The sequence below is a fragment of the Megascapheus bottae genome, chromosome 2, assembly GCF_031878675.1.
Source record: "Megascapheus bottae isolate mThoBot1 chromosome 2, mThoBot2.hap1, whole genome shotgun sequence".
Lineage (NCBI taxonomy): Eukaryota > Metazoa > Chordata > Mammalia > Rodentia > Geomyidae > Megascapheus > Megascapheus bottae.
In genome coordinates this window covers 7681466-7753554 of record NC_143510.1, presented here as the reverse complement: position 1 = coordinate 7753554, position 72089 = coordinate 7681466, and the positions used below count along the sequence as shown (strand labels likewise).

Below are 72089 nucleotides of genomic sequence, written 5' to 3'. Positions count from 1 at the left end.
ACTGTGTCCCTGACCTATACAACTCAAGGCCACCACCCTACCATGGGGCCTAGGCATTGTCCCTGAGCTCTTCAGCTCGAGGCTACCACTGTACCTCTTGAGCCAAGCCCCGCTTCCTGTTTTCTAGAGGTTATTTGGAGATAAGAGTCTCAGGTCCTTTTGTGCCCAGGCTGGCTTTGAACCTTGATCCTCAGATCTCAGCCCGGCTTTGTTCCTTGATTATTAACTCACATCTACAAAAACCGTGTGCCGAGGTGATGAAAGCAAGGCTTTACTAATAGGGTATTGATGTTTGAAAATTGTTATTCTCACAATGAAAATGTTATAGCTTGACATAGAAGAAATCATCCAAAATATCTCACCTAAAATTTAGAAGAAAAACCTTCCCAGAAAAACCCTTATTCGATTTTCCTCATGCAAGATTTATAATTAATCCTATTTTATGTCTATAAGAATAGGAAAATGGAAAGTTTCATTGTAGTGACTCTCTATAGATTCTAACACCCTCAAAATAGTTTAACTTCTGTTTAAACTTTTAGTTCTTTCAAATGTTCCAGTGCTGCAAGCCATAAACAATCTCTTTTGAAATGAAAAGATGTTTGAAATGATTAACCCACAAATGAACTGACAGGTAAATGGAAGGAGAGCTTATTTATCACAGACTGATTGATATACAATGCTGTAGATTTCATTTTCTGTTAAAAACTTACATCCCCAAACACAGTTTGTGTTGGAGCTGCATTCTGCTTTTCTGTATGCTATTTACTAATATTGAGACTTGATAGTTTTTACTGTGCTATTCAAACTAATGATCACTTGAGTAGTGATCTATTCAAGCTAATGAGGTACACATATTTACACTTTCTAATAATAGCACTAATGAGTTAATATTTAAATATTAAATGTGTAGAGCACTACCTAGCAGAGAAAAAAAGCCCAACATGTGTGCTTGTCACATAACGTGTTCTATAAAATACTACTAATAGATGCTGATTCTTGTGAACCATCAGGCAGTTGATTATAATCGAAGACAGCTGGCAGACGCAGTAAACCCTCTCCCTGAGAAATGACACATATTTAAACATCACTTTTTAAGACCTTTCAAGCAAAATTGTAATGAAGCCTCCTTGCCACTTATGGTTTGCAATATTAACATTAAAAATGTGACTAGAAATGATATTAGTAGAACTACACTCCTCAAGAGATGTGTCAAAGAACTCTGACTGAATGGGAAACAGTGAAAGGCAGTTGAGTCTGACTATAGGGAAGGCAGCTTGAGTTAGTGCCCAACATTCCACGACATGTATTGATATTAATAATACATGAGTAGAAACATTATTTCACCAAATATCAGGGGACCCTTAAAACTTAAGAGGTATATGTGGGACAAATAAGAAACAAAGACTCATTTTCCAGGTCACAGGTAAAATAATGATTTTTAATGAGTATGCACATAGTATATTAAGAACAAAAAGTTCTTCAGAATATTCTTCAAATTCTTGCATCTTAGGGGAAAGCTGCAGCATGGCACAGTGAATAAAAGAGAAGTCAGATAAGCAGCTTGATTAAAAACATTGAAAGGGGGGCAGGAGTTTGGCTTAGTGGTGGAGTGCTTGCATAGCATGCACGAAGACGCAGGTTCAATTCCTCTGTACCACATGCATAGAAAAATCCAAAAGTGGTGCTGTGGCACGAGTGACAGAGCTCTAGTCTTGAGAAAGCCCAAGGACACTGTTCATGCCCTGAGTTCAAGCCCCAGGACTGGCAACAAAAATAAAAAACACATAAAACAAAACAAAACATTGAAGTGGTAGAGGGAGGGAAAAGGGGATAATAATATGAGAAGGGGTATTAATGTTCAAGAAGTAACATACGCACTACGTGACAAATGTAACTGTAACCCCTCTATGTATTACAATAAAATAACAATACAAATACAATAACAATAAAATACAATAAAAACAAAACAAAACTTTGAAGCAGGACTTAAGGATTCCTTTGCATGCAGAGGCAGAACTTCTATCACACTTTTACAGAAAGGAACTTCTTACAATTCATTAGAAAATAGGTACTCTGTGGGACTCCCGGGGGAAAAAGAATGCCAGTCTCTAACTAGAAACTGGAAGAGGTTAAGAATCATCTAGCACCTGTTTCATCCCAGTGGGCTCCAATAGTTATTATCAACATTTCTGCCTACATCGATGAGTGAGAGTCTACTAGTGAGAATACACTAGGAGAATTTTTCTTGCTGTTGTGGTTGGTTGTGGGCTTTGAACTCAGGGCCTTGGGCACTGTCCCTGGGTATTTTTGTGCTCAAGTCTAATGCTCTACCACTTGAGCCACAGAACCCCTACTGTTTTTTTTTGTTGTTGTTGTTTTTAGTTAATTGGAGATAAGAGTTTCACAGGGACTTTTCTGCTTGGGCCAGCTTGGAACTATGATCCTCAGATCTCAGTCTCCTGAGTAGCCAGGATTACAGGCATAAGACACCACTGCCCGGCTCATAGGGGGACATTTGAAAAGAGGACCTCTCATCTTGTCTCACCAACAGCTTCTAGAAGTCAAAAGCTAAAGGAGGAATCTTACAAATTGCTAAGGCCTTCCCAGGCTTCAGTGAAGAACCACTTCCCCCAAGTCCACAGTTTATTTTATTTCAGCCCAATTACTTCCTGGCAAATCCCCAATTATGCTTTAGATATCAAAACAGCCTTCTATCCTTCATGAACTTGTCCTTGACTCTACAAACCAGATTGATCTTACCAGCATCATCTTTTTTTTTTTTTAGGTTAGTTTGCATCCTAGTATGGTACTTGCCTCTTTCTCTTTCAGAAATGTATCTCTCCAACTTTTCTGCACTAGACACTTTTTTCCTACATTGCTGGTTACTAGGATGGCTTGAACATTTCCTAGGGTTACTACTAGCAATTTATATCAAGGATGTTAACAGCAATGCCTCTCCACTTGGGCTCGCAAATATTCATTGTGTACCAAAAAGAAAGGTGAATCTTGTCTTCTCTTGCCTTCATTTTGTATCTATCTTCTTTGCTCCCTTGAAGCTTTGGCATGGGTGGGAACTGGTGGCTTATGCCAGTAATCCTATCTACTCAGGAGGCTGAGATCTGGGGATCGCTGTTCAAAGTCATCTTGGACAGGAAAGTCTGTGAGACTCGGATCTTCATTGAACTACCAAAGAGCTATAAGTGGAGCTATGGTAGAGTGCTAGCCTTGAGTAGAAATAAAAGCTCAGTGGCAGCTCCTAGGCCTTGAGTTCAAGCCCCAGGACACACACACACACACACACACACACACACACACACACACACACACTGAACAACAAATCCCTTTGGTTTGGATGTTTTTCAGCTCTGTTAGTAGAACTGCTAGTCGGTAAGGAGTAAGGGAAGGCGTGTTCATCTAAAGCTCTCCCACCAAGCCTAAAGACACCAAGAGGAGCAAAGGTATTCCCACCATGTGACTAGACCATGGGGTCCATGATTCATCAGCTGCCAACTTGGACAACAGCTCCTCCAGTCTTCCAAACGTGTTCCTGAGTTCCCCAATGGTTGCCCTTGCAATGAAAGCAAGGCAAGGCAAGTCTTGTAGGCAGACCACACCCACCGTAATCCCTCCCATCCCGAAGTAACCACCCCCTGACGGGTCCTGAGGCTGCCCCTCTAAGCAGAAGCAATCAGCTGAGAAGGGAGCCAAAGTGCACCCTCTAGTGGTAATGACCTCCTTGATGACTGTTTACCTATGCAGAACCTGCTCCTCTCCCACCATTCTGTTTCAGCCTGAGATTCCTATCAGTAACACCAAGAGCATTGCGAAGGACCTGGGATCTCCCATGTCTTCCCAATAAGACTGCATCGGATACATTCCTGCCCTGCTTTTCACCTTCTTGGTATTTGTACTCAGGTGATTAAGTGCTTCAAGTCAACTCTTCTCTGCCGCTCCAAGTTGTCCCTATATTATCTCCATTTCCTGAGTTTTACATTTCCTGCTCTTAGGAGGATCTCATTTACCAACTCTGCACCCACAGAACCTGTCTCTGTCTTCATCTCCTGCACCCCTGCAAATGCCTCAGTATAGAGCACATGAGAAGATTCTACTTATGCTTTTGGTAAAATAACAATCCACTTATGCTTTAGGTGGAATAACAGTAATCCAGGCTCAGGGACAGCACCTAGGCCCCGAGTTCAAGCCCCAGGACTGGCAGATAATCCTAACCTCAACCCCCCTTATCTACCTACCCTCCCACCCTCTTTCCCCCGGTCAAAAACAACCCAAATGCAAAAACCCCAATAATCCAATTTTTGGTGTTGATCTTGAATTTTTGAGGAGTAGTTACTTCAAATAATTATAGGGAAATATGGTAGGTAGACTAGCAAAGCATGTGTGTGCTAATGACTTATTCACCTAAAACTTACTAATGTCTCCTGATACCCTCAAATTTCAGATAAAAAATTTCCAAGAAGAATACAACACTCTCTCCCCACCCCCCAATGATTTAAAAATCTCACTCTATGTGACTACTGCAGAGGGTTATTTGGAGAATAAAAGATAAGTAAAGCATTTACACTTGGTAATAAAGCTGCTTTTTAAATCAGAAGATTCCCAAAGTTGAAAGCGTTGTAACTCAAAATCATTGAGCAATTGAGCTCAACTCACCTTTGAATACTTTTTATTTATAGGAGTTTGTCTGTGTAGGAGACATAAAAATGTAAATGAGCCCTTAGAGAGGAAGCTCTGAACTTGCAAATAAGAAGTAGGCAGTTAGATAATAGGGAAAGTAAAATTCAAGTAAGGGCCGGGAGTTTGGCCTAGTGGTTAAAGTGCTTGCCTAGCATGCATGAAGACCCAGGTTCGATTCCTCGGTACCACATACATAGAAAGAAGCCAGAAGTGGTGCTGAGGCTCAAGTGGTAGAGCTCTAGCCTTGAGAAAGTCCAAGGACAGTGCTCAGGCCCTGAGCTCAAGCACAGGACTGGCAAAAAAAAATCAAGTAAGACAGCAAATGAGATTACAAATAAAATTAAAATGTCAACTATGAAAAGAATCATGGCTCAAGATGATATAATAGATGCCCATGATTTTAGTAATCTAAAAGGTAATTCCAGAAAAGGCTGGAAAGAAAGCCAAAGTAACAAATGGTATCTGAACAAAATATTAAATTCTTATGCGGTTTAGTGCTGTAATAAAAACTCTTCCATAGATCTGAGTGTTCATAGAAGACAAAATTGTAATCTTTTTACAGTCTGTATATATCCATATAATATATATGTTATGTAACACATACACATACATATGTTATATAATGTATATGTATGTTATGTAACACACATATTATATTATATAATATATATCATACACACAATATTATAATATATTATGATTATATCATATTATTTGTATATATTACATAATGTATATAATAGAGTATATATTATATGCATATACTATATAATATAAAATATATGTAAACATGTTATGTATATACATAGCATATATACATATTAATACCTATATACTGTATCAAACATACTAGATTTTCTTTATCTTTTTTGTAAATGTAGCATAAAATATCTGGTTTCTGTATAGATACATACAAATATGTATATATATATATAGTCAAAACTCCATGCCTTGAAAGGTTAGAAATGACTATATATACACATTCATACAACTCTTCCTTAAGAACACATATTTCAAAATTTAGTTTAGGTTCAAACTATGTCTATAGCCTGAGCATCATGTTCTGTGTCATTTAAATGTTCTTTTCATATACTTAGGATGCAGAAAAATTACAATGAAAAGCCAAATGAGAGTCAAGCAGCACAGGAGCCCTTCTTGTTATTCTAGTGTTATTTTTCTATGACAATTCCAAGATAACCTAACAAGCAACCCACATTTAATTGCTCATATCCACACAAAGACCCCAAGTCCCCTAAAGCTGTCTCAGCTATACTTTTCCCAGTGTGCTCACAAAGACAGCCTCTCATCATCCTTAGGGACTGAATATAAGGATCCACTCCTCTCAGAAGCCTTTCTTGTCCAGTCCCAATCCAGCTTGCCTCCTTCCATGAAATCTATTTGTGATCATCATATTGCATCTCAGTCAGGTATATGTGCTAGAGACCAGAGATCCTAATTCATGTTTCACTGTGAGTTTCAACTCATAACGCCATGTTTGGTGAATGCTGAGATTATATATATATGGTAGATGAGATGTTAGGGGCACAATGTCATTCAGTGGACATGAACTTTCTGCTGAACTATTCATAAGATGTAATTGAATGAATTACCTTACAATCAAGGAACAGCAGAGTCTGATAAGAGTGGGCCTAGATTTACCTTTCTATTTCACAAGCAAGGCCAATACATATTTGCATAACTATGCAGAAACAAAATGGCTAAGATCACTACCTTTTTTTCTTTTTTCTTTTTTCATTTTTTTGTCTATCATGGGGCTTGAACTCTAGTCCTGGGTGCTGTCCCTGACCTCTTCAACTGAAGGCTAGTGCTCTGCCACTTGAGCTACAGTGCCACTTCTGGTATTTTAGTGGCTAATTGGAGGTAAGAGTCTCATGAACTTTTATGCCTTGGCTGGCTCTGAGCTGTGATCCTCAGATCTCATCCTCCTGAGTAACGAGGATTACTAGCTACTCATGAGCCAATGGCCCAGCTTACCTTTCTTAATATTAATTCTTTCTTTTTTCAATATATATGTGTATACACACACACACAACACACACACACACAACTATCTATCTATCTATAGATAGATAGATAGATAGATAGATAGATAGATAGATAGATATGTATTTGCTAGTCCTGGAGCTTGAACTCAGGGCCTGAGCATTATTCTTGGGCTTTTCTCAAGGCTAGTGCTCTACCACCTGAGCCAAAGCACCAGTTCCGTCCTTTTCTGTGTATGTGGTACTGAGGAACCGAACCTGGGGCATTGTGCATGCTAGGCAATCACTCTACCAGTAGACCATGCATGCTCCTGGCCCCAAAATATTTTGTTATTGTTTAACTTCTGGAAAAAAATCTCCAAAATGCATGCTAACAGATGAAAAAATTAGAATTGATGCCATAAATACTTGACCAGCCAGAATAGCCTTTTCATAATGCAAGGAATAAAATGGCTTCTAAGTTAATATTTAGTTTTATTTAAGTAGTGTGATATGACAGGATAACCAGTATAAGGTAGGAGGCTGATTCCAAAATCCTAGTGTTCGAATCTCAGCTAAGTCATCCACGAGTATGCTGTAAAACCTTAGTTTATTTAATTTCTCTGTGCTTCCATTCTCTTAATAAATATGTTAACTATGATGTCAATATATTCTATTGCTGTTAGTGATAGGAGTGATAGATCATTCTTTCCAGTGAGAGAAGATAAAGGCTTGTATGCACGACTTGGCTAAGCCAAGGAGCTCTGTTAGGTAGAAGAGCAAGGACCTTTCATGGAAGGGACTTTATTTACTGTGCACAGTAAATAAAAATGGGGCACACTCATGCCATCTTACATATAGTGACAATCATCTATGTTCCATTGAGTTGTTGTTTTTTTTAATGTAGTTTAACATTGAGTGATGGTGGCCTGTAATCCTAACTACTCTAGTGGCTGAGATCTAAAGATCACAGTTCAGAGCCAGTCTGGGCAGAAATGCACATGAGACTTTCATCTCCAATCAATGATACAGAAAAGGCTGGAAGTGGAGCTATGGCTCAAATGGTAGAGAGCCCTAGCTTTGACCTAAGTTCTGAGTTCAAAATATGATTTAGTAAAAAAAAAAGTACCAAATAGACTTGCTGACTTGGGGAGCTGATAAAACAGATCTACAAATTAACATCCTGTTTCACATCTTCTAACATCAGAATGAATTAAGGGGGACAAACACATTAGAATTGCAGTAAGTTATTTTAAGTGGGTCACTTGTAGTACCACCTTTGATCTCTGTAAGAATTGGTTGTCAGGTACAATTATCATCTCCATGTTCCAGATGAATAAATAAAGTCTTAGAAAGGTTATATAGCTTGCTGAGACATCACTCTGCCCATCACTAGAAGAACCAGAATACAAACCAATGCCAACTCATTGAGCCTCAGTTCCATGACTCTCCCTTTCTCCACCGAGTATGCGGGCTAGCCTCAACTGACCACAAGTTCAAATCCAATGACAAAGGCATTTATTTACATAAGTTCAAATCTTCAGAGTGGCTTTTTTTTTGCCAGTCCTGGGCTTGAGCTCAGGGCCTGAGCACTGTCCTTGGACTTTCTCAAGGCTAGAGCTCTACCACTTGAGCCTCAGCACCACTTCCGGCTTTTTTCTATGTATGTGGTACCGAGGAATCGAACCCGGGTTTTCATGCATGCTAGGCAAGCACTTTAACTACTAGGCCAAACTCCCGGCCCCAGAGTGGCTTTTGATCAATAATGTTAGTAGCTTGAAAACACATATGCCAAATTGGCAGGTGAAAATTGCAAGGGATATGGCCAAATCATAGTTCAAGTAAAAGTCTCTTGAGTTTTCCTGCCTGGGCTGGCTTCAAACCATGATCCTCAGATTTCAGCCACCTCAGTAGCTAGGATTACAGATGTGAGCCAGCAGTGCCAGCTTTTAATAATCAATTCATGAAGACATTGTACAAAGGCACAGAGAAGGCTATAACCCAGTTTCTCTCAAAAGAGCCTACTACAAAAAGCAAGAACAAAGAATAATTGTGATGAGCAGAATTTCCCAGAGACACAGGAGAAATGGAAATGGCCCTTTGTGTTTGCAGCAAGATAGAAGCCAGGAGGTATTAAAGAGATACAGGATGGAGGTAGTTCAGGAGAAAAGAAATTAAAATGAGGACTTAAGTTGGCCATACCAGTTGTGTCTAGGAGAGAATGTCTGAAAGTTATTTTGAAACTTCATAATGAAATTTACTGTCAAATTTATCAAATTCCAATTGACTCTTAAGCTGACATGAGACAAACTCCTGATCTCAAACTGGTGGTTAAACATCACTGTACATACCAGGTCCCAGGACTCAAGCCTGCAGTCCTAGCTATGCTAAAGGCTGAGATCTAACAATCATGTTCAAAGTCAGCTGGAGCAGGAAAGTCTGTGAGGCTCTTACCTCCAATTAACCACCAAGAAGACACAAATGGAGCTGTGGCTCAAGTGGTGGAGCATTAGCCTTGAGCATAACAGCTCAAAGATAATGCTTAGGTCCTGAGTTCAAGCTCCAAAACTGGCATTCCCCCCAAAAGAAAATCACTATACAATTTTCTGCAATAGTAACAAGTGGTGGTCCCAGTTTTATATTACAATATCATTGCAATTCATTTTAATTCTAGTTGTCTGTTTTCATTTAATATAACATATTTGTATTTGTTTACAACTCACTCAACTAGAAATGGTGCCATGTACAATTGGTGGTTATCTATTTAGGTTTTTCCAAAGTTTAATTTTATCATAAATTTGCTGTATGATATATCAGTAAATAAAGTCAATTATTATCAGCATAGACTTCATGCAGTTGTCATCATCTCAAACTTTTTTCCTATGTTTTTTTTAATACTTTCTGGTTATGAGCTTTGTCTGTGAAATTGTCATTGAGTTGCCATAAGACCCTAAAATGCAAAAATTACATATATGGGGGCTCAAATGGGAACCTGTGTTGTTCAAGGGTCAGTTGCCTTTTTGTTGTTGTGGGTTCTGAGGCTTGAAATCAGGTACATGAGCTTTTCTGCTTAAGCTAGCACTCTACAACCTTGAACCATTGCTACACTTCTGGGTTTCTGCTCCTCAATTGGAGTCTGCTCATCAATTGGAGTCTCACGGACTTTCCAACTCAGATTGGCTTTGAACTGTGATCTTTCAATTTCAGCCTCCTAAGAAGATAGGATTATAGGTGTGAGCCACCACCCAGCTTAATGGTTTGTATTTATTTTATTTTATTTTGCCAGTCCTAGGCTTTGAGCTCAGGGCCTGAGCACTGTCCTTGGACTTTCTTCAAGGCTAGAACTCTACCACTTGAGCCACAGCTCCACTTTGGCTTTTTTTTTTTTCTATGTATGTGGTACTGATGAATGCTAGCCAAGCATTCTACCACTAGGCTAAACTCCCGGCCTATTTTTTTAATTTTAGACACACTTTGTGAGCTTGAATTTAAAACAAGTAATTGTTTTCCAGGAGTTGGAGAAAACTGAAGATTGCAATTCTGAGGCAGGGTTGTGTGTGGTAAGAACAGTAGGAAAACTTTCACAAGGAATTAAACAGCACTCACTGAAACTAGACAATGCAATGACCCTCTAGGCTGGAGAGCTTTTAAGGAATTCAAAAGCCCAAAGAGTGCATTGTTTGGGATTTGCACTTTAAGAAAAAACCCAGGATAGGTTTTTACCATATTTTTTAAACAAACATGAAATCATTCTGCCTTAGATAAGAGATTCTGCATTCAATATTATGACCATACTGGGAGGGCTGAGTTCTCAGTTATTTCTTTTGTTCATCTTGACATAATTTCTTTTGTTCCTCATGACATTCTTTTAAAAGTGATATAAGTCAGATGCCAGTGGCTCACATCTGTTATCCTACCTACCCAGGAAGTTAAAATCTGAGGTTTGTGGTTGGAAGCCAGCTTGGGTAGAAAAGTCTCCATGAGACTCTTATCTCCAATTAACCACTCAAAAACTGGATGTGGTTGGGCCAGGAGTTTGGCCTATTGGTAGAGTGCTTGTCTAGCATGTATGAAGACCTGAGTTCCATTTCTCAATACCACAAACATAGAAAAAGCTAGAAGAGCTGCCTTGAGGAAAGCCCAAGGACAGTGCTCAGGCCTGAGTTCAAGCCCCAGGATGGGGGAAAAATACTGGATGTGGTACTGTGGCTCAAAGCAGTAGAGCACTAGCCTTGAACACAAAGAAGCTCGGGGACAGCACCTAGACCCTGACTGATAAAAATAAAATGCCCCTCAAACCCAAAATGTTAGATTATCATCTAATAATGATATTTGATAGATGAGTGCTTTGACTCAGCAAGTGAAATATATTTTACTCACATGCATACATTTGTGCAGTAGTTTGAATATTTTATTACAGAAATGACCAACAGAATATTCCATTTTAAAGAAACATTTAAATGAAAGAGCCAGGTGCTGGTGGCTCACATCTCTAATCTGAGCTAGTCAGGAGGTTGAGATCTGGGAATCATGGTTCAAAGCCAGCCTAGCCAGGAAAGTCTGTGAGACTCTTATCTCCAATTAACCAAAAGAAAACTGGACATGGAACTGTGGCTCAAAGTTGTAGAAACTAGCCTTGAGCAAAAGAGCTCAGGGACAGTGTCCTGGACCCCAGGTTCCATTTTTGCACTGACATAAAGAACCCCAAACCAGATTTATTCTGTCCTGAGTTTTTGCTCATGAAACTCCTGGAACTTGAAAGATGTTTTCTAAATCTTTCCCACATGGTTACATGTGTAGGGGCCTTTTACATTCTACCAGTGAGACTGGTGCTCATGGATGTAGAATGGCAGTGCAGGGGCTGGCACAGATTTCAGTGGTAGTTGTGTCAACTAGATAAGTCTGCATTGGAAAAGCCTCTGTTCAAGGCTTACTCACAGTAATGCTGGAAGATTGACAACTCTTCTATAACACTCCCTTCTTTTTTGAGGGGAGGTTACTGAGGGGCAGCGCGTGCGTGTGCATGTGCATGTGCGTGTGTGTGGGTGTGTGTTGTGTGTCTGTGTGTCTGTGTCTGTGTGTCTGTGTGTGTTGGTCATGGGACTTGAACTCTGGGTCTGGGCATTGTCCCTGAGCTCTTCAGCTCAAGGTTACCGCCCTACTCCTTGAGTCACAGCTCCACTTTCACTTTTCTGGTGGTTAACGGGAAATGAGAGTCTCACAGACTTTAGAGCCCAGGTTGGCTTTGAACCACGATCCTCAGATCTGTCTCCTGATTATCTCAGATTATAGGAGTGAACTACCACACCCAGCTGAGGGGCAGAATTTTATTGCAGAGCTTTACCCTTATTTGGTTTGTTTGCTCAACTGGTCATTTACCACTTAAGCCACACTTCCATCCCTACTTTTTACTGACTATAAAGACAAAGCCTTATAATTCTCCCATCCCAGCTAGCCTTGAACTCTGAACTCTGATCCTCTAGATCTCAACCAACACCCCTCCCCATTCCCTGCCACCCAAGTAGCTTGGATCATAGACCTGAGCCACTAGCACTCAACTTTACCAGCCATGGCTTTTAGATAATATTTTTGGTGAGTTGATTCTGAAAACAAACCCCAGTGCAACCCTGGAATTTCTACTTGACTTATATTCACACTTACATTACATAATGCCTAATTTTCTGCAGTAGCTATCTCTAATTGAAGTTCTTAAGAGTACATTCCATGTCACTTGACCCTGATTCAAATATAAGTATTTGAGAAATTGGAAAAAATATATAAACAACAAACTAGAGTTTCAGTAAATTATGACATGCAGATGTATGCCAAGTGGAGAAAAGGTGAATAGAAAAGCAGAAATGGTATTCCTCTGGAATTGATTCTTCAGCCAACCAGTGTTGGACTTTGGCCTGTGGAAATGGGAGATTTCAAATACAAGAAGGAGATTTCAGATACAACAAAGTAAATATTCTCCCTTTCAGTGTAATCTGCAAGTTTATTTTGACCTTCCACTTCAAAGGCCAGCACCCATAAGTGAGAAAAATCCCAAAGTACTGTTACTTAGATAATGTCACCGATCTCTCATGGGGTGCACAATAGATAGATGGACTTTCTGGGAAAACATGGCCCTAAATGGGCAATAGACTTTATTATTTAGCTGAACCCAAGGGACTATGTTTTTCATGGGTGCAGCAAAATAACATGGGGACATTGCCAATTTAGCAACTTAAAAACATCATTTAGAGCAGCTGCCAGTAAGAAGTAAGTCAGGCCCAGACAGCTTTCTATGTGGAAGCTAAAATTAATTTATTAATGTACAAATAAACACATACAGGGTGTATACAAGTGCACAAGTATATTGACTGAGGAATGATATTTGTAGGGGAAATTTTAATTCCTTCGGGGGGCAATACCTTCATAATTAAACAAAATAATAGGAAACTGGAACTTGAAAGGTACTAGGGAGAAGGGTAAGAGGAGTGGGGAGATGAATGAAGAGAAGAAGTGGGGAGAATGTATACATAATATCCAAGACATATCCTATGAAATAAAAAAAAATTAGGGAAGGGGTTGGATTAGGAGGGATGGGGAGAATGATGGAAGGGAGGACATTAATCAAGGTGTATTGTATTTATATACTAATTTGTGGAATGATACTCCTTTGTACAACTACTTAAGATAATAAAAATATAATTTATAAAACCTCTACCCTGAATCACTGTGCACAATTCTACTTACTTGCTTATAAGGAAGCCCCTAGTTTGAGAGTAGTGTCCTTGAAAACACTACTGGAAATGTCTTAAGCTCAGCATGGTGGCATCTTTGACAAGGAGAGGGAGGGCCTTAAAAATACTTGCAGAGGAAATGAAGAAACAGACACAGAGATGTCTAATATTAGTATTGTTGCCAATACTCAAATCCCTTTCTTTTTTATTAATTTAGTAACATTGATTTTTACATCATATTTCAAATGACACGTTTAACAAACGAGTGTTCAAGAAGGGAATCTCTATATACAATCACTGACACTTAGTTTTTAGAACATAATCAAAATTAGGCTAAGGGTTTGTATATCATAGATACATATTAATTTATGAGATAAAACATTATGTCTATAGAGTCATAGTCAAATCCCTTTCTTTCAACACCAAAATTTCAGGACAAATCTTTCTATCCCTAAGGGCATTAAACCTGTACACTATAATTCTAGCTACCGAACAAGCTGAGTTCTGAAAAGAGAGGTTCCAAGCTAGCTCAGGCATAAACTGCCAAAAAGCCAGAAGTGGAGCTGTGGCTCAAGTGGTAGGGCACTAGTCTTAAGTAAAACAGCTCAAGGAGAGCACCGAAGCCCTAAAATTAAGCCACAGACCAGCACCTATATATATATATATATATGCATATATATACATATATTCCTCAAGGGCTTTTCATATTCACATTGGCAAACATTTTCAGGACTCAATCTCTGGAAGGAAACATAATTGTGTTGACAATGAATGCCATCTTATCTTTTCCATGTCATAATGCTAAGAATATGATTGTACTGCTCCACAACTTACTGTGACTTACTGAGTTTAAATCAGTGTTCTTATTCCAAATTATTGTTGCTTTAGGTGACCATACTAAAGTATTTATAACTGTGTTCCCTACTAGGCTGCACAATGGTGTGGATATGTCTGTGTTTAACATTACAGATTTTGACCTAAGCAAAAAGAAAATCTAAGCCCTTCTCTTCCTCAACATATATTAAAAATGACATAGTCTCTCAGCACAAATGCCAGGTTGACCCCAAAAAGTCACTTCACATCTGTGTGTTTGAAGGGAAGGAGTTTTATTTTTTATTTTTGCAAGTCTTTTTTATTCTTTTTTCCCATACATTTTTATTGTAATTAATAGAGGGTTACATTATATTCACCATATAGAGGGTGCATTACTTCACATACATTAATACCTTTTCTCATGTCTTGGTCCCCATTTCCCTCCCCCCACCCCCACCCCTCATCTTGTTTTTCCCCCTTCCCTATCCAATTTCAAATAACCAAATACGCATATATCAGATAACAAGGTGAAATATTGTAACAATATGAGATAACCAAGGGACAGTAAAAGAGATGAGAGATAACACAGAACATTAAGGATAACAATTACTCATTATATGGCTTTTGTTTCTATATCCTGGAGGTCCTTTCATTTAGCGTCATACTACATGGCCTTATGCATCTATGTTTTGTTCTATTGTAAATCTCTGGTAGGAGAAGCCAAGCTTTCTACTGATTATGACAGTAGAAACCATTGAGGGAAACCATTGAGTCTATGTTCCTTTGAGTCTGGCTTACTTCACTTAATATGATTTTTTCTAAGTCTTTCCATTTCCTTACAAATGGGGCAATATCATTCTTTCTGACAGCAGCATAGAATTCCTTTGTGTATAAATACCACATCTTGTTGATCCACTCATCAACTGAGGGGTATCTGGGTTGGTTCCATATTTTTGGTATGGTGAATAGTGCTGCAATGAACATCGTTGTGCTAGTGGCTTTAGTTTGTCTTTATTTTTGGACGATTGGGTAAATGCCAAGTAGTGGAATTGCTGGGTTATAGGGGAGCTTTATGTTTAGTCTTTTGAGGAAGGGAAGGAGTTTTATATATCAAATTTCCAGCTCTTATATCCTAATAATTACTGAACACTCTACCAGTTCATGCTTCTCCAAATGATCTTGCAACTGAACATTCTAATCACAAATGTTCTTTCAGTGACTTTCTCCTAAATATTAAGCAAAGGAGCATTACAGGTTGAGAGATGGAATTTCAAATCCTGCTTCTAGTTGGGGGCTCATCTATTTGAGATCTTATCCCTCACTCCCTCCCTTCTTTCTTCCTTTCTCTCCCCAGCCTTCTTTCATTCACCACTGCTGGGCTGAACTCAGGCCCTGGACGCTGTCCCTGAGCTCTTTTGCTCAAGGGTAGCTCTCTACCACTTGAGCCAAAGTGCTACTTCTGTCTTTTTGCTGGTTAATTGGAGATAACAGTTTGACTTTTCTGTCCAGGTTAACTTTGAATTGCGATCCTCAGATCTCAGCTTCCTGAGTAGCTAGGATTATAAGCATGAATTACCAGTGCCCAGCTCTGATCTTTTGGTAATCTACTTTAGTCCAGAGTCAGATTTGTTGCTATATAAATACTGCCTTTGTCTGAGCATCCTAAATGTAGTCATTATTCCCAAATGCTAAAAGTTCTGTGATGAAGTATCCCTCAAGTGCCATTCTATTTCAGAACCTTTGGGCTCTTGTTCACACTTGCAGAATCATTGAATAAAATGGAGTCTTCTGTTTCTGTTCATTATAAACACTTGGCACTGAGTCTTTAAAAATGTCTTTTACTGATATTTTCAGTATACTTAAGAAAATTTGTCAGTACTTTGTGCTGGACTTTTAGTTCACAATCAAAGGTAAAAGTATAATTATGACATGGTGTAGCACTACCTGCCTATAATCTCAGCGCTCAGGAGGCTTAGGTAGGGCAATCACAAGTCTGGAGTACATACTCTAAAATGTCTGTCTGTATCTATCATTTGTTTACACACACACACACATACACACACAGGCTCCTTTTGTAACATTTCATTTAATTTGTGTGTTCCATAATGACCCAGAAGGAAAAACAGAAATTTTCCTCTTCCAGCAGTGATGCATAAGGTCCAGTGAGAAGGGACTGTATATGGTACATAAAAACTGACGGCTGATGGGGCATCTACCCTAAACATCATGACCCAAGATATTATAAGGACACCTGCTCAGCTATGTTCATCTCTGCACTATTCACCATAGCCAGGCGATGGAAACAATCCAGATGCCCTACTGCAGATGAATTGATACAGAAAATGTGGTATATATACACAATTGAATTCTACATAGCCAACAGACAAGATAAAATAATGGCATTCGCAGGGAAGTGGATGAATCTAGAGTGAATCATGTTGAGTGAGACAAGTCAAGACCTAAGGAGCAAAAGGCGCATGGTATCCTTAATATGTGGCTATTAAATCCAAAGAGTACAAGAACGAAGACTCAATAACTGCATACCCAAAGTTATGGGCATGGTAATGGAAATAGAAACATAACTATATAGACATAAAAACCTATGACTCTATAGACATAATGTTTTATGTCATAAATTAATATGTTTTTATGACATACAAACCCTTAGCCTAATTGTGATTAAGTTCTCAATACTAAGTCCCAGTGATTGTAAATAGAGATTCCCTCCTTGAACACTTGTATGTTAAACTTGTCATTTAAAATATGATGTAAAAATCAACTTTAATAAATTCTTTTTTTTTCTCTGCACATACTAAGTTGCTTTTATTAATCCAGAACGGCATGCTACAGGAACTGTACAGCATGGACATTTATTCATTACAAAAATGGCTTCTAAACCATTCAAAATGAACTTGGAATAAGAGCATAAAACGGAACAGTAACATCACAACTGTTAGGAAACATTCAAAGTATTCACAAAAAAGAGAAAAAATGTTATAGTTAGCATTTTAATAAACCAGAGAAAAATCGGAGACAGTTTTACAATTGCTTCATGTCAACTACAATGGCACTGAATGAACAGGTCTTAGCTTTATACAGCATTTGCAACATCAACATGCGTAGTTTTTTTTTTATTTTTAAAGTTCGCTACCTACTTGTATGTAATATACGTCCATAGAAGTGGCAGCTGGATTTTTCATTTAAGAGTAATCTAATATACAGAATTTAGGCCCTTAAGGGTTTATACCTCTTCATTTAAAATGCTTTCTGGACAATCTGCTATCAAACACATTTTGTTATAGGTGACATTAAAACTACATACAAATCTACCTATATAACATCACGGCAAAACATGATGAACAGAAAATACAGCATCAAAGAGGGAGAAAGCTAAAGTCACTGAGAATTTTGGCACATAGAGTTTTGCACACAGTCAGTCCATGTCCCTAGGGTGCAGGGCATCTGACTAGGATTCAAGGGTGGGGGCAAAACAAGGGCGGTTCCCCTGCTGCTCAGACACCATCTAAAATTCCCTCACTACAGTTCAAGTCTTGTTTTACTTAATGGTTTTTAAAGCAACTTTTGTTAATGCTATTGATCCTCGATGCAACTATTTACGTCCATTTGGCGGTATCTGGGTTTCAGACAGAAAAAAAAATAAAAGTCAAAAAAGGGAAACAAAAAAATATATATACACATTTTTATATATAAACTTAAAAACCTTGTACAAATGAGTTGTTATATATAAGATGCTTATGCTAAGGGAGGAGGGGAAAACTTTATACAGTTCCAAGAAAAGGAAAAAAAAACATATTTTAAAAAGAGACAACATACAAGTACAACAAGCAACCTCTAAAGCAATAAATACTACTGGTCCAACAGCATGATGATTCCATTAATTGTTGAGTAGCAACCCCCTCCCCACAAAAGAACAACACCAAGGAACAAGGTATATTAACACAATGTGGCCGAGTGCACATTGAAAGAAAGTGCAGCCATCCACCAGATCCTGGGGCGAAGGTGGCATGCACTGTCTAGAGAAGAACAAGCAAAGTACTACGAGCTGGCCCGGAAGGAGCGACAGCTTCACATGCAGCGGTACCCTGGCTGGTCCGCACGGGATAACTATGGGAAGAAGAAGAAGAAGAGGAAAAGGGACAAGCAGCCAGGGAGACCAATGACCTGAGCGCTCCTAAGAAATGCCGAGCGCGCTTTGGCCTTGATCAGCAGAATAACTGGTGCGGCCCCTGCAGGAGAAAAAAGAAGTGAGTTCGCTACATACAAGGTGAAGGCAGCTGCCTCAGCCGCCCTCTTCAGATGGAAGCTTACTAGACTCGCCACCCCCCTCCCCACACCTGCTAGGCTCCCCTCCCCAAGACGCCAAGTCACAGACTGAGCAGACCCAGCCACTCTCGCTGTCCCTGAAGCCTGACCCCCTGGCTCATCTGTCCATGATGCCTCCGCCACCCGCGCTCCTGCTGGCCGAGGCTGCCCACGCAAGGCCTCTGCCCTCTGTCCCAACGGGGCCCTGGACCTGCCACCTGCCGCCCTGCAGTCGCCCATCATCCCCGTCCTCATCACTTGCACAGCCATCGACATCTTCCTTACATTCCCACAACTCGCTGACTGGGACCCAGCCCCAGCCTCTGTCCCTCGTAACCAAGTCTTTAGAATAGCTTTAGCTTTGTCAGCCCTGCCTGAGATGAGCGCTTTTTCTTGGTTCTTGATTGGCTCCTCTCCTCTCCCCTCACCCCTACTTGGAAAGCTTTTGTTCTGTACTCTTTTAATTTTGTGCCACGTGGCTACATGAGTTGATGTTTATCGAGTTCATTGGTCAATATTTGACCCATTCTTATTTTCAATTTCTCCTTTTAAATATGTAGATGAGAGAAGAAGCTCATGATTCTACCAAAATTTTTATCAACAGCTGTTTAAAGTCTTTGTAGCGTTTAAAAATAAATATACATATATACACATAACTGTTATGTAGTTCTGATAGCTTAGTTTTAAAAGACTGATTTGAAAACAAAAAGGAAAAAAAAGAGAGAGAGAGAGAGTGAGAGAGAAGCCGTTTTGAAGCAGCCCTCCAGAAGGAGTTGGTTCTGTATTATTTGTATTAAATATGAGCTTGTGAACCAATCATTTTACACCTGGTTTTTGAACCACAAGGGCACAATAGATGCCGTGCCATTACCTTTATTTTTTTTCTCTGTGTGAAACAACTTTTGTTGTGATGCTACTTGTTATTGTTTAAATGTACAGAAACAAAGGGTTAAAAATGTGTTAATATAACTTTAATAAAGTCTTTAAAAAAACCCTGACAGCTGATGGAGGAGGAAGAATGGTGTTTGATTTTCAATGTCACATGACCACAAGAGAAGATGAAAAGACATGTGCCATTCTAACTTGTCCTTGATATTAAATATCTTCAGGCCATCCCTGTCAAAAATAGTTCATGAAACAGATTTTTTTCCTTCTTTCTTGCTTTCTATTTTCTTTCTCATTTTTTTTTGGCAGTCCTGGGGCTTTAACTCAAGGCCTGAGAACTGTTCTTGGGTTTTCTCAAGGCTAGCGCTCTACCACTTGAGAAATAGCATCACTTCCAGCTTTTCTATGTATGTGTTACCAAGGAACTGAACCCAGGTGGGTCTTCGTGAATGCTAGGCAAACACTAGGCCAAATTCCTGGTCCCTCTTTTATTTATTTATTTATTATTTATTTATTTATTTATTTAATTGGTTGTGGGACTTGAACTCAGGGCCTGGGCACTGTCCCTGAACTACTTTTGCTCAAGGCTAACACTCTACCATTTGAACCACAACTCCACTTCTGGGTTTTTCTGTGAATAATTAAATATTAGAGCCTTCTGGACTTTCCTTCCTAGGCTGACTTTGAACTGTGATCCTCAGATCTCAGCCTCCTGACTAGCTAGGCTTACAGGCATGAGACATGGATTCCCAGATTAGGCTTCTAGTTTTTCAGACAACAAATATTAAGGCAGAGAAGTTCCAGGCCCTCATTTGAAGTCCTAGCATTGATAAATCAATAGTAACGGAAATGTAGCTGTGGTTCAAGGGGTAGAGCACTAGCCTTGAGCACAAAAGCTCAGGGATAGTGCCCAGACCCCAAGTTCAAGCTTCAGGACTAGGAAACACACACACACACACACACACACACACACACACACACACACACACACACAAATAAATTGGCCAATTAAATAATAATAATAATAATACGTATTTTCTTTTTTCTCTTTTGAAAAGTTCTCAAATCTGCCAGCTCTATAGACATCCCTCTCCCCTATTTGAGAATATGCAACTATTCTTGGCATAACAACTAATGAATGATTACAAAATCAGAAATTGTTTACTCCAAATTCCAGAAGTTACTGAAATATCATCTTTGGGAAAATAATATCTATAAAGCAATATTAGAAAATAGGGTTAATTTTCAAAGAGAAATGAAGTTTAGAGGTGAGTTTAACCATCTTTTCAAAAATACCTAAGTCCATGTGTCAGATTTTTCTCTGGCTGTTATATCAAATTACTATAGACTAAGTGAGTTAAAAAAAACATAACAGATTTTGTTTTGGAGTCTGGAAGTCTTGAATGTAAGGTGTCATCATTTAGGGTGTCAAGTTCCAATAAAGCTTTCTTCCAGGTTTGCTGTCTGCCCTTCCCTGAAGGACACAGAGCCCTAGAATTCTGAGCACCCAATTCAGGAAGTCTACAACTACAGTAGGTAATTGGAGCTGCTTTCATGACTCCCCAGTTCAAAAACTAGCTAGAGGCAGAAAAACAGCTCGCCCTACACACTTCCATTTTGTATCTCCGTCCTTTGCCTTGAACAATTCTCTCTTGCAGTCACTTCGCAGATATCTTGGAACATTAGGCCATGGCCCAGGCAGCAGGGATGTACTGTAACATGGCCCCACCTTGAGCAAACCTGAGCCAATACATGTCAGACCCTTGAAGCCACTTCTGATGACCAGAATACACCAGTTATGGGAGTGTTTGACTATGTGTAGCTCTCCTTCCCTGTTCACAGTTAACCTGTAGCTTATGTCCATGCCTTGAAGATGGATGCAGAGGGAATGGAGTACTGACTCACTATGGCTAGTTGTATGAAGAAATTTATCTCTTTCTGCCCTTTCCTGTGTCTCTTTATGTCTGGTTGTACTTAGCCAGACTAGACTTGTGGAACTCTTTGAGTGTAGGTCTGGAAGTGAAAACAACAGTTTCACAACCTCATAGCCTAATGATCTCCCAAAGACACCCCATCACATCAGGGTTGAGGATTACATGAATTTGGGGAGGAATGCAAACATTTCATTTACTCATCTTAATGAGTAAAAGTAAGGGAAAAAAATAAAAGAGTCAGAGAAGGGGAAAGGAAATGGATTAAAGTAAAAAACAAAACAAAACACTATTTGGCCAAGTGCCTGTGGTTCATGTACTCAGGAGTGATTTAAAGTTCATCATGTGGTCTTGATTGATGTGGTACCAGATATATCTATATCTATATCCATACCTAGATCTAGCTAGAGATAGATATATGGAATATCCCTTAGTCACTAAAGGTAAGTGATTTTTAAAGAAGAGTTTTAATAGTGCAAAAGTCAATTTCTGGCATAAATGAAAGTATTAGATAAAGGAAAAAATTGTTAGCTATAACATGAAGACAAGCTGCCATTCTCTCCAACTTTGACATTTTGCCACCTGTACTAATCTGGGACCTGCTGGGTGAAAGGATTAAGAGACTCTTATTTCCAAATAATCACTAAAAACCTAAGAGTGGAGCTGTGGCTCAAGTGATAGAAAACCAGCCTTGAACAAAAATGCTCAGGGATAGTAACTGAGCATGTCAAAGGCAGAAAAGTCTGTTAAACTCTTATCATCAATTAAATACCAGAAAAAAAGGCCTGAAGTGGAGCTGTGGCTGTAGCCATGGACTGCTACTCTTGACATAAAAGTGAACTGACCTGTCCCTGCATTCAAAGTCCCAGGATGAGAGGGGGGGGAGAGGGAGGGAGGGAAGGGTGAAGGAAGGAAGGAAGAAAGGAAGGAAGGAAGGAAGGAAGGAAGGAAGGAAGGAAGGAAGGAAGGAAGGAAGGACTCATTTACTAAGAAAATAGGCACAATATAAATTCAAATGGAAGACTTTCCTACCTACCAGAAAGTAAAACATTAATTGGGGAGTGGAAAAATATTCTGCTGAGATTCTTGTAAAAAAATATTATATTTCAAAACTGGATTAAGGCCATGTTAGCCAGGCCCTCCGCGGACGGACCTGCGCCAGCCTCGGCTTGCGCCATAGGGCACCCGAGCGGGGTTTCCCCCCCAGACACACACACACACAAAGTGAGAGACTGACACCAAGGCGACAGCCAAGGGATGCGCTCACTCGTCACCCCGGCCACCCGGAGAGCACCGAACAGTGCCTTGGCCGAAGGAAGAGCCCTCGGAGGCGGTCGTCTGAGATCGCATGGCTTCAGCTGTGCACACGACGCCTCTGAAAGCGGCAGCGACAAACAGGACGCCGGTGGCTCGCGCCTCTCTGGCTACCTCGGGAAGCTGAGGTCTGTGGATCGTGGTTCGAAGCCAGCCTGAGCGGAAAGGTCTGTGCGACTCCTCGGCCAGTTACCCACCGAAAAGCCGCAAGGGAGGCTGTGGCTGGAGAGGTGGGGCGCAGGCGGCCGTGAGCCGGGGCTCCAGACACCCTCCAAGTCCCGCCGGTCCTCCTTCTGTGCATCGGTGGACGGTTTCCCTGCGAGCTTGGCCCTGGCATTCCTCTGGGACGCGCCAGCGCCCGTATTTGCGTGTGTGTGAGCCGGTCCTGGGGCTGGGACTCAGGGCCCGAGCACCGTCCCTGGGCTTCCTCAAGGCCAGAGCGCCGACACTCGAGCCTCAGCACCACGGCCAGCTTTGTTCTGTGTATCTGGTACCGAGGAACGGAGCCCAGGCCTTCGTGCTTCTAGGCAAGCACTCCACCACTAGGCCAACTTTTTGAACTTTCACCTGGAGGATAAAACTGCAAGATACTCTCAATTTTAGAGTTCCATGGATCCCATCGTCCCACAGGTGCACAAACAGACCAAAGAGGAAACCATTGGGCCAAGGTCTCAAAGAGAGCTCTACGATTCACTAGGGCTGGTCTTCCGGTTGCCTGTGTAATGAAAAGCTATTTCCTTTGCAGCATCTTCAAATGATGATCAAGATTTAGATATTTTTGGTCTCCTTTGGAACTCAGTCTCAAGGAAACACAAAACAAAACAAAATCAATCCCAGGAATGCCGGATTCTTTTTGTTTAGGCTCATAAATTATAGGGAACTCTCTCCCTCTGCTAGTGGCATGATATAACTACAATGGGTAAAACTATAGGGGGAATTTAGGAAAAAACTAAAGAGTCTCAAGAACAAAAAAAAAAGGGCTGGGAGTTTGGCCTCGTGGTTAAAGTGCTTGCCTAGCATGCATGAAGACCCGGGTTCGATTCCTCGGTACCACATAGATAAAAAAAAAAGCCAAAATTGGTGCTGAGGCTCAAGTGGTAGAGCTCTAGCCTTGAGAAAGTCCAAGGACAGTGCTCAGGCCCTGAGCTCAAGCCCAGGACTGGCAAAAAAAAAACTGGATTAAGTGAGGAGACAAGGTTGTAGAATGGATAAACACCCACTTCCCTTCTCACCCAAGGACTTTATTTTTTATGCTAGTACTTAGAGACATTGTGCACAAAATTGATTTCTGGCAAAGGTTATATCTCCAAAGAGACATTTTTTATGGCATTGTATACAATTTTTTTGATACCCTAATCCTCAAAGACATCAGAGACACTCCTTTGTCATGGAAAGCCCATTCTTGCTGTGTACTTGAGAAGACTTACATTTCTCTGGTGTCTTAAAGTTCTTAACTCATTGTGACTTTCCTCCCACCTTACCTAAATCTAACACCTTCTTCATAATCTGGTTATCACTAAGAGCATTAGACTATAGTCATATTAATTTGGAACCTAATTCCTCCCCCCCACAAATATTTGGTCTCTATGAGGTATACAGTTTCATTTATCTCAGTTCAGTTTCCTTTGTAAGATTTTATAAGAATCAGGCGAATCTGTAGAGAAAAATACTTACGAAGGCAAGATTTGCTGTTCAATGAAAAAGAATCATGGTATATGTTCCCACCACCTTAACATATATAAGATATAACATATCTTGACACTAGCAGAAACATAAAAAACTTGATGACATAGAAAAGACATTATGGATATCAACGCTTTTGATGTAGAACCATACTTTGAATTCTTTCTTACACATCAAGTTTACTGTACTGTAAAAACCACATTGACTTGGAAACTGTGAATCCCACAGTGACATAATAGGATATTATATACATATATATTACATTTCTTTGGACACTTTATTTGACATATTTTTTGTGTGGGGGGGCCGGTCATGGGACTTGAACTGGGCCCAGGAGTTGTCCCTGAGCTCTTCAGCCCTACTCTTGAGCCAAGCCCAACTTCCCCTTTTCTAGAGGTTAATTGGAGATAAGAGTTTCAGGTCCTTTTGTGCTCAGGCTAGCTTTCAGCCTTGATCCTCAGATCTCCGCCTCCTAAGTAGCTAGGATTATATAACTCTGGTTTCTCTTCAGATTCTATAAATCTACAGGTGTGAGCCACAATGCCCAGCTTTTATCTGACATGTCTGTAACTTCAAAGTAAAATTGGACATGTAGCTTGTAGCTTGTGATAATATCCATCACAGTATCAGACACAGAGGACATTTGGATCAAATATATCTTCCTCTCACAAAAACTTGTTTGATGGATCATTTTCTATAATTCATCTCCACAGCAAAACAGCTATTGCTTATTTTTCAGTATCTATTGTACAGGTATAATTTCCACAAGGCAGGCACTCTGCTTTAGACATATTTACAGCTCCTTGGTGATGAGTATAGTGACAGAAATGCATATGTATGGAAGAAATTGTTAGCTGTAACATGAAGACAAAGTGCCATTCTCTAAAACTTTCTGACATCTTCCAGCTGAGCTATTCTGGGACCTGTGGGTGAAGGGGTAAGAGACTCTTCTAAATAATTACCAAAAAGCTGAGCATGGAGCTGAGCTCTAGTGACAGTGTACCAGCCTTGAACAGAAATCCTCAGGAGGGCTTGGAATGTGGTTTAATGGTAGAGTGCTTGCCCGAGCATGCACCAAGTCCTGGGTTTGATTCTTTGGTACCACATACACAGAACAGGCCAGAAGTGGTGCTATGGCTCAAGCAAAAAGGAGCTCAGGGACAGTGCCCAGGCCCTGAGTTCAAGCCCCAGGACTTGAATCTCATGTTCCTATCACCCCCCCAAGTTTTCTGATTCTCATCCCTTCATGTTGATAGTTTATTGTGTCTTTCTTTGAGGGTCCAATTGAACATGTCATTTCTTCCTGATGCCCTTTTAGTATCCATTCTATCAGTGAGCAGTGCCCATTTATTCTATTCTGTGGGTTTAACTTATTCTATATAACCCTTAGAAAGGTTATATAAGTTCCACATCATTAATTTGTGTAAAAATATGATCGAATTCGATATTGCTTGGTAAAGACTTGGCCCAATCAAATATTAATTTTTATCTACTTAGTCTTTATTTGATATATAAAATAAAATTTATTATGCTATGAGTTATTTTTTAAAACACAAATAGTCACTTTCCTCATCTATTTCAGATGATTATTAGTGAAAATTGGAAGAAATGAGCCTTCAAATACCCAGGCAAGGTTCCCTCTGTCCCTCCATCCCTCCATCCATGATCCTCATATCTCAGCCTCCTGAGAATCTAGAATTACAGGCGTGAGCCACAATGGCCAGCCAATCTCCAGGTTTTTTAACTGGTATTTGTGAATATTTTTTGAAATTCACAGATGTTTACTTTTGTAAATATTCACATATATGTGAATTATGTGTATATATGTAGGCATCTATTTATATTTCTAATTACATTATATATGTCCATATGCTAAATAAATATACAGAAGATTAAAATTTATTAATAGAAATATTCAATATTGTTACCTTATTCATTTTTGGTAGAATATTTGAATGCATAAAATTATAGAAACAATTGAGGTTAAGAATTAAAATAATAGGGACCATAGGCATAATAAACTTCTACTTGTATTTTTTCAAGTTACTGGAAATCAATGGAAGTATTATATCATTTGTTATATTCATATGGAAGAATAATCTTCAACATGCAATTAGAACTTCTATTTTTTTTTCTTTTTTTGCCAGTCCTGGGCTTGAGCTCAGGGCCTGGGCACTGTCCTTGGATTTTTTCTCAAGGCTAGAACTGTACCACTTGAGCCTCAGCACCATTTCTGGCTTTTTCTAAGTATGTGGTACCAAGGAATTGAACCCGGGTCTTCGTGCATGCTGGGCAAGCACTCTACCACTAGGCCAAACTCCTGGCCCCAGAACTTCTATTTCTTTGATAAATGGGAAGAGGGGATGGGAGAGAGAGAGAGAGTAACAGAGAAGATGAGACTGAGGTACATTGTATGTGTGTATGGACATGGCAAAATGAAACCTCCTTTAATATTAAGGTGCTAATTAAAAAGTATGAAAGAAAAGCCTTATACTTCCATAACTAATTTTGCATGTTAAACATAAAATAACGATTTGGTTAACATCTGGGACTGAAATGTAGTCGTCTTTGTTCCATATTTCAGTGGGCTTCTATCTAACCATCACATTAGGCCAATGTAATAGATTCTGGATATCAAAGTTAAAAGGAAAGCTAGGTGCTGCTGGCTCAAAATTTCCATCCTAGTTACACAGGAGGCTGAGATCTGAGGATCACTGTTTGAAGTCAGTCTGGACAGGAAAGTCCCTGTGACTCTTCTCTCCAATTAATCACCGAAGAGCAGGAAGTGGATCTGTGGCTTAAGTGCTGGAGCACCAGACTTGAGCGCAAAGAAGCTCAGAGACAGCACTCAGGCTCTGAATTCAAGCCCCAGGACTGGCACACACACTCATAAAAACAAAACACAAAACAAAGAAACAAAACAAAACCAAAACATGTTTTCCTAATTCAAATACAGAAGTTAGAAAGTGTATGAAATGGAAGGCAATGAGCAGTGTAAGTCAGAGAAGCTATAGCATTTTCCTAGATGACTTCCTGGGACACATTCTTATCCAATGGCTCTTTATTTCTGTTTTTGCTATTCCTTTCTTCTTCTTCTTCTTCTTCTTCTTCTTCTTCTTCTTATTCTTATTCTTATTCTTATTCTTTTTCTTTCTTCTTGTCATTATTATTATTTTGTCTGTCTTAGGGCTTGAACATAGGAGCTAGGCTCTGTCCCTAAGGTATTTTGGCTCAAGGCAAGTACTCTACCACTTGAGCCACAGCTCCAGTGGCTTTTTGTTGGTTAATGAGGATAAGAGTTTCACAGACTTTCCCACCCAGGGTCCTCAGACCTCAGCCTCCTAAAGGGCTAGAATTACGGGCATGAGTTACTGACACCTAGCTCATTTGAGTTTTGTATCTATAAGTGTTCTCTGTCAACAAATGTTATTGAAATTCTTCTGTGGATTGTTGCTCTCAGATATACAGATGTGTTTCTCCTAAAGAAAAATAGACTACATTCATTTGCCATAATATTTTTCAACCTGCCTAGACAAATTAGGTGAGAAAAATAATTAGGTGATAAAATGCAAAATTTGAAATACTATAACATTTACTTAATGTCATTATGTCTCTGCGTTCTAAGAATTTTCCTTAATAGATTATTTAATTTATATAATTTGTGTATACATGCATAATCTACATAATTATGTAATCACTGCAAAGTAAATATTACCTTCACATTACAGATGATGAAATGCAAGCTCAAAGAAGTCAAGAATCTTGCCCCAAGAACAGAGAGCTAATGAGTGCAGACCTCTGTGGAGTTCAAATATGATTCCAATTTTGTTCAGGGAATAAGGAAACAGCATCATATGAGCTCTCTATTTAGGATGTAAAAATGCAGACTAGTGATTATGATGGTATCTAAAGATATGTGGATCATTTCTTTGAAGCAAATAAGTAAATTAATACTAAGTTCTGCTTATCATAAATGAACACATTTCTCCTGTAATACATTTCCATCAGTTCACAATAGAAGAGAGGAACATTATTTAATCAAGTGTAAATTTAATCTGTAATAAATGTTTTCAACTCTATATTTTGAATAATTGCTTGAAGATTCAAAACAAGAGCTGGGCGCTGGGGACGGACGCCTGTCACCCTAGTATCAGGAGGCTGAGCTCCAAAGACTGGTTTGAAGTCATCTTGGGCAGAAAAGTCTGTGAGACTCTTTTCTCCAATTAATGAGCCAAAAGTCAGAAGTGAAGCTGGGGCGCAAGTGGTAGAGCACTGCCTTTATCATAAAAGCTCAGAGACAATGCCTAGCCCCAGGACCACCTCCTCCAAAGAGGACTTTGCTCCCCACCCCACCCCAAAATACATGACTGTGTGGAATACAGTGTTGGCTATTTAAGTATGAAATTACTGGCTGTGTAATGTTGTTCAGTCATTATTCCTCCAAAGTTGCCTAAAAGAACAGCTGTCCATGTAGCAAACTACCTTCACAGGAGTGAAGGAAACAGATGAGGCTCATAGGCCTAAATTTACTTCTTCCCACCTATTGGGCTCAAGGCCTCTCACATTTGCAGCCTCAAAGGCTTTGTTCCTTGAGCCACAGCCCATAGTATAACATGATGAAAAACAAAACAAAACAACACTTTGAGGAAGCAGAGGAAAGAGTTGCCTCTACCTCTCTCAGCTTGGAGCAACCCAGACCTGGAAGAGAGATGCCTCTCACTTGGGAAAAAGAAATAGAATTAACCAGGTGCTGGTGGTTCATGCCTGTAATATTAGCTACTCAGGACATCGAGATCTGAAGATTGCAGTTGTAAGCCAGCCAGGGCAGGAAAAGTCTGTGAGACTCTTCTTTCCGTCTATAATCACAGCTCTACTTCCAGCTTTTGGGTAGTTAATTGGAGATAAAAAAAAAAAGTTTCTTGGATTTTCCTACCAGGGCTGCCTTTGAACTATGATCCTCAGATCTCAGCCTCCTGAGTTGCTAGGGTTCCCGGTATGAGCCCCATACTGAGTAAGGCTGTACTTGTATACAGTAGTGATTCATTATCTGCCTTCTGTTTATGTGTTCTCCTTTACAATGGAGTCTATATGGTCTGGAAGGTAAGATGTGAAAATATTCAAATCAACCAAGGAAATAAGCACTGTGTTGTGTCTTCTTTTCAACTCCTCCCAACACAGTTGCCTCAGTTTCTAGTGAGTTCGTCCTATCCTCTGCGGGTATAATATACAGGGCACCGCTGTAAGTTAGGACTATACTCCAGAAAACCCTGCCTGAAATCTATGTATATGCTCCTCTGCAGTCTCAATTTCCACAGGGATAAATAGCAATGAGCTCATCCCACAAAGTCATGATACATCAGCTGAATACTAAAGACATTTACCTTCTTTTCCAAATAGCTCTAGATGCATCTTAACAAGTGTTTGTTATCTGTAATTTAACCTCTACCTTAAAATATGATGAGGAGGAAGAATAAGAGGAGGAGGAGGAGGAGGAGGAGGAGGAGGAGGAGGAGGAGGAGGAAGAATAGGATGTTGTTACTGGGGAGATTATATGACTATCATAATTAATTCAAAGAATTGGGAAGCCATAGCAATTGCCAATCCCTTCTACGATATAGAAGAGAAGGGTACAGGGCCAGGAGTTTGGCCTAGTGAAAGAATGCTTGCCTAGCATGCATGAAGACCAGGGTTTGATTCCTCCACACCACATGTATAAAAAAAGCTGGAAGTGGTGCCATGGCTCAAATGGTAGAGCTCTAGCTTTATGAAAGGAAAGTCCAAGGATAGTGCTCAGGCCCTGAGTTTAAGCCCCAGGACTGGCAAAAGAAAGAAAATAAATAAGAGAAGGTTACAGGCATGCAGCAACAATATAGAATGGGTACTAACCAGAAAAAGATCAACAGGTCAAGGACTCTATTCTTTATTCTGACTAAATCCTTGGTATTTTCAATTCTGCTTTATCTAGTAGTCTGTAAGGAGATGAACTTTACTTTTCCCTGAGAAAAATTGTTAAGAACATTACATTGCCTCTGGGTTAAAAAAAAGAAAGAAGAAAAGAAACCAACTATGAAAACAAATTACGTAATGCTATTCCTGGAAGAGACAGAGAAAAAAAAAATATGTGTACACACACACACACACACACACACACACACACACACACACACACCCATATTGTTTTTGCTTTGACTGGCCTGACTTTAACTTAAGGCCTAAGCACTGCCCTTGGGCTTTCTCAAGGTTAGAGCTTTACCACTTGAGCCACAGAACCACGTCTGCCTTTTTCTTTTTTTCTTTTCTTTTTTTTTGGGGGGGGGGGCAGTCTTAGGGCTTGAATTCAGGGCCTGAGCACTGTCCTTGGGCTTTCCTCAAGGCTAGTGCTCTACCACTGGAACCACAACACCACTTCCGGCTTTTCTATATATGTGGTACCAAGGAATCGAAACCCAGGCCTTTGTGCATGCTAGGCAAGCAGTCTACCACTAGGCCAAACTCCCAGCTCCACAAGTACATTTTTAAACACACATTTTCAGAAGAAAATGTAATGATATTATCATTTCTTGAAAGGCAGTAAAGATGTATGTATATATATGGGCTGGGAGTTTGGCCTAGTGGTTAAAGTGCTTGCCTAGCATGCATGAAGACCGGGGTTCGATTGCTTGGTACCACATACATAGAAAAAAGCCAGAAGTGGTGCTGAGGCTCAAGTGGCAGAGCTCTAGCCTTGAGAAAGTCCAAGGACAGTGCTCAGGCCCTGAGCTCAAGCCCAGGACTGGCAAAAAAAAAGTATGTATATATGTATGCAATGTATAAATACATATGTATCTATTATGTATATATATATATATATGGCACCTTATTGTATTTGTTTTTCAAAGGCAGATGCCCCATTGTAAAAAAAAAATTAGGGATTTCTAGTCTGTAGAGGTTAGGGAATTTGTCTTACAGTCAGGGAAAAAATCACATAATTTCATCATTTGTCTTTTAAGTAAAAAGTTTTTCCTGAGAATTAAATTGTAGGAACAATCTTTTCTGAGTTCAGCAACAATAAGCCTCATAAATATTCAATTCTGCATGTAAATCTAGGTGTTTGGTGTTTAGTTTTGTAAGTACATTTCTGTTCAGAAAAAGGAAATATTTGTGGTCAAGAAGAACTCTCTGGTTTTGCTGCTTTGACAAAGATTCTGGATACTGAATAGAGCATATCAAAGAATCATGAAATAAGGCTTGCAATTTCATAAAATCGAGGGAGAGAACTGTCAGGGAACTGGAAAAATATTCGCCTTAATATTGTTAGAATCACAGTCATGAAAGGAACCTGGGTGTTTTATTTAACTTTCTGTTAATCTCACATGGAAATCATCTTCCACAAAAAAAAATCCTGCTTTTTGTTCAATTCCCAAGTCAAAAAAGAATTTTTGACATCCCCAAGAATTGATCAGGACAGAGCACATGTTTGAAGGACATTTGGCTTTACTATGAAAGTATTTCTTCTATGTTTTATATACATTTCTGTCCCTAAAAGGGTTCAAGGCTTCTACAACATGGCCTCTATAATAATAAATAAAAAGTAACCTCTGGTTACTACTATTTTACCCAAATTCTCTCCGCTAAGATCTAGGTTTGTTCACTTTTGCCTTTCTCACATAAGCCACGGTAGCCATTTTATCCAATCTCCAATTACTCTATGAACTTTGGCAGATTTTTTTTTTTGGTGGGTCATGGGGCTTGAAATTCTGGGCCTGGCCGCTGATCCTGAGCTCTTCAGTTCAAGGCTGGAGCTCTGTCACTTCAGTCACCGCTCCACTTCCAGTTTTCTGGTGGTTAATTGGAGATAAGAGTCTCACTTTATTACCTGGGCTGGCTACTTTTTGCCCTGCTACTCTGGCAGGTTTTTTAATCCATTTTTTAGTACCAACAAGCATTTATTCATTGGATTTTCCCAGGGAAAGATAAAAAAATAAGGGTTAACATGCATTAAAAATAATTAGAACACTGAAAAGAAAGTAAGTGCTGTGATATAGCAAAATCCATCATGAAATAAAGCGCTCTGGGGCCAGGGTTACTTACTTAAAGCTGAAGGGCTCTAGTCTTCAGAAAAGAGAAATAAATAGGGAGGTAAACCAGCAAACAGACACACAGTTCCCCAAACTCTCTCCCGTAAATTCAGAATTTCATCTGGGTGCCTGTGACTCACACCTGTAATCCTTGCTGCTCAAGAGGCTGAGATCTGAGGATTGCAGTTAGAAGCCACCTTGGGTAGGAAAGTCCATGAGACTTAAATTAATCACCAAAAAAACAAAAGAAGCTTGGGGATAGTGCCCAGGTCCTGAGTTTATTAAGCCCTAGGACCAGCAAATACATACATACATACGTACGTACATACAATTATTTCTCTTAAAATGTTCATTCCTAGTAGTAAAAATGAAATTATTTTCATCTGACTCCTATCAAACATTCTTGTTTTTACACTTGTATACAAGTTCCTGAATAATTTGAATATTCCCTTTCCTGGTCCACTGACCCCAATTTCTACATGGAAGAATCTCTGACTAATTTTCTTTACCTTAGGATTAAAGCATATTTGATCATCCAAACACATCAGTTAAGATCAGTGAGAAGTGCATCAAGAAAATGGGCTTAGCAGGCTGAGAGCAAGGGGTGGAAGGGTTTAGCTTAGTTTCTTCAGGGTTTTTGCTTAAGTCATATCAAAGTTCAAAAGATACTCCAAAGAATTAAGTGTGTGTGGACATGAGTGTGCAGGTTTTCATTGGAGGGAGATGGTGGGATGGAACTCATTATTAGGACAGATGATCTAGTCCAAAATGAGAACTAGGAAAAGGAGAGCTGAAAAAAATAGTGGTTCAAAATGATCACTTTAGGGTACCCCAAACTTTGATGCAGAACTTCTGTCCCAGATGTATTTTCTAGGTGGCTCACTCATTTTTTTTTTGGTGGCTTACACCTGTAATCCTAGCTACTCAGGAGGCTGAGATCTGAGGATCACAGTTCAAAGCCAGAAGACATGTTTGTGAGGCATTTTTTTTAAATCTCCAATTAACCACCAAAAAGCCTGAAGTGGAGCTATGGCTCAAATGGTAGAGAGCCAACCTTGTGCCAAACAAAACAAAACACTATGCTTTCTCTGCCAGTTTTTTACCTTTACAATTAAACAGGGCTCCCAAATGTCAGCAAGGTAAGTATTATTAAAATCATCATCTTCATCATTGTTCTCATCATTTTTCCAGCTGCAGTGGCTCAAGCCTATAATCTTAGCTGTTTGGGAGTAAGAGAACACAGATATTCATGGTTCAAAGCCAGCCTGGGCATATAGGTGAGTCTCCATGCACACCAATACCTGGATGTGATGGCACAGGCCTGTCAACCCAAGTTCTCAGGGTGACATGGTTATGCAGTGGCGTGCACAGGAAAGTATACATAGGAATATTACAGTTCAGGTCAGACTAGGTATAAGCTGAGACTTAACCACAAAACGAACCAACTAACTCTAAAACTAACTCTAGCTGCTTGAGTGGCTATGCTTGTATTTAGTGTACATAGCAAGTAGGAACCATCATTTTTTCTTGTATTAACTATAGTAATTCAATAATTTTATCTGTATGTCTGTGTGCTTGCCAGTCTTTGAGCTCAGGGCTTAGGCTCTGTCCCTGAGCTTCTTTGACTCAAGGCCAGTGCACTAGCACTTGAGCTGCAGCTCTGCTTGTGGCTTTTTGGGTTCTTACTTAGAGAGAAGAATCTCACAGAGTTTCTTGCTGAGGCTAGCTTTGAACCATGATCGTCATTAGCCTCCTGAGTAGCTGGGATTACAGGTGCGAGTCACCTGCACCAGGCACAAATGGTAGAGTGCTAGATTTGAGCAAAAACTGCTCAGATATGGGAGTTCAAGGCCAGGCCTTGCTGATTAATTGGAGTCAAAAGTCTCAACAAATTTTCCTGCCCAGGCTGCACTTGAACCATGGATCTCAGCCTCCTGAGTAGCTAGGATTACAGATATAAGCCACTGGAGGCCAGCTTGAATTATTATTTTTTTATGGTGGGTTTTTATTAACAGAATCTATTGGAATATCCTTTAGTGTTTATTTTAGTTCTAGGAACCCCATGCTGTGAGCCTAAGTTGTACCACTGCACTTATTGTCCTTTGTGGCAAGGTGGGTTCTCTGGGGGTGTGTTGTTGGTTTCTGGAGGTGTTTGCTGTGAGAGGACATGATTTTATTTCTCTCTGATTCTGCGTGCCTTTTTCACCCAGCTGCTGTGTGCCCAGGCAGTCCTGTCCTGAAAGACAAAGACTCTGAAAGCAGCCAGAGTGAGAAGCAGGATTACCACGGAGCACACACAGTGCCAGGCTGTGGCCAGGGACTGCGCTGTGCCAGTACCAGATGCTTAGGGGTGCAGATGTGCATCAGGCACATGCATGGGTGGGTATTATGACACCTGATGTGTTGCCAGGGCGTTGTTGCAGAGATGATGATCTTGGCATCTCCAACAAAGAATTTTGTACACACACACACACACACACACACACACAGAGGTGCTAGGAGAATGGGAGGCGTTCATGGGTATGATAGTGGCTGGTCTTAGGGAGATGGGGTTGTGACTTGGATAGATGGTTGGGAAGGGATCTGTGCATGTTCTAGTTGCCATCCCACAGCGTTCAGCCTGAGCCTTAAGTAGAAATTTGTTAGGCAGAGAGAGGTTAGGGTGAGGACTCAAAGGTTTACTGGCCTGGAATTCCTTCCTGGAAGAAGCTCTAAGCATAACTGACCACTAATTACGCACAGCAGGAGCAGCTGTGGGAGGACTAGGGGTGCTTTTCAGGACATGACTCTAGAGGGAGGGGATTGGTTTCAGAGTTCTCTCTCTACCTAAGCTGCCTCCATTCCAGCCTGGAGCCTTCGGTGCTCAACTCAGTCCTCATCCAAGTGTGTGTCACTCGTCATTCTTCCTGGGCCCTACATGTGACTGTGGAACTAAACAAGTCCCTTTGTCCTCCCTTCTGTGTTTCAGAGGCTGGAGCATAAGGAGGTGCTGGTGGGCCTGCTCTTCCTGGCATTCCCGTTCCTTCCAGCCAGCAACCTCTTCTTCAGGGTGTGGTTTGTGGTGGCTGAGAGAGTCCTGTACATGCCCAGGTAATTGTCCTACTTCTGTCCCCAACTTGGGCAGCTGCAGAGACAGTCTACTGTGTATAATGACGCCTGAAGTTGGGGGGAGGGGAGAATTTAGCTTCACGTGATTTCAACAACAGCTTTGTGCAAATATATATATATTTTTAAAGATTTTATTAACACTGATTTTTATATCATATTTCAAATGTCATGTTTAACAAACAAGCATTCAAGAAGAGAATCTATATGTAACCACTGGCACATAGATTGTAGAACATAATTAAAATGAAGCAGAAGGTTTGTATGTTATAGATTCATATTAATCTATATAATAAAACATTATGTCTATAGAGTATACATCCCATCATAGATTTTATGTCTATGTAGTTATGTTTATATCTCCAAGACCATGGCCATAATCTTGGGTTCCCAAATATTGAGTCATTGCTCTTGTACTGTTTGGATCTAATATCCACATATCAAGGATACCATGTGCCTTTTGTTCCTTTGGTCTTGACTTATCTCACTCAACATTCACTCTAGTTTCATCCACTTCCCAGTGAATGCCATTATTTTATCTCGTCTGTTGGCTACATAGAATTGAAATATATATATATATATATATATGTGTGTGTGTGTGTGTGTGTGTGTGTATATATACATATATGCTGCGACTCCCTCGGCCGGCAAGGAAGGACACAACAAAGATAACTTCTTCTCGAGCAGCAGTTTATTCAGCAAGCTAGTACAGCCATGCTGGATCGACCCCAACTTCCTCAAACATAGACCTTAAATAGGCCTATCAACCAATCACAATTATTTCCTTAACACTAACATCCAATCAACTACAAGCATGTCTCCAGCACACTCCGAACATACTTCCAATCACGCATTAGGGGCGTGAACAGTCAAATCTCTTCCTGGAAACTCTTAGACAAACAACTCAGAAAAACAACCACGGAGGTGGATGTCAGCGCCATCTTGTAATGGCGATTGCAATGGCTCTCTACATCTCCCCCTTTTTTCTTTTGGCCGAAATAAAACAAAAGCAGAGTGGAAATCCGGAGGCCGGCCGAACCTTCCGAGGTCCCTCTTGCTCTTAAGAAGGTAAGGGATCATGCCTGTCTTAGGTTGGAGAGATGCCTCTTGGTTCTTACCCATCATCAACATCCGATGCTTAAGTATCGGAGTCTGTCTTAGGTTGATACAAAGATCAATCTCTACACTTACCCGTCCTTGACTACTGATCCAGCATACCCAGCCAAACCTGGGGGGAGAGATTCGATTCCAGAGCAATAAGAGCTTGTTTCACAATATACTTATCACGTCTCCTCTGTGCCTGAAGTTGTCTATACATGATTACAACAAACCAACAAAATAAAACAAAACTCACACATAATATTACAATTAAAGACACACTTCCAGCCCACTCCTTGATCCAATTAAAGGAGTTGGAAATCCAATTTACAAAATCTTCAACTGTAGCAATATTAACACGGGTAGAATTTACAATCATAATTTCATAGTGAAGTTGAGTGGTTAAATTCTCAAAATCCTTGGACCAAGATTCTCTCAACATATTTCCTAATTGTCTGGACAAATTCGCTGCTCGAGAATAATTATAATAGGGTAAAGAAGTAATACACAACCCAGTGCCTATACCCACACAAGACAATTGAGCATAGGAAAACATCAAATCAACTTGTTCCTGAAGTAAGTCCACTCTTTGATTCAATAACATGACACCGTGTGCCAAATGCTGGTTAATCTGTAACTGCGTGTCCATAGTTTGAGATACCGCCTCGGACAGGGTATTCACGGTAGTTGCGGTCTGAACTGTGGTGACTAACGCGGCGGCGCTGGCTGCGGCGGTGGCGAGTAATGAAGAAACCAGGACCACCAAAGCAGTGATTCCAAGATCACGACGAGGTCTCTTCAACCGCACAATTAAATCCTTCTCAGGCACTTCTACAGGAACAGGAATAAATGTTGGCAAACGCATAACTACAACAGAATTAAACTCACTAGCATTCCAACACTGACTTAAAAAGCAGGGACAACTAGAACAATTCAATAAAGAATTATTTCCAATACAATTACTTTCAAAAACTAAAAACATAAAGGGGGGCCAAATACATACAGGACTAGCTTTATACTTAGTCTTAAATTTACAATTATCTTCCAAAGTAACATTTAAGCTTTCTCCTACTAGGGCAGCTCCTTTCTGTATAACCGAATTACTCACTGTAACGGAGCAGTTACAGTACCAAATTTCTCCCTCTTGAATAAATCCCAAAGCATTTGCTGTGGTACAGGCCAATTGTCCACATAACAGCCAAGCATTAAAAGGATTTTCAGCATCTTCCCGAGTACCTTGAAAATTAAATTTAGACTCATGAATAAAAGTAGTATTTCCAGTAGTATGAATTTTAGGAGAAAAGGTAAATCCATATCCTATCGAGGAATATCGCGGGCTTTGACACCCTGTCCATTCCCAGGGCCAATTCAATGGACTAACACATTTCGGATACACTAAGGGAGGAGGAGGGTTCCAAGCTTTATAAGAAAATATAGGGATTCTAGCACTAAATCCTACCACTACAGTTTTGGTCACATTCCCATTCTTAACACTAGGATATTCTGTACTATTAAACTTTCCTACCTTATGCTCTTGTAAGTATATACAAATATCACTATAAAATTGATTCAGGGTAAAACACAAGGATGAAGATAACATTACAGATAACGAATAATTTCCTTTCTCATAACTATAAGGTAAAAATGGCAATTTCAAGGAGCTACTACTGGTAAAAAGGTATGGAAACACTCTGGAGGTATTAGTCACAGGCATTGGAAGTGAGAAGGTCTTCATTACTGCCCATAGTAGGCGAGGCTCCACCAGCGGACAAAGTAGTATTATCAGTAATATCTTCTTTGCAGCCATCTTCTTGCGCTTTTCTCACCAGGTGTTCCGGCACCCAAATGGGATCTTGTGAATTCTGTGGAAACACACAAACATCTCCTCGTGCCCAGGAGAGCACGGGGTCTGGCCCATTCCATTGGCCTGTTAATATATCTTTCCATTTTACCATTCCTTTATATAGTCCCACAATTGGAATAGTATGCCGCTCCGCAGCGGAGTGGCCTTGAGTGTCCAAATTTAAAAAATTTATGGTAAAAAGGGCTAAGGAAATTCTTTCTTTTGGTGTCCTATTCTGCCCAATTCCCTCTTTTTGTTTTTGTAAATAAATTTTTAAGGTGCGATGAGCACGTTCCACAACGCCTTGCCCTTGAGGATTATATGGTAATCCATGAGAAATCTGTACTCCCATGGTTTGGCAGAAGGCAAGAAATTGTTTACTAGTATAGGCAGGGCCATTATCAGTTTTTAATAAGTAGGGCATTCCCCAGGAAGCCCAGGCTTCCAAGCAATGAGTAATTACATGATGAGCTGTTTCTCCACCCAAAGGGGTAGCATGAATAATTCCAGAACATGTATCAGTTGATATGTGTAAATATTTTAACTTTCCAAATTCCATAACATGGGTAACATCCATTTGCCAAATTTTTAGTGGAAGTAAACCACGGGGATTAACACCTAATGGCACAACTGGAAGATGGGTAACACATTTTGGGCAATTTAAAATAATTTGTCTGGCTGTCTGTCGAGACAGCTTAAATCGAGATTGCAAGGTGCGAGCATTAACATGAAATTGATGATGAAATTCTTGTGCCTGCATTTCTGGGGTAAGAGCAACAAAGGCCATTTGCATACGTGTACATTTATCCACTACATCATTGCCCAAACTTAAGGGCCCAGGTAAACCAGTGTGAGCACGAATATGCATTGGAAAAAAGGGGGCTCTACGAGCGCAAATTAATTCCTGCAACTGAATAAACAAATTACATACAGTGCTATTTTTATTTATGGGTCCTTCAGCTTCTAAGAACTGCAAAGCATTAACTACAAATGCAGAATCAGAAATAAGATTAAAAGGAAAATGACAATTTTTAAAAACAGAAATTACAACCTGCAATTCTATTCTCTGTGCTGATCCAGGCTGAAACTGGCATAAAACTGGCTCTTGGCCTTCAACCAAATATGCTCCCATTCCATTCTTGGAACCATCCGTAAAAATATTGATGGCTCCAGGTATAGGTTGTCTGGCAGTAATAGTTGGGAAAATAATAGGGTGTTCCTTAAAAAACTGCAAAATTGTACTTTTTGGATAATGATTATCAATTTTTCCTGTAAATGAACAAATTAAAACAGCCCACTCAGTAAAGGTGGAGCTTAAAACTTGTATTTGCTGACTGTTATAAGGAATTATAAGAAAATTGGGCTGAGTGCCAAAATGCTGCACGCTAAATTTTATTCCCAAAATAGCTAGATTGGCAATGGCAGTGGGATAATACTCGATAGATTTTGCAGGAGATATTTTCGGATGAATCCATGCTAAGGGACCATCCTGCCACAACACCCCTGTAGGCTGTTGAGATGAGGCCAAAATAACTAAAGAAATTTCTTTTCCCAACTCTATTCTTTTTTGAAAGGCCAATTGTAAATTTTCTTCTAAAGTTTCTAAAACTTTTCTTGCTGCAGGGGTTAATTCCCTAGGCGAATCCAAACCTGATGGGCCTTGCAATAACTCATACAAAGGTTGCAACTCCTGATTACTCATAGGCAGGGAGGTTCAAATCCAATTTATAGCTCCCAAAAGTTTTTGGAAATCATTCAAGGTCTTTAAATTGTCTTTTTGCAACTGCCAATTTAATGGAATAATTTTTGGGCTGTTATTCTACTTCCCAAATAATGTACAATATTGTTCTTCTGTACCTTTTCTGGGGCTATAAATAATCCTTTATTTTCCAGACACTTTATTAATAAAATAAAAGCCTCGTTCAATACCCTTTGATCTTTGGAAGTCAGCAAAATATCATCCATATAGTGTAAACACCGTACTGATGAAAACTTTTCCCGCACAGGAATTAAAGCTGCATGTACATACAATTGAGACAAAGTGGGGCTATTGGCCATTCCCTGAGGTAACACAACCCATTCAAATCGCTTATCAAGGCTCTCTTGATTAATGGAGGGCAGGGTAAACGCAAACCTACAGGTATCCTTATTATTTAAAGGAATAGAAAAAAAACAATTTTTTATATCCAGAACAATTATGGGCCATTCTTGAGGCAAAGTAGAAAGTAAAGGCAGTCCTCGCTGAACAGGCCCCATGATTTGCATTTGACTATTAATTGCTCGCAAATCATGTAATAGTCGCCATTTCCCAGATTTCTTTTTAATAACAAATATAGGAGTATTCCAAGGCGACACTGAGGGGCGTACATGTCCTAATTTTAACTGTTCTTTTACTAAATTATGGGCAGCTGCCAATTTCTCGGACGGGAGGGGCCATTGAGGGACCCACACAGGGTCCTTGAAAAACTGGGCATTTCTCCAAGTTCCTCCCTTTTCGACCTTGATTGAGGCAATGGCCCTGGGTCTGCGGGAAACTCTTCAAGGTCAGACTCCGCCAAGTCTCCGTCTCTTGGCAGTGGTGGATAGATAGAGGGTATATGCCTTTCACTTTTCACACTACTCTGCCTGGATGCCGTTCTCTCTTCTTTAAATTCCTCCAGCACTATTTTTCCTTCCACTAGAGCGCCGGAGCAGTGCTCGTCGGCCAGACAACTCCTGACTAACCTCCATATAGGTTTCACTCCAGGCCCCAGTCTACTCTTCTCGTCAGCGCTATCTAAATCGTTTCCTAATTTATCCCAAGCTGGCAAAGATAGATTTCCTGAGACTGAAAACCAAGGAGCTACCTCCTCCACATTTGACAAGAACAGTCTCAAAGTACTTTGTTTCACTTTTAAATTCTTAGCACGCAATAATGCGTCCAAGGCTGTAACTGATTGAGATGACTCTGAGGCTCCCATCTTAAAACTGGAGCTTTTCCCCGCTCTTTCTTTATCTACAGAAAAGAGCAGAAGTAATTGGTCCCCTTACCTGGGACTTTAATTGGTCTTGCTCACCCAGGACTTTAATTGGTCCCCTTACCCGGGACTTTAATTGGTCCCCCTACCCGGGACTTTAATTGGTCCTGCTCACCCAGGACTTTAATTGGTCCCTCTTACCTGGGACTTTAATTGGTTTCCCTTACCTGGGAAACTTACCGGTGCACCACCTCGAGTTCTGAAGTCTGCTGGAAATGAAGGTCTTGGCGTACGGGCGTCCCCGTATGGGCCACCAGCTGCCGCGACTCCCTCGGCTGGCAAGGAAGGACACGACAAAGATAACTTCTTCTCGAGCAGCAGTTTATTCAGCAAGCTAGTACAGCCATGCTGGGTCGACCCCAACTTCCTCAAACATAGACCTTAAATAGGCCTATCAACCAATCACAATTATTTCCTTAACACTAACATCCAATCAACTACAAGCATGTCTCCAGCACACTCCGAACATACTTCCAATCACGCATTAGGGGTGTGAACAGTCAAATCTCTTCCTGGAAACTTTTAGACAAACAACTCAGAAAAACAACCACGGAGGCGGATGTCAGCGCCATCTTGTAATGGCGATTGCAATGGATCTCTACATATATACATATATATATATACATATATATATATATATATATATATATATCTCCTGTAGTGCAGCATCTGGGTTGACTATTGTGAACATGGCTAAGCAGGTGTCCTTATCATAGCAAATTTTTTTTTGCCAGTCTTAGGCCTTGAACTCAGGGCCTGGGCACTGTCCTTGGACTTTCTCAAGGCTAGCGCTCTACCACTTGAGCAATAGTACCATTTCTGGCTATTTTCTATGTATGTAGTACCGAGGAATCAAACCTGGGTCTTTGTGCATGCTAGGCAAGCCCTCCACCACTAGGCCTAACTCCTGGCCCACAAATATAATTTTTTTTTGCCAGTCCTGGGCTTGAGCTCAGGGCCTGAGCACTGTCCTTGGACTTTTTCAAGGCTAGAACTCTACCACTTGAGCCTCAGCACCACTTCCGGCTTTTTTCTATGTATGTGGTACCAAGGAATCGAACCCGGGTCTTTATGCATGCTAGGCAAGCACTTTAACCACTAGGCCAAACTCCCGGTCTACAAATATAATTTTTATGTGACAGTACTGGTGCTAGCCCTCCACCACTTGAGCCATCACTCCACTTCAGGCTTTGTTTTTTGCTGGTCAATTGGAAATAAGAATCTCATGGACTTTCCTGCTTGGGCTGGCTTTGAACTTTGATCCACAGAGCACAGCCTTCTAAGCAGCTAGAATTACAAATGTGAGCCATTTGTGCCTGGCCAAATATATTACGTAAAACCACAAGATTTTTTTTCAGCTGGGTGCAGTGGCTCACACTTGTAATCCTACTAGCTACTCAGGAGGCTAAGATCTGAGGATCAAGGTTCAAAGGCAGCCCACGCACAAAAGACCTTGAGACTCTTGTCTCCAATTAATCACTAGAAAACAGGAAGTGGGGCTGTGGCTCAAGGGTAGGGCAGTAGCCATGAGCTAAAGAGCTCAGGGACAGTGCCCAGGCCCAGCGTTCAAGCCCTATGACAAACAAAAAAAAAGAGAGAGAGAGAGAGAGAGAGAGAGAGAGAGAGAGAGAGAGAGAGAGAGAGAGAGAATTTCTTCATAAAGATCTTCCCCTCTGAGGTTTTTTTTCTGTTTAAAACCTCAAAAACATGCATTCATGTGGAGGAAACTGATTTTCAAAGAAGCCTTGTACTAGTGACTTACACTTGTAATCAATCCTAGCTACTCAGGAGGCTGATATGTGAGGTTCATAGTTCAAAGCCAGCCCAAGCAGACAAACCTAAGAGCCTCTAATCTTCAGTTAACCTCTCAAAATCCAGAAGTAGAGATGTGGCTCAAGTAGCAGAGTACCAGCAGTGAGTGAAAAGCCAAGCAAGAACACCAGACCCTGGGTTCAAGCCCCAGTACCAGTACAAAATCAGTCACTATGAAAAACTAACTGGCAAGTATGTTAATGTGGCACTGAAAGCTCACCTAAGACAAGAGAATGGCCTTTGGTAGCTATGTAGTCATGCCAAGCTAGGGAATCCAGAGCCCACTTACTAACTTTGCACCTGGGCTTATTTTTCAGCATGGGCTACTGCATCCTGTTTGTGCATGGACTGAGCAAGCTCTATACATGGCTGAACCGGTGTGGAGCCACTTTGTCTGTGTCCACAGTGCTGCTACTGCTTCTCTTCTCTTGGAAAACTGTGAAACAGAATGAAATCTGGCTGTCCAGAGAGTCCCTATTCAGGTATGAATAGATGGGCAGATGGTTACCAAGCTGGATGCTGATGGCTCACATCTGTCATCCTCCCTACTCAGAAGCCCAAGGATTGAGGTTCAAAGCCATTTGAGCAGGCAAGTCTAGGAGACTTGTATCTCCAGTTAGCCAAGAAAAAGCCAGAAGTAAAGCTATTGCTCACGTGGTAGAGGGCAAACCTTGAGGGCAAAAGCTCAGAGAAGTGTCCAGGCCTTGAGTGTAAGCCCCAGGTCTGCCACCAAAAATAAATACATATAATAGATTTCAAACCATGGGTAATAGTTTTGATCCATAAAATTGCATTTACTCCTGGGTATCAGTGGCTCCCACCTGTAATCCTGGCTACTCAGGAGGCTGAGTCTGAGGTTCTTGATTCAAAGTCAGGAAAATACATGAGACTTATTGCCAATAAAGAGTACTAAAAACCCAGAAGCTGAGCTGTTACTCAACTGATGGAGTGCTAGTCTTGAGCAAAAGAGTCTCCAGGGCAGTGCCCGGGCCCTGAGTTCAAGCCCTAGGACTGGGTCAAAACCTAGAATAAGTTTTAACTTTAGTTGTTGCTTTTTTTTCTCCCCCCGATTTGTGTTTTTTGAGTATGTTTGTATGTACTGATATTGAGGCTTGAACTCCAGACCACTCTTCCTTGCTTTTTCACTGAAGGCTGGTGCTCTACCATTTGAGCCACAGTTCCAATCCCAGCTTTTTTTGTTGTTGTTAATTTGAGATAAGAGAATCTTAGGCCAGTTCTTGCCTGGGCTGGCTGGCTTTGAACTGTGATCCTTATATCTCAGCCTTCTCAGTAGTTAGAATTGTGTGTGAGCCACCAGGGCTTGGCTAATTTTAGATTTCCAAAATGATAGTCTAAATGAATGTATGAAAATAAGACTCCTGGGAAAGCTTTGTGTCTGTGAATTCAGGTGGAAACAGCCTGCTGATGAGCCAGGCTGTGAAGTCAGCCATAAACAAAATGAAACCAATAAGCCTAATGTCATTGTTTAGTAAAGTGAGTGGCAAAGACAAGAACCCAGCAAGGAGGAAGAGAAATACAGTGCATCTGTATAGAATATTCCAGTGTGTTAAGCAGTGATCAGTTCTAATTGCCTTATTTTGAACACTAGTTTTGAATGAGAAAATGAAAGATTTTTCATCTCCCAGGGTGTGAGTATGTTAGGTATAACCATGTCACGTAAGTGGGGTGTTGGCTTGGACAATGAGTTCCTGGATGCCTGTTTCATATGAGGCACCAAGCTCATACTTGAATATGTTTTAGATAACCATTTAATAATAGCATCTGAGAATTTCTCTAAGTATTTCTACCAGATGTAGTGGTGGAGAGGGTTACATAATAATGCGTTGTTACTCTGTTTTATTTAGTGGCATTTAGAGCTTCTTATTCTGTTTTATTTAGTGGCATTTAAAGCTTCTTACTTACAAATAGGACATATGGCAAGAAAAAAAAATGATGGATCATAGATGTTCTTTTTGTGTGTCTGTGGTAGTCCTGGGGCTCAAAGTCAGGGCTTGGGTGCTATCCCTGAGCTTGCTTTGCTCAGGGCTAGTACTCTACCACTTGAGCCAAACCTCCACTTCTGGCTTTTTAGTGTTCAATTGGAAATAAGAGTCTAGTGGACTTTCCTGTCCTAGATATCTTTGAACCTCATTTCTCAGACCCCAGCTAGGATTACAGGCATGAACACTGGCCATGCTGGTGATGTAGCTGACACCAGTCATGAAAACATAAAAACAGGCACACTGATGGCCTCTGGGAGCTTTAGGACATTCTAGAACAACAAGTGGGTAGCCTTTAGGAACCTTTGCTAGGCAAATAGAATATTTTGTTGTTAAAAATAAAGTTTCCAGGGGCCAGGAGTTTGGCCTAGTGGTAGAGTGCTTGCCTAGAATGCAGGAAGACCTGTGGTCGATTCCTCAGTACCACATACATAGAAAAAGCCAGATGTGGTGCTGTGGCTCAAGTGGTAGAGCTCTAGCCTTGAGAAAGTCAACGACAGTGCTCAGGCCCTGAGTTCAAGCCCCGGGGCTGTCAAAAACACCCCAAAAGCTTCTAGTATGCTATTTTCTTTTTTGTGATGGGAATCAAAAGTTACACAGGCAGCCTCCTGAAAGAACAAAACCTTGACAAACGGTTCTGATCAGATCCAAAGCCAAAACCGGTCTGGTGCTTGGTTCCTTTTCTCACCCTCAGCTGTAGGCCTCTGCTGCTGACTCCACTACTTTCTTGCTGCACTTGTACTCACTCCTGTTTTAACTTCTTTCTGCTCCCCTCATTGCTATCCCAGGATTTTGCTTGCTGCCTTGAGCTGCTAGGCCTCCTCATGACTTTTAGGGCTTCATGTTTTATTAATCCATGGATTCTTTGCAGCTTCTTTTCATCTTGCAACTTCTGCTACCTTTTTCATTGTTGCCACCTTGACGACACATGGTTTGCTGCCTCGTGGTTGTTGCAGGCTCCTGGTTCTGCCTCATGACTCTCCCATGCCATCTCATGGTTTCTTTTCTGCAGGGTTCATATTGTTTCATGGCATCTGCACCCTTTGGGTCCACTGGTGACTTACTACCCCATCCCAGCTGTCTCTTTGCTCATCCACCTCTGAATCAGAATCTCCTAGCCTAGACACCAGAACCCCTCCCTCCACTTAAACATCTGTGTGGTATGTTGTGTCCTCACTCCCCAACCATAGCTATTGACCCGTTCATCCAATTAGTGAGTCTTGACTACGTCCTGTGTAAAATCCTGGCTCTTCCAAGGCGGGACTCCATCTCCCTCTTTCTCCCATCAAAAGATGTTTTTAAGGGCTCATTCCTTACCTGATAACATGTCCTGAGCTGCCTAGAATATAAACCTCTAAAGGAGCACAGAGACTGCCCACCCCCTCCTCAGGCCCAGGAAGGAGTATTAACTTTCCAGGGTCCCACTGCTAGAGAGTTTTGAACCCAGAACTGGATCCAAAGTTCTCTAATATTTTAGTGCTTTTTAAGAAAACTTGACCTTTTACCTAAATCCTGATCCGTTGAGAACCTGACACTTAAAGACTCTCCTGTTTCCTGTAAGAGCACATTATGAGTTCATATGTCAGGGATAATGTTGAGATGAGTTAGGCAGACATTCACCAGTAATCTGAGGTGGACCACCTGGGGCTTGGAGGAGAGGTATGGAGTGGGCTTTGTGGCTCTGTCCACAGTTGGATCTTGGATAGGTCGTACTGGTTTGTGCATTTCAAAAGTTAGAATAGTAATGTGTCTGTCTAGGATAGCGGGCAAGGATGCAGTTGTTTGTGAAGAGGCATGAAGTAGTATCTATGCAGGGTAAACATCATATCTAAAGCTTCCAGGACATTCCCATGCTATGTGTTCTAGGATAGGAGAGAAACATACACGGGAGGCACCGGTGAGTCAGGCACATGAACACACTAATACTCTGTAGTAGGAGATACAGAACACTAAGTAAGTGTGGAAGGTGACGAACATCAATCATTCTATTGCAGATCTGAGAGGAGTATTATAAGATGAGAAAAGGTGGACGTAGAAAGTACACATGTAATCCCAACCACTCAAAAGGCAAGGTAGAGCTAGGAAGATCATAAGTTCAAGGCCAGTTTGAGTGAAGTTGGTGAGACCCTATCTCAAAAACATAATGGAAAACAGAAGTTTTGGAATTGGGGTTCAGGTGCACTTGCCTTGCATGTGAGAAGCCCTGAGTTTAGTCCCCAGTACTGCAACAGTAAGAGCAGGGGAAGGATGGGGGCAGGGATGTCAAATATAAAAAAGCCATAGTGAGCCAGGTGAGGTGGCTCTTGCCTGTAATCCTAGTTACTCTGGAGGCTGAGATCTGAGGATCACAGTTCAAAGCCAGACTAGGCACTAAAGAATGTGAGACTATTATCTCTAACAACTAGAAAACCAGAAGCGGGGCTGAGGTTCAAGGATAGAGTGGTAGCCTTGAGCTGAAGAGCTCAGGGACAGTGCCCGCTGAGACCTGGCTGACCGTGAGATGGTTTGGGCTTAGCAATGTCATGAGGTTCTTCATTGAGTACCTGAAGACAGACCTTTGATTAGTGAGAAGAGAGTGTTGGCCAGGCCCCAGCACTTCCAGCAACACCTCGTCTCACATGACACACCGCCCCTGACTGTGTTTGTAGATCCAGCTCAGCTGCCCTTCCTAGCTCTGCCTTACACACGTGGCAGAGTTTGAGCTGAACTTTCAATGTTTGACCCTAAATCTGGCCTAAAACCTCCAAAACAGAAACCTTGCTCTCCTTTTTAAACTTTATTTACCCAGCTACCACTGTCTGGGTAAGAACATTCTTATTAAAACTAGTGTAAGAGCAGGGTGGTCACACCTACAACCCTAGATACTCAGGAGGCTGAGATCTTAGGATCGCAGTCCAGACAACAAAGTCACTAAGACTCCTAGCTCCAGTGAACTCATCAGAAAAAGCTGGCCATGACACTGTGGCTCAAGTGGTAGAGCATTAACCTTGAGTCTTGAATCAAAGCTCAGGGACAGTGCCCAGCCTCCAGAGTTCAAGCCACAAGACTGGCCAAAAAAACTGTTCCTAGAGTAGGGCCATCTATGTATGTAATATAAAAACCCTGTGCCCACACAACGTTCAAAATTAGGAGCTTGAACCTGGGTCTCACTCTCTTTGTGTTTTCCACTCAAGAGTGGTGCTCTACAACTTGAGACACACTTCCACTTCCAGGACTAATTGTGAATAAGTCTCCTGCTCAGGCTGGCTTCACCCTTGATCCTTAGACCTCAGCCTCCTGAGTAGCTATGACTGCAGGCAGGAGCCACCAGAACATGGCTTCAGAGTGACTATTTTCTTTCTGGTTTCTCTCGTCTTCTTCAAAGAAGAGGTGTGGAGGAGAAGCATGAAATGCATATGTTAAAGTACTGAATTAAAGGGTGATTTTTACCAGGTGCTTGTGGCTTACTTCTGTAATCCTAGCTACTCAGGAGGCTGAGCTCTGAGAATCATGGTTCAAAGACAGCCTGAGCATGAAAGTCTGTGAGACTTATTCTCCAATTAACCACCAAAGAGCTGAAAGTTGACCTGTGGTGCACTAGCCTTGAGCACAGAAGCTCAGAGGCAGTGTCTAGGCACTGAATTCAAGCCCCAGGACCAGCATTAAGCAAATGAATGAGTGAATCATTGCAGTTATTAACCAGGCTTTGATCCAGCCATGTGGTGGATGAACGTTGCGTTGTTTTTGCAGAGTGTGCACTGCACAGCGGGGCATTACCACTGAAACAAATGGTAATCAGAGCTTGAAGGCAAGGATGGGGTCCCCTGCTCAGGCTCAAGGCTGGGGTCATCTGGCCATTTGCGGGGAAAATGTTTTCTTTGGCTAATTGTTGACTTTCACAAGCCATTCATTGTACAATGAGATCTGGGAAAACAGCAGAAAAATACCCATGAAGGTCAAGATCAGCCATGGGAACAGCCCTGTGGTGGAGTGTTAGTTACCCCACCCACCTGCCGGCCTGTGCAGGTTTCCTCTCCACCACCCAGCTCCACCCTGACCCCATGCAGGCCTGGGGTTGCTCATGCACCACAGGAAGTCCCACAGAGGACACGCTCGGTGACAGGACTGTGCCAGTGGCATCCCAGTTCATCTGAGAACCTACTAATACCATGCACTGTTGAATTCTACGTGGAAAGCACTGAAATTTCCATGAATAGAAATTTATTTATTTATTTTTTTTTACCAAAGCTTTTTGAATTTTATTTTTTCCTCAGGTTGGAGATTCATCTTAACATGCATGCATTTTAAAACAGTAACAGGGTCTTGAACTGTTTAGAGCAGACATTAGACAAGCACAGGGGGTTGAAAATTCTATTTTAAAAAATGGAACCTGCAGTGGGAAGTTGAGAAGTCATACATGTGGTGGGGTGGTAGTTTATTCTGCTTCCCCCAAAAGGGGACTCCAAACTTGATTCCCATTATTGTGTGTATCATGCTCTGGTCTGCCGCTGCGTGCTGGGAAGACTGGCTTCCCACTGAAGATGCTGGCTCCTACCTCCTTGCAAAAATAGCCGTGAGCAAGTCAAGGGCTTTTCTAGAAGTTTCCAGCCTAATTTCCTGTCCACATAAGTTGTTGAGGGAACAGCTGAGTCTCCTTTCCCCTTGGGGACACTTCCTAAGTGGCACATTGGAGAGGAGGGCTAGGGCCATGTCACTGTCCCCTCCCATACACATACAGATGGATGGCAGATTTGGGGTAGCCATCCAAAAGCATTTCCCTTTGAAGACCTGCCCCCACTACGTCTGCCATAAGAAGGTAAGGTCTCTAGACTTGAGGGGAGCCATGGTCTTAAAGGCCAGAGTGCTGAGGATTAATTAAGCACACAATCCCTTCTGGCCCCAACACTCAGCGCAAATGCTGGAGAAAGAGCACTAACTTTCTCACTTTCAGTCTAAAGGGACAAATGGATGCACTGGGGAGTGGGATGGGCTACTCAGAGTCCTGGGTCTTTGGTCCACCACCCCATGGGAGACTGAAGTGGGGCGAGTCTCCCACCCTGCTGAGCACTACCAGGGAACCTGGTCAGGCTGAAAGCACAGGGCAGGGAGACAAGTGGAGTAAGAAGAGGGAGGAAGAGCTGCCTGTAGTGGAAACTGAAGAACAGCCACAGACCAGTAACCCCTGAGCTAGATAAGGAGGCTGAGTCCTGCTTCTGGAACTGCTGGCTTCCTGCCTGTCCTGTAACCCCCAAGCCACAGGGCATGAGGACACAGAGACTCAGTGGTTAAGGGATAGAGATATGGCCCAAGACCATCAGTGATTGGCCAGTAGTTTTCGGAGCTCCCTTATTTCAGCCAGCTTGGAGAGTTTCTCAGCAACAGACTTTCCAAGAGAGAGAAGGGATGAGAAGTTGTAACTAGATGCCACTCAGGAAGTGGCATCCTGAGGGGATAGGAGTGGATACTGTCCTGGTCCCCACCCACTGCAGCCAATCACCCACATCCTTATTCTTAAACCTTTGTTCCTGGAAGCCCCTATAAGGCAGAAGTGAAGCTCCCCTCAAAGTCTAGTCATCCAGTGGGAGAAAAGTGAGCAGATAAACAGGATCCATTCACTTTCAGACTGCAAGCCAAACAGCACATCTTTATCATTACAAAAAGGAAAAAAATTCCTTAGTGACCAAGATAAATAGCTTTTAACATATGAATGAATGCCAAAGGAATCAGAGGGCCTAACCCAAGGTTTTAAAGAGAGCACACAGAATGACCTTTTAAAAAATTCCTAAATCCATCAAGCCACAGCTCCAATGTTTTGACCCAATCAACAATACTGTCAGGAAAAACAAAAAGAGCATTTTAAACAGAATGCTATCTCAAAATGTAAACAATATTAAAAAAAACTCCACAAAACTCAATGTTAAACAAGTTAGATACCTGGTACTCAGTAACTGGTAAGGTTGTGTTACACTTTCATACACGTTATGGCAACATGATTGTAGATCAAATGCAGAGGGGCCGGCAAGCCCCCGGGATGGGGCTGCAGATCCTTCCAAGCTCTACAGATGTCTGGGCCTGACTGGGAACACATCCAGATTCTCACTCTTGATGATGAGGTGGGGAAGTCAAGTCCAGACATTATTCCTACATGATCTCTTTCCCAAATCAAAACTGTTTTCTCCAGGAGCCATGTGATTCTGAGTGGTCCTTAGTGGTCCTGCAGCAGGGGTTTGGGGCTACTCAGGCCCCACTTGGCAAAGGGTGGGACCTCCCCTGCATCCTCCAGGATGACTCCCACGCAATCTGGAAGCTCCAGGGAAGTCCAAGAAATCCGTCTCCACTCCTTCTTGATCCAAGTGTTCTGTTGGGAAGACAGCACCCCCATTTCTGTTCCTTAAATTGAGCTTGGCCAGTTATGGAGGCAGCCACAGGAAACCATCTGTTCATCCAAAATCATTCCACAAACCAACTTCACAGCTTTGGGATGATCTAGGATTTTTCTCATCTCTCATCCCAATTTCCTGGTTCCTTTGGAAGAGGTAGGAAGGTGGAGAGCTGTACCTCCCCCAGCGCACAAGTGGAGGGGCCATTTTCTTTCCTAGCGGGCCAGCTGTGGTATCAGAACAACTCCCGTGACTCCCTTTAGAGGCTATGAACAGAAAGCTTGGATTTCATTTCTTCCAAGGAGGCCTGTGGGCCACAGATCTGCCACAAGTTTAGAGTAGAACAAAGATAGGTAGCCCTGAGGCTGGGCTGGTTCCAGTCACTCCAAGTTCAATTTCCTGGGCCTCATCCTCAAGTGACTCAGAAGCCACCTCAGGCTTGAATGCCACACTCCAAGGCAGGGCGTATGGTGGCTGTAGCTGTCCTGGTGAGAAACCATGGGCACGGGAAGCCAGACACCTACATGGTAGGCTGGGCTTGGAGTAGTGTCTGAACAAAGTGAACACAGGTCCCTGGGGGCTCTGTACCTGGCCATGTGCCAGCTACAAATAACTGGGCCCAGAGGTCAGAAGGAAGGAAATGGATGGTGCACACAGTTCATTTGACACGTTCGTTTCTGAGATTTTCCCAAAGGAAATAACCAGGGAAACACAAGAGTCCTGTGATAGCCAAGTGTTTTCTTGTTCGTCTTGAGCCAGGGAGAGGCAGGCGTGACAGAACCGGAACTCCAGGTCTGGGAGCACCTGGGGCTTGGGGGATGATGGCCAAGCTCGAACCACGCGTGGACCTGCTCCCTATGTGGTGTCTTGACTCCCGTTCAAGGTGTCAGTGCCACCCTGCCGTGTTCCTCCAGGAGGAACAGTGCTGGAGGATAAAGATGGGACATTTCCCTTGGGTCCCAGACGGAGAAGTGGAGGCTGTTGTGCACAATACTCCATAAAATTAACAAGTGACTCCAGATAAACTCCAGGTGGCAGGGCTGAGGTGTCCCACCTCTGCCCCTTGCTGGTGTCAGAGCATTTGCTGTCTGAGGCTCTCGTGCCAGCCCCCGACGGCGCCTCTGGAACTGAAAGGGAACTGAGAGCCAGGCAGGGACAGGGAGGGGGGGGCGAAGTGGCGAGGTGACGACATACTTCGTTATACACAGCAAACCAGGTGCAATGAAACTGCAGAAACAAAACCCAAGTAATTTCTCAAAGTTGCCTCCAGCCCCAAGGTACCTTAAAAGGTTATCAAGATACCAGAAAGGAGACCCCTTTTTAACCTGGGTCAAATCGGGGGGGGGGGGGAAGAAATCAAGGGTATGCAGAAAGTAAGATCACATCCTGTGAGCATGGCACATGGCACAGCCCCTCCCTGCTAGAAGTGCTCTCAGTGTGGCAGGCCCTCCTGACCCCCCACTCTGCTCCCCTCCCACCCTCTCCCGAACCCCAACCCCATTCCCAGCAACTGGCTCTGGCTGAAGGTAGAACTACGTCAGGATGTTGGACATGAACTCGTTGAAGCGTTTGGAATACTGCTCGGGGTTCACAGTCGAAATCTCCGCTCCAGCCCCGTGTTTCACTGTTGTGGCGGCGTGTGCGGCTTTCTTCTTCGCGTCGTATGGGGTGAGGATATCAATGATGGCCATGAAATACACCTCCTTCTTGGGGGCGCTTTCATGGCTTTTCATGGCATAGACATCAACAGAGGGGTCGAACTCGCCAGGGCCAAAGAACCGGGGGAAGCTGAGGAGGTGCCAGGGCTGTCTGGTGGTGTGCCGTAAGAGCAGAGCAGGCTGCCGCCCACCCCATCGTTCTCGCACTCCTCGTCCTCTGCCCGCTCCTCCACCTCCATCTCCTCCTGCTCAGCCCTGCTCACCAGGAATGTGTTCAGCCATCGGCTCACTGTCCACCGCAAGTATGACCTCAAGGGTTCTACTGTTGCCAGAGAAGCAAGTGACAAGGAAAAGGCCAAGGAAGTGCCAACATTCAAAGACAATGACTTCCTCAACGAAGGGCAGAAGCTGCGTGTGGGGGAGGAGAGTAAAAAGAACTTCCTGGAGAAACTGAAGCGGGATGCTGAGTTCCTGGCGCAGCTGAAGATCATGGACTACAGCCTGCTGGTGGGCATCCATGATGTGGACATGGATAGAAATTTAATTTTCCTTTTTTTTCAGTCCAAGATGGAGACTTGACCTCAGTACCTGATGCTTTTGCTCACTGACTAGTGCTCTACCAACTCAGCCATGCCTCCCACCAGAAATTTAATTCTTTTTTTTTTTTGCCAGTCCTGGGTTTGAGCTCAGGGCCTGAGCACTGTCCTTGGACTTCTTTCTCAAGGCTAGAGCTCTACCACTTGAGCCTTAGCACCACTTCCAGCTTTTTTTCTATGTATGTTCAAGGAATCGAACCTGGGTCTTCATGCATGGTAGGCAAGCACTCCACCACTAGACCAAACTCCTGGCCCAAATTGAATTCTTTTTGAACTGTTGCATTCACCCTGATCTAGATCCTGTGTGTGACTTCACCCTGAGTAATACTCATTTCAAAATCTGATTTATTTTTATTTTGTGTGCCGCGGAGCTTGAACTCAGGCCCTCGAAGTCTTGCTTCGCTGGTTCTCTACCACTGGAGCCTACCTGCATTTCTGTGACAGCCCCTGTCAGAACTCTGAGCATCCAGCCTTTCCTCCTTCTACTCTCTTTGTGCATGGCTGCCATTACAGCCCTTCTCTGATGCTCAACTATTAATTCTGGCTTCTATGCTTGGAACCACTCATCCTGCAAAAACTCAAAAGTTGCAGTGGCCATAAGACCCTTTGGTGTCTCCATACTCTCAAGACTTGTCCTTCTATAATCTGTCACCTGAATTTCTTTCAGTCCCTGAAAAGCTCCTGCTTTCTTTTCTCTGAGTTCACTGCTCAGAATGGTCCCTTGCCTATTCTCAAAAGTTAATTCAGTTCTTTTGTGCTTCTTCTTCTTCTTCTTCTTCTTCTTCTTCTTCTTCTTCTTCTCTCTCTCTCTCTCTCTCTCTCTCTCTCTCTCTCTCTCTCTCTCTCTCTCTCCTTTCTTTTCTTGCTGTTCCTGGTACTTAAAAACTCAGGGCCCTGGGTACTGTCCCTGAGCTTTTTTTGTGCAGGGATATTACTCTACCATGGAGCCACAGCTCTACTTCTGGATTTTTTTTGCCAGACCTGGGACTTGAACTCAGAGCCTGAGCACTGTCCTTGGGTTTTCTCAAGGCTAGAGCTGTATCACTTGAGCCACAGCACCACTTCCGGCTTTTTCTATGTATGTGGTACTGAGGAATCAAACCCGGGTCTTTGTGCATGCTAGGCGAGCACTCTACCACTACCAGCCAATCTCCCAGCCCCTACTTCTGGAATTTTGGGTGATTAACTGGAGATAAGAGTCTTAGAGACTTTCCTGCTCCAGCTGGCTTTGAACCGTGATCCTTAGAACTCCAATCTCCTGAGTTGATAAGATTATAGGCTTGAGCCACCAGTGCTCAGTTCCCTTCTTTGTCTTTAAAATCTCAGTTTTCCTATCATTGCCATAATCCTATCACACTTAATTGACAGATGGTGTGCAAATCACTCCAGTTGTCTAGCTGCCTTTATCTCCTCACCCCAGTAAGTTCCCAAAAGGGAGATACTTGAACTAATGTATATCTGCATCCCGGGGATAGGGCATGACACTCCATAGCTGTTGAACAGGTGAACAGGTGTGCTGCTTACTGCACTGCAGAGGAATGCGTGCAAGCCAATTTTACCAAACTATCAGACTTCTGCAAGAACTTCTCTAACCATTCTACTGGGCTGCATTTCTTCACGGTTGTGTGTGTGTGTGTGTGTGTGTGTGTGTGTGTGTGTGTCTTTTTTAAAATTGTTCTACACTATCCATTCTAGGGCCACACATGTGATCACTTCCCTGAAGGAATGGCAATTTTTCCACCCACTGTTTTTGTGGACCCAGTGCTGCAGGAAACTAGAATCAGGGAGAAAGCAAAGGGTCTGTACAGCAGCTCTCATCTCAGCTTTTTCTTTTTGTGGGTCATGGAGCTTGAACTTTACGTGGGTGTTATCTCTGAGCTCTTCAGCTCAAGGCTACTGCCCTACCCTTGAGCCAAGCCCCACTTCCCACTTTCTAGAGGTTAACTGGAGATAAGAGACTCAGGTCCTTTTGTGCCTGGGCTGGTTTTGAACCTCAGTCCTCAGATCTCAACCTCCTGAGTAGTTTAGGATTACAGGCATGAGCCACTTCGACCAGCTCCATCTCAGCTTTTGTGGGTACAGTGGCTATGGGCTTTGCCTGCTCTTGTATGGTGTCCCCTCAAACCATGCTGTCTGTATTGACACACAGAGACCACTGGGACCCTTTCACTGAGTCTCTGTGTAAAAGCCTGCTCCTGACATAGACATGAAAGGGAGTCAGGTCTTGTCTAATTCTGAGCCTCTTGCAAAGTGGGATTTCTCATCATGCCCTTCAAAATTCCCGAAGCTCCTGCCTCTTCTTTGGGTGAGGTACCCCCAGGTCTGTAACTAGCTCCTGAGAACAAGCCTCGGCAGATGACCACAGTGTCTTCAGGTGCAGGTGTGCCTCCAGCGTATTTTATTTTTAAGCCCTTCTAGCCAGCACCAGTGGCTCACACCTTTAATCCCACCCACTCAGAGGGCTGAGATCAGAGGATCACAGTTCAAGGCCAGCCCAGGCAAGAAAGTCCTTGAAACTCTTATTTCGAATGAACCACCAGAAAACCAGAAGTGGAGCTATGGCTCAAAGTGGTAGGGCATGAGCCTAGAGTAAAAAAGCTGAGATAGTGCCCAGGCCCTGAGTTCAAGCCCCAGGACCAAAACAAAACAAAGCAACAAAAAAGAAAACCCTCTTTTTTAAAAAATTGTATTTTATTGTCAGGGTAATGTACAGAGGGATACAGTTACATTAGTCAGGTAGTGGGGAAAAACTTCCTTATAATGCATGTATTTCAGGTCTGGAGTTGAGACTCTGCCGCACAATGCCAAGGTTCATTACAACTACGCCAACTTCCTGAAGGACCAGGGTCGGAACCAGGAAGCCGTGTACCACTACAGGACCGCCCTCAAGTAAGCACGTTGCCAGGAACATGTCCCGGAGGTGGCACCATGCTTGAACTCTGTCTCAGAAGAGAAGCTCAGGGTTCCAGCCTGCTCTAATGTGGCAACTCTTGTCTATTTCTGATTCAATGTTTTATTTGTTTGGTTTTGTACTAGTAATATGCCTTTAGCTCAGGGCCTTATGCTTTAATTTAACTTTCTCCACTCTACCACTTGAGCCACTGCTCCACATCCAGCTTTTTGCTGGTTAATTGGAGTTAAAAGTCTCACAAACTTTCCTGCCTGTGCTGGCTTTGAACCATGATCCTCAGATCTCAGCCTCCTACATAGTTCAAGTTACAGCCATTGATGCCCTGCTGGCTTCTGTCACACTGTGTAAGAAAGAAGGGTAAATACAGAGAAACCATTTTGATAATTTTCTATTTGCTGTGAGTAGAATCTTGCCCTTATTTTCTTCGTGGAACTTGCTGAGACAGACTTCTGTCCCTCTCAGCTACTCAGCGCCTGCTTCAGCCACCTTCTGCATTCCCCCATTGCAGGAAGAGCCACCAGGGAAGGCAGGTTAAAGACCTTGGGATTTGATATCAGTTCCAGCAGCTATTCCCACTGCTCTAATGATCAGCGCCACCCTAGAAGTTGTGGTGGAATTTGTTGTAAAAGTTGAATCTATACTGTCTCTTGGATGTGTGTGGGGGAGTGTGTGCCAGTTTGGGGCCTTGAACTGAGGACCTGTGTATAGTCTTTGAGCTTTTTTTGTTCATGGCTAATGCTCTACCACTTGAACCACAGTGCTGCATTTCTGCCTTTTCTGCTTTGTTTTGTTTTAATGCTTACATTGGAGACAAGAGCCTCCTGAATGGCTAGGATTACAGGCATGAGCCACCAGCGCCCAGTGTAGACTCTTATTTAACACCAAAAAGCCAGAAGGAGAAGTCTGGCTCAAACTGAAGTATACCACAAAAAAGCTAAGAGCTTTGAGTTCAAACCCCAGTACAGCATATATACAAAAAGGTTCACACGAGGGTATTAGCTACTTGCTCCAGCCCAGCAGGATGATTGAAACCCGGTCCCATCTCCAGAGAATCCACACAGGAACCTGGATATGGCAGCGAGTGCTGGCACGGGTGTGGTGACGGGAGTTTCACAAGCACAGATGCAGATCCAAAACTCACACAGCTGGACAGTCATTGTTGTTTTGTAATTCCTTGTCTGTCATATTTCCATGTACCAAGGCAGTTTTCTACCCATCCTATGACAAGAAAAGTAAATAAATAACAAAGTTCACTGTGGTCACTCTGGGTCTCTGAGAAAGACTGCTTACATTCACGGAGCCATTTAAACAAGTAGTGGCATTCATTCCGTGTATTTCCTCCTACCTCACAAGTTGGGAGAATTCCACCATTAGGAGTGACTCCTTTCCTCAGGACATCTGAAAGCCATGACTTCACTCTCAGAACCTGGGCGCTGGGCTGGGTGGAGGGAGGCCTTTGACATTACTCTTGGAGGTCAGATGACACACCCACCCTTCCAGTGGAGGGTGTGTCACATCTCTCTAACTTGTCCTTGACATTTTGTCCCCAAGGCTGTCTTTCATGACATGAATCAGAAGGGGGTACAGTGCCAAAAATACAGGGGAAAAAAGTAGGAAGACATACTTTCTAGGTGTTTATGATCATTTTAGACAAGCCGGTCAGGGTGGAAGGAGAACAATTGAAAGGGTGACATTGATCAGAATGTATTGTACGATTCACAGTTGAACAACAGGAATGCCAAGAAGCTGAAACATGCTTTGGGCAGCGGGGATGGGGGGTAGGCAGACAAATGGAGAAAGGAAGAGTGGGGCAATACTGTATAATGTTCAGTGTACATGATTCAGAAAGGAATGAGGTGACTTGAGATGAGAGGGGTTACAATGGGGAGGCATAAACTGCCATGTCAAATTGGAAGCCCTTTGTACAACTACTTAAAGATAAATACTCAGGGCCCTGGTGGCTCACCTATCTCACCTCAAAGTCAGCCTGGGAAAGAAAGGCCATGAGATTCTTATCTCCAATTAATGAGCAAAAAGCCAGAAGTAGAGCTGTGGCTCAAGTGGTAGAACACCAACCTTGAGTGAAAAAGCTAAAGGAGAACCTCCAGGCTCTGAGTTCAAACCCAGTTACCAGTGTCAAAAACATATGTATGAAAACAGGTCAATAAAGTTAACAGATGTACATGGGTGCAGTTTAAGTACATGCTCACTTGAATTTTGTGACATGAAAGAATCAAGAATTTTTTAAAATGTCAATGACTGAGCTGATTGAAAATATCCTGTTGACCCTTAAAACCAAAGTTTCATTTGTATATATTTCAGTCTAGGGAAATTTGGCTTTTATAGTTGTTTTTCTTTTCCCCTCTAGACCCAGTGTCCTTTTGGATTATTTTGTTGTTGTCGTTCTACAAGAAGTAGGAAATAGACTTCCGATGGCGCGGGTATCAATGTATGTGAATTAATGCACCTTCTATCTGGCAAATATCATGTAACCCTTTTACTAATTACAATAAAAAAAGCTTAAAAAATAGCTCATGATTCTTTGACAGCTGGTGGTCACACCATTTTCTGCTTTCATAAATTATATATGTATTTTTTTTCTTTTTTGGTGGAACCAAGAAATTAACCTTGGCTATTTGCCCTGGCTTATCCTGGATTGGTAGCTTGTTTTCCATTCAAAATTGTGTCTACCATGGTAGAAAGAGGAGTTGAAATCATCTCCATGTCGTTGTTCACATTGCCACTGGTTTCACGCCACCCAAGTGGTGTCACCCCGTGGCCTCCCATAGGACCAGCTCTTCCTGTTCACAAACTCACAGATGGTTCAGGGAAGCTTAGAAAAGGTGCAGAGCAGAACACAGAAGGTAGAATTTGTAGATTCTTCCACAACTTCACATTCCTTTCTAATGAGAATTCACTCTCAGGAAAAATCTATTATTAGTATATTCACATGCTGTGATTTCATTCACATACAGCCAAATCCAGAATGAATTGCCTCATGTTTGATCGAAAAAGTGCAAATTCCAGATCTAATCAGAGGATTTCTGCAAAGTGTTCAAAACAGATATTCTTTTCCTTCTCTGTTATCTTTAGATCCCAGGGGCAAAAAGAAGACGCCATTGCCCTACTGAAGGATTCCATTAAATACGGCCCAGAGTTCGCAGATGCATATTCAAGCCTAGCTTCACTACTGGCTGAGCAGGTAAATTTTCTTTCTCTCCTTCCTTCCCTCCTTCCTTCCTTCCTTCCTTCCTTCCTTCCTTCCTTCCTTCCCCTCACTCCTTTCCTCCTTTCCTCCCTCCCTCCCTCCCTCCCTCTCTCCCTCCCTCTCTCTCTCTCTTCCTTCCTTCCTTTCTTTCTTTCCCTTCCTGGGGCTTAAACTAAGGGCCTGGGCAATGTTATAGTTAGATTAGGATACCATAACATATAAACATAGAGGATTAAGAAATATTCATCACTATCACTAACATGAGACGCTCTTGTCAAAGCCCAATTTACAGGGCAGCCTGTCTATTCTAAGATATAGATGATTTGAGATGGAGTCTCATTGCCTTTTCTGTCCATGCTAGATTTGAACTATGCTCCACCAGAGCTCAGTCTCCAGAGTCACTAAGATTACAAGGCTTAAGCCACAGACATCCAGCTAATCTCTGTCCTTTGAGTTTCTGTCTTGGATGGCTTTTGGGGGAAGTTTTTGGCCTGCGTTCAGTGATTCCTAGCTTCCTGGTCCCTGGCTGTGGCTGCTTCCTGTCATGAACTCGAGTGAAGACACCTCACAGCCCCAGGGACATGGTGTCAGCACTAGCACAAGCTTCTTCTACTTAGTGGAAGACTGTACTCCATTTGCAACTGTGATTGTCCACTAAGCCTATAGTTGGCAGTCAAGTGTAAAGGAGTCTTCTGGGATCCAGAAATCTGCACACATGAAAAATACCTGCTTCTTTCGATCATATTTTTTGAGTCCAAGGTAATTTGCTAATGGACATCTGATGAAACTACAGTTCTGAAAAGGCTGGTAAAATATTCTTCCCTCTCCAGCGGAATCCTAGGGGAGTTTCCTTCCTGTATTTCAATCACCCACAAAGACTGCAGAGAGACACGTGGAAGCAGGGACCAGTGGCTCAGGGCTGTCGTGCGCACTGCTCAGGCAGCTGAGCCCTGAGGGTCCCAGTTTAACCATCCTGGGCAAACAAACCCATCAAAGAACCAGCCAAAAACCACTCAGAAGGTAGAATGCCAGCTGAGGAAAAGTGTGTAAACCAGAGCAGGAAAGAGAGAGAGAGAACCAGTACAAGAGGGCAAAGCCCTCTCTGCCATTTGGATCACATTCACCATCTCTACTTTGAAATACCTCCAAACATGTTGAAAATATAAGTAGAAAAGACAGCTATTCCTGTCCCCAGGCTCCCTGTCTTCCCGTTCAGTTGCTGTCCCAAAGTATCCTTTTGCATTGCTGTACGGTCAGTTTTCATTAGAGGCAAATCCTGTTCAAGCCACGGCTTTCAGGCCTTTTCAAAACATTGATCCTATTCCATTGTCTGCCCAAAGGGAACTAAACACAGATGGGAATTATAAGGACAGTAAGCCTGCCTTAGTCTAGGATTTATTGCATCTGAGTGGGGTTTTCTTTTTTGGGGAGGTGCCACTATTTGGGCTTGAATTGAAGGCCTTGCTCTCTTGCTTGTCTTTTTGCTCTAGGCTAGCACACTAGCACTTGAGTCCCTCCTCTACATCCAGCTTTTCACTGATTAATGAAATAAGTCTTGAGGACTTTTCTGCTTGGCCTTCTCAGAGCTCAGCTTTGTAATTAAGTAGGATTACAGGCATGAGCCACTAGTCCCCAGCAGTATCTAGTTTTGACCAAGTGCAGTCAAATAACAATGATAAAATGTTAATGAGAAATTTAAATAAGCAAATAAAATCTGAAAGAATGGTTTTAAAAAATCAAAAGAGCTTCCAAAAGCAGTTTTTAAATCCTGTGCCCAAAGCCCAGCTCAGATGCCGCTGAGAAGGTATCAGCCATCTCAAGTTATTGCTTATTGCGATTAAATCATTAGGATCTGCTAAAAATGTCATTTTGTGAATTCCCCCTCTTCCCAAAAGCAAGGTGATAGTGAACGAGCCTAATTAACACGATGGAGTGAAAAGCTGAGATGTGGTGGAAGGTGGCAGGTCTGTAGAAGATGTGTGGGAAAGTGGACCAAGCAACCGAAACACAGCGCTGGCCCATGCGGCCTGAGCATGCCCAGTAGTGCGAATGAATATGGGCCCTGCGCATGTGCGGTTCAGCCTTGATCCCTGACCACTGCACTGACCTCTGCGTCCTGAGCATGTGCAGGTCTTGTTCCTTTGGTCTCCTTGGAGCCACGTGTGGACCCACAGAAACCACTAAAGCTTAATCATGTTGGCTGCAGTCCAGGGATTCCAGTTCATAACGATGCAGCTCAGTAGCTGACGTCTTCCCATCCCACCCCACTATGCAGGTCTTTGTTTCTGTGTATTGATTTTTGTGAAACTTTCTGACTTCTTTCTCTTTGTTCACCGTTGGAAAGGCGAGATTTAAGGAAGCTGAAGAAGTCTACCAGGCTGGGATTAAGCACTGTCCAGACAGTTCAGATTTGCACAACAACTACGGGGTTTTCTTGGTCGATTTTGGTAAGTGAAATTCAAGAGAGCCTGTTCTGTGAAGATAAACATGCTCTATCAAGCAAAACGGCTACAACTCAGATTATCCTTCAGGAATGAACTCCACTAGCCCAGCAGAATGTTCCCAGTTGGTAGTCACCCAGAGACCTCAGTGCTCTCATTTCCCACATGGCAGGCAGTGACCTTGATTTATAAGCTCTGGTTTCAGGCCAGCCTGGAGAAAAAGCTGGTGAAACCCCATCTCAGTAAGCACACTGGGCTTGAGTTTGCGGATGCCATTCCAGGTGCTCTGGAAGGAAAGATAGAAGTATTCACTGTTGTAGGGCATCCCACAAAGAAGATAAGACCCGATCTAAAACAATGAAGCTAAACTGGTCACAGGTAGGGGTCCACCAGTTAAGTGCTTTCCTATCCGCATATAATGAATACCTAGGAGTAATTCAGTGACACATTTAATGCAAAAATACTTGTTCTTATTACTAATAGACCAGCTACCCTGCAATAAAACACAATTTCAATTATTTTTTTCAATAGATAATGCTTGAAAATATTTTTCTTTTCTAGGGAATGTAAAACGTGTTTTATGCAGTATAAATTTACATTCTGGTACCTGGAGAAAAACTTTTGTTGCATACAAATTGGTATGCAATGCCCCCTGCTGGTGGATGAGCTACTTTACAACAAAGCAAACTTACCTGTATGATTTAAACCTCTGCTTTATTGCATCAGTGCCCCCTAAAGTGAATGACACCTGGATGGCCTCTGTGACATAATGGCTTTTGGTGTCTTCTGTTCAAAAAAGGCATAATCGGGATGATAATGTGATCAACAAAAGACCAGCTCTGTGTAGAACTTGAGGCTGTTCTAAAGCCTTGGCACTCCCAAGCTTCTCTGGGGGGCTAAGAGACAGTAACTAGGCCCTGAGTTCAAATCAGGATAGACACACACACACACACACACACACACACACACACACACACACACACACAATTGAAATCTCCTTGGCAGTAAAAACGTGTTCCCCATTCCTTGATCCAAGTGAGGCCACTATGATTGTGCTTCTAAAAGAGAGCCAGAGCCATGCAGTGACCCCGGCCTTTCCTTTTCACTCTTCTCCTGGTGGCAGGGTCTCCAGAGAAGGCAGCTGCCCACTACCGGGAGGCCGTCAGGCTTAGCCCAGGCCATCACGTGGCCATGGTGAATCTGGGCAGACTCTACAGGTCCCAGGGAGAAAACAGCCTGGCTGAAGAGTGCTATAAACGGTACCGTTGCTTTTCTATACTGTTTAACTTTCCCAGATACTTTTGCAATCTCACATTAACTTTTCAGTAAGTTGAAACACACAGGCTCTCAGAATAGGGACAATTATTGCCAATTTGAGCTACACCAATTCTTGTTTCCAAAGAGAACAATACAGTGGTGTAACTAGTGTCCTAAGAGTGACTTCTGTCTTCCTGCTGGTTAGACCAGGGGAGGAGTCCATGTCTGTGGTAGTGAGTGCAGAGTGTTCTGGATTCCATTTCAGAAGTGAGGGGGGATGAGGACTAGATTGGCCTCAGAACACCAGCACGTTCATCTCCATTAAGGAGACTGTCCTGCTGCGGCTAGGACAGTCCAGCTCCAGCAGAGGGACAGCTGAGGTCGTCACGTTCTGGGCTGCTCACGACCTGCTTCTTATTAAACCTTGATCTGGACACAAAAAGACTAAATAGGAAGCTAGCCACTTGTGCTCATGCCATTATCCTAGCTGCTCAGGAGGCTGAGATCGGACTGAGGTTCAATGCCAGTCCAAGTAGGAAAGTCTTGGGGACTCTTATCTGCCAAAACCTGGAAGTGGAGGTGTGAATCAACTAGTAGAATGCCAGCCTCAAGTGTAAAAGCCAAGCAAGGACACAAAGCCCTGAGTTTACTTCCCAATACCAGCACCAAAAAAAAAAAAAGAAAGAAAGAAAGAAAAAGAAAAGAAAGCAAAAGTTGAAGCAGAGTCTCAGAGCCTAGAAGTCCTTCTTCAATCTGCTTCTGGAAATGTGCCTCTTAGAAAACAATAATGCTTTCTCTTTTCCCAAATGCAGCGCCCTGCAGGTGGCATGCACGGCTGAGGTCTTGTCCCCCCTGGGAGCTCTCTATTACAACACGGGCCAGCTCGAGGATGCCCTGCACATTTACAGGGAAGCTGCAGCACTACAGCCTTCGCAGAGGGAGCTGCGCCTGGCACTGGTGAGGGGCAGGAGAGGAGGGGCGCTGGGGATAGCCCCTTATGCACACACACGGGGCTACAGGGACGGTGCCAGAGACATCATCCCTTCTGTCCAAATTCCTGACTGGGTACATCCATAGCACTTACGGCAGTTTCAGGACTCTCTTTGTCTCCATACCTCCCTCCTTTCGTTTGTCTCCTTCCTTCCTTCCTTCCTTCCTTCCTTCCTTCCTTCCTTCCTTCCTTTCTTTCTTTCTTCCTTCTTCCTCTCTTCTTTCCATACTTTGCTTCCTTTCTTTGTTGCCAGTGCTGGGAATTGAACTCAGGCTTAACACTCTAGTTTGACTTTTTGCTCAAGGCTGGTGTCATACCAATTGAGCCATATCTCCAACCTGGCTTTTTGCTGGCTAACTGGATAGAGAGCCTCAAGGATCATTTCTGCCTAGAGTGTCTTCAAACCACAATCCTCAAATCTCAGCCTCTTGAGTCAGCTTCTCTTTTACTTGCAGTGCTAGAGATTGAACCCAGGGCCTTGCACTTGTTAGGCAACTGCACTATCAGTGAGCTAAATCTTTGGCCCTAATTACTGTTATTGTGTATATCACCATATCTATGTAAGCATGTATACATGTACATGTTCACATGTGTGTATTTATTTTCTGGCCCATGTGAGAATTTCATATAGGTATCATTTTCTCCTGAGGTCTAAATATGTTAGCATATAGCTCTGAAAAAGGAGAAAATTATGTAGCATACCTGTAGGGGTGTGTGAAAGTCAGAAAAAACAGCTGAGCGCTGATCACTCATACCTATAATGCTAGATAATCAGGAGCTTATTTGAAGCTAACCCAGGCAGAAAAATCCAAGAGATTCTTTTCTTCATTTAGCTAACATAAAGCTAGAAACATAGTTGTGTGTCAAGTAAGAGAGCAGCATTCTTTTATTTTTTTTGTTTTTGCCTGTCCTGGGCTTGAACTCAGGGCCTGGGCTTGAACTCAGGGCCTGGACACTGTCCTTGGACACTTTTTGCTCAAGGCTAGAGCTCTGCCAACTTGAGCCATAGAACCACTTCCAGTTTTTTCTATGTATATTGTACCAAGGAGTTAAACCCGCGTCTTCATGCATGCTAGGCAAGGAGAACACCATTCTTGAGTGGAAAAGTCATATAGGAGTGCGAGTCCATGAATGTGAGCACCAGTACACACACACACACACACACACACACACACACACACACACACACACAAATCAACTTTGATACCAATAATAATGTTATTTAAATTTTGAAATCTCAATTTTTTAGATATATCCAAATTATACTAGCCTTTTGATTACAATATTGTGTTAAAATTATAAGAAAATAGCCAGGAATGGTGGTCCACAACTGTAATCCTAGCTACTCAGGAGGCTGAGATCTGAGGATCGAGGTTCAAAGCCAGCCTGGGCACTCAAGATAATGATATCCAGTTAACCACTAGAAAATCTGAAGTGGTTCTGTGGTTCAAGGAGTAGGGCGGTAGCTTTGAGCTAAAGAGCTCAGGGACAGTGCCCAGGCCCATAGTCCAAGCCCCACGACTGACCCCCCAAAAAAAGGAAATTAGAGTTTTCTGCCACTTGAGCCATAGTGCTACTTCCAGCTTTTCTTATTGGAGATAAGTCTCTTGGACTTACTTTCTTGGGCTGGATTTGAATTGTGGTCCTCAGATCTCAGCCCCCTGCGTAGCTGGTATTACATACGTGAGCTACTCGTGCTCAGCTTTTGTCACTTTTTTTCTGAAGAGGCAAAAGGCATTTCTCTGGACTAATGCTGTCATTCCTGCCAGTGACAGGCCTTGATGTAGACTCATGCCTATAATTGGACCTACCCAGGAGGCTGAGATCTAGAGGACTGAGGTTCCAGTGCCAACCCCTGCAGGAGACACCTTGAGAGACTCCTCCAAAATAAGCAGCTGTTTGCTGCAGGTGTGGTTCAAGCAGTAGAACACTAGCCTAGAAAGGAAAGGGAGCAGATGGGAGGCCCTAAGTTCAAGCCCCAGTACTAGAAATAATTCAGCAACCAACCAAGCAAAGGCATGCACCCTGAGACATGAGAGCCCCGTGATTTTGCAGGCACAGGTTCTGGCAGTGCTGGAGCAGGCAGAAGAAGCAGAGCAGATTGTGAGTCTCATGGTGGTGGAAGAGGCAGAGTGCCTCGAACGCTATCGCCTCCTGTCCGCCATTTACAGCAAGCAGGAACACCACGACAAGGTACAGACCAAGCTGGGCCTGAGGAAGAGATGTGCATGTGTGTGGGTCTCCAGCTGAGTCCTGGTCAGAGGAGTGTGACTTCGTTAATATTGGATCTTAGCAGCTTTGCACAGGTATCCCTGAACTCCTGAGCTCCTTTGAAATATGCTTAGCTCCTTCTTGGTCTTGCTATCACCGTTTTCTCAGGCTAAGTCTGGAAAGTGTGGTATTGGTGGGCTATATCTTCTGCCTGGTACTGCGTGGAGTCCTGTCACAATCCCTTAGGGCATATCCATTGACCACTGCCAGGATTTTCTCAGATAGCCAGTCCAGTGCTGGACTCGTGCCTGCAATCCTAGGAACTCAGAAGAATCATGGCTCAAAGCCAGCCTGAGTACTAAGTCCACTGACATTTTTTTTTTGCCAGTCCTGGGCTTGGGCTCAGGGCCTGAGCACTGTCCCTGGATTTTCTCAAGACTAGGGCTCTACCACTTGAGCCACAGCACCACTTCTGGCTTTTTGCTACGTATGTGGTACCAAGGAACCGAACCTGGGTCTTCGTGCATGCTAGGCAAGCACTCTACCACTAGGCCAAACTCCCGGCCCCTCCACTGACATTTTTTTTGGCCAGTTCTGGGGCTTGAACTCAGGGCCTGGCACTGTCCTTGAGCTTCTTTTCCTCAAGGCTAACACTCTACTACTTGAGCCACAGCATCACTGTCAATGTTTTCTGTTTATGTGATGCTGAGGAGTCAAACCCAGCGCTTCATGCAAGCTAGGCAAGCTCTCTACCACTAAGCCACATTTCCAGCCCCCCCTACTGACTCTCATTTCCAATTAACTAGCAAAATGCAAGACTGGAGACATGGCTTATATGGTTGAGCACCAGCCTTGAGAAAGAATCTTGGGAGAAGCTTTGGGGCTTAGGAGAAAACTAAGATCTGTTGGTGCTATGAAGGAAGTCTGCTCCACCAGAGGCAGTGGGGACTGGCCCATGAATAGAACACATAGATTTTTGTCAGGGCCGTGAATGCTGCATGAGGAAATCGGAGGAGATGAAGAGTGTGGTTCACCCGGCTAATAGATGTGAAGAAACAGACTGAATCTCATCATCTCTGCTAGGCTCTCTTGATCAAGCTCCATTGATCAGTTCTCCCTATGCTACCTCTGCAGGCGCTCAGTGCAATCGACCACGCTCTGCAGCTGAAACCAAAGGACCCCAAAGTGCTGTCTGAACTGTTCTTCACCAAAGGAAACCAGCTGAGAGAGCAGAACCTTCTTGACAAAGCATATGAGGTATGACTCTTAAAATGATGCCAGTACATTTGTTGATTCAGATTAAGAATTCATAGTCTTGTGTGTGTGTGTGTGTGTGTGTGTGTGTGTGTGTGTGTGTGTGTGTGTGAGCACCAGTGCTGGGCCTTGCATTCTTGCTTGGCTCTTTTGCTCAAGGGTCGTGCTCTAACACCTTAGCCACAGGTCCACGTCCATCTTCTTCATGACTGGTTGGAGATAAGAGTCTCCCAAATTGGTTTATGTCGACTAGTTTTGAACTGTACCCTCCTATCTCAGCCTCTTGGTCATCCTGGATTTTAGGTATAGGGCATCAGAGGGCATCAGCACCCAGCTTCGCATTTCCTATCTACAGGTTTGAGATAAGATTTCTGCATAGTATGAAATCAAGAAATAAATTAAATACAAACATTAGGAAAATGCCACCACTCGTCCTGGTATCTGATAAAGTCACCAGTTAAAATTGCTGATGTTATAAAATTACACTAAACACAATACGGTAGATAGTAAAGTATCAGGTCATTGTGTGAGGAAGATAGCAAATGACTAGTTATTGAAATATTATTTGCAAACATCAGTGGCTCATACCTGTAATCCTAGCTACTCGTGAGGCTGAAATCAGGAGGATCAGTGTTCAAAGCCAGCCTGGATACAAATGTCTGAAGACCACTTCCATCCCTAGAATCAGCAAAACGTCAGGCTGGAGGCACAGCTGAAGTGGTAGAGTGTCAACTGAGCAAGTACATAAGAAACTATGAGCTTAAACTCTGGTACTGGCCAAAAAATGAAACAAAATAAATGAAAAACTATCCCCTAGTACAACACATCGTGGCATTAATCCTAGGTTAAACTTCTTAAAAATTCTATGTTTTGGGTTTCTTTTTAAATTGTATTATAGTTTTTCAGTGCTGAGGATTGAACCCATAGCTTCATGCACGCTAAGCACCTGCTATATAATATGCTCTGCTTTGGCCTTCAGATTTTATGATTTTGAAAAAAGGTATTTTATTACCAACTCCATTTATGATAGAACATGCCTAAAAGAGCAGTTTTCTTATAGGTGGAGAAAGGTGTGTGGGAAGTGCATTGTTACTACAGAAATCACCTGATCACCAGCAGAGGGCTTGCATTTCCTTTAAGTCCACAATGACAGTTATCAGCTTTGAAAACCAGAAACAACATGAGCCATGGCTCAGGCCTGTAATCTTAACTACTCAGGAGGCTGAGATCTGAGGATCGTGGTTCTTAACTATCGCAGGCAAATAAATTCATGAGACTCTTATCTCCAGTTAACCACCAAAAAGCCAGAAGTGGGGCTCAGGTGGACGTGGTAGAATGCCAGCCTTGAGCAAAAAAGTCAAGCAGGCTCTAAGTTCAAGCCCCGCCCAGGCACACAAACACATGTCAGACACTGACTTGGGTGGAAGGTGTTTCTGCAGTCCCGCTGGGTTAAATGCAGGCTCTCCTTTCCTAACCTGCTTTCCTCTTGGTGTCTTTAGAGCTATCAAGCAGCCGTGGAATTGAATCCAGATCAAGCCCAGGCCTGGATGAACATGGGGGGTATCCAGCACATGCAGGTAGGAGTATTGCTGCTGTCTTCTCTTCTGCTTTTGTCTCCATTTTCCTGCCCATACTAGTGTTTCATCTCAGGACTTGGTTCTCTCAGCTTTTGTTTTTGCTCATGGCTAGTGCTTTTCAGCCACATCTCCACTTTTCACATTTTGCTGGTTAGTTGGAGATGAGAGCCTCACAAACTGTTCTTCCCATGCTGGCTGTCGACCAAGATCCTTACATCTCGCCTGAGTGGCTAAGATTGTAGGCAGGAGCCATGGGGGCCTGTTGTACTGGTACTAAGAGTTGATTACAGGCCATCGCCATCTCATTTGCCATTTTCACTCAAAACTGATGCTGTATTTTTGAGCCATACCTCTACTTCAGGCTCATTGGTAGTTAATTGGAGATAAGGAGTCTTTTACATTTATCTGCCCAGCCTGACTTGGAATGTTGATCCTAAGAGCTTAGCTTCCTAGGAATCCAGATATGAATCACCAGCATCCAGCCATACTGGCACATATACCACACGCCTGGGGGGGCAAGCAGATTGGAAGCCATCTCCATGTCAACTGTTTACACATGTAAAGCCTACATTAGAAGTTTTCTTTTAAGTTGAATGTTAGACTAATTCTTACTAAAAAGATCATATTTATTGATTCTTGTTTTCAGCGTGGCTCCTTTAGATTTCAAAGGACAGTGCTCAAGCCTTTGGAGTCCTGAAGTCCTGGCCTCATCTCTGGATTCCTAGAGTTGACTTCTGTTTCTTTTCTAGTTCCCTAATGGCGTGACTTGGCTTTTCAGATGATCTGGTGCTTCAAACAAACGGATTCTTCCTAAGCACCAAGCTGCTGTGGTGAAATTTCAGGCAGGGCCAGGTCCCCATCTCCCAATCCTCCAAGAGGTTCTGAGAATCAGGTTGAATTGTTCTTCTTTTCCTCCAGGGAAACTATGTGCCTGCAAGGACTTATTATGAGAGAGCCTTACAGCTGCTTCCAGACAACAAACTACTGAAGGAAAATCTCCACAAATTGCATCGCCTAGAGAAACGATTACAAGAAGTTAGAAGAAAGGACCACACATAGCCTGCTGGAATCCGCTCTCTGGGCCAGCACCGATGATTGGAGAGACCTAAGGCTCAGGCCTGCTCCACACCCCCACAGTACATCTGGACTCTGCCTCCCGGCACTCACTTCCTGCCCCGGGGCAGCACAGGGACATCCACTGCTGACCCAGCCGAAGGACTTGCATTCCATGAGAAAGAACAGAGAAGGTGAAGAGTGGACATCAAGGTCTGAGGAGGATGGGAATCAGCAAGTAGACGTCTTACAGGTGTTTGTTTGGTTTCCCTCCCAACTTCCCTTGACATCTTCTCGTGAGTCGTTCTGACTAGAGATCTAATTTCAATTCTTCATTTAAACAAATTCACAACAGCTCACACAAGTTCAAAATGCTATAAAGGCAGAGTACCTCTTCCATTTGGGGTAAGGTAGTTCAAACAGCAGCAACAAAATCCCTCTAGGATCAGCAGATGGGAAAGGGGGAGGTCCATGGGGACATCTTCATCGAGGTCTGAGATCTAAGAACCTTGCAGAATCTACAGAAAAGGGCACTGTTCAGTGAGCTTTATCTAACATCCTCCGAAGGCTATTATTACTAAAGGTCTTCTGAGCAGTCATAAAATTCCCTTTGATGTAAGTTTTTTTTTAACTTACATAATATATTAAAAGGGAACCTTCTAGATCTGTATGTGGATATCTTTATCCCTACAGGAAAATGAAGGAGCTTGATACTCTTAATTCTTTATAGAAATGTTTTAAATCATTTAAATTTTATTCTGAGTATTACTAGAGGAAAGATTATACTCTAACATTACAAAAGTGCATTTCAAATTATATATGTTCTTACCTTGAAATATAATCTTATTTTGGTGGAAGGAAAAAAACAATATTCTACATAGAAAGTATTGAAGGTGTTAACTGAGAGAAATCTACTTTATTAGCTTAATTTCAAGAAATCATGAGATTATTTTTTTGAAAAATATATTCAACCAGGGAGGAATCTTTACAGTGCGTACAGAAATATTCATAGATGCTTAAGTCGATAGAAAGAACTCCATTTCTCTTGTCAGGCCCGAGAATTCCATGATTACATGAGTGACTGAAATGCAGAATCTGTCTACATTGATAATTTTGGAGACTTCATGGGGAATACTCCCAACACAGTGGGAAAAATATGTAAACTCATAATTTTGACAAGGTATATTTATATTTAAAATATAAGAAAGGTAAAGATGAACTTACACTTTAACATTTATTTTTAGAGTTATTTATTTCATAACTTATAAAATATTTAATATATAAATATATATA

General features: G+C 42.4%; 1 protein-coding gene and 1 pseudogene across 1 annotated transcript; both read left to right on the top strand.

Annotated features, from left to right (window-relative positions):
• Positions 1-18170: 18170 nt before the first annotated feature.
• LOC150066337 (transcription factor 7-like 2 pseudogene) lies at positions 18171-18913 on the top strand (annotated as a pseudogene).
• Positions 18914-22608: 3695 nt separating this feature from the next.
• On the top strand, positions 22609-71027 carry LOC150066336 (protein O-mannosyl-transferase TMTC1-like). Its single transcript, XM_090352525.1, has 15 exons — positions 22609-22793; positions 22855-23033; positions 33525-33544; positions 35374-35495; positions 43598-43762; positions 56669-56782; positions 59173-59253; positions 59898-60006; positions 62357-62459; positions 63577-63712; positions 64523-64667; positions 66757-66894; positions 68047-68169; positions 69666-69743; positions 70662-71027. The coding sequence occupies exons 1-15, from the start codon at positions 22609-22611 to the stop codon at positions 70800-70802; spliced, it is 1839 nt and encodes a 612-aa protein (XP_090208651.1). The 3' UTR covers positions 70803-71027.
• The last annotated feature ends 1062 nt before the right edge of the window (positions 71028-72089 follow it).

What these genes read in the sequence shown, in the direction of transcription:
- LOC150066336 (XM_090352525.1), top strand. Translation starts at nt 22,609, where the DNA reads ATGCGCTCACTCGTCACCCCGGCCACCCGGAGAGCACCGAACAGTGCC. An exon ending in CACTACAGGACCGCCCTCAA is followed by an intron (nt 56,783 to 59,172) that starts GTAAGCACGTTG and finishes TTTCCCCTCTAG; the next exon opens with ACCCAGTGTCCTTTTGGATT. An exon ending in GCTGAAGAGTGCTATAAACG is followed by an intron (nt 63,713 to 64,522) that starts GTACCGTTGCTT and finishes TCCCAAATGCAG; the next exon opens with CGCCCTGCAGGTGGCATGCA.